The sequence below is a fragment of the Equus przewalskii genome, chromosome 29, assembly GCF_037783145.1.
Source record: "Equus przewalskii isolate Varuska chromosome 29, EquPr2, whole genome shotgun sequence".
NCBI lineage: Eukaryota > Metazoa > Chordata > Mammalia > Perissodactyla > Equidae > Equus > Equus przewalskii.
The window spans coordinates 38,338,474-38,406,836 of record NC_091859.1 but is presented as its reverse complement, the minus strand read 5'-3'; the positions used below and the strand labels follow the sequence as shown (position 1 = coordinate 38,406,836).

General features: G+C 53.1%; 3 protein-coding genes and 1 long non-coding RNA gene across 9 annotated transcripts; 2 read left to right on the top strand and 2 right to left on the bottom strand.

The window, feature by feature from the left end:
* Positions 1–2,128: 2,128 nt before the first annotated feature.
* On the bottom strand, positions 2,129–6,145 carry LOC139080240 (uncharacterized). The gene is made up of 2 exons (XR_011534568.1): positions 6,058–6,145; positions 2,129–2,360 (listed from the first exon to the last, which is right to left on the bottom strand). It is a non-coding gene; the product is annotated as an uncharacterized lncRNA (long non-coding RNA).
* RANGAP1 (Ran GTPase activating protein 1) lies at positions 3,603–33,655 on the top strand. Of its 5 annotated transcripts, none has more exons than XM_070599535.1 (17): positions 3,646–3,984; positions 4,886–5,072; positions 7,061–7,210; positions 11,524–11,651; positions 12,849–12,908; positions 15,602–15,781; positions 18,532–18,666; positions 21,085–21,243; positions 22,403–22,516; positions 22,911–23,010; positions 23,096–23,180; positions 24,209–24,404; positions 27,827–27,946; positions 29,573–29,675; positions 30,848–30,936; positions 31,208–31,329; positions 32,606–33,655. In XM_070599535.1, exons 2-17 carry the CDS (start codon positions 5,018–5,020, stop codon positions 32,673–32,675), a joined length of 1,866 nt encoding a protein of 621 aa, XP_070455636.1. In that variant the 5' UTR covers positions 3,646–3,984; positions 4,886–5,017; the 3' UTR covers positions 32,676–33,655. The 5 variants fall into 5 exon arrangements, with proteins under 5 accessions (XP_008526285.2, XP_070455636.1, XP_070455637.1 ...); XM_070599534.1 differs by lacking the exon at positions 4,886–5,072 and adding an exon at positions 6,201–6,416 and having other exon boundaries at positions 3,743–3,984; XM_008528063.2 differs by lacking the exon at positions 4,886–5,072 and having other exon boundaries at positions 3,603–3,984.
* A 6,177-nt stretch (positions 33,656–39,832) lies between these two features.
* Positions 39,833–50,267, top strand: CHADL (chondroadherin like). Its single transcript, XM_070599532.1, is given in 7 exon segments — positions 39,833–39,960; positions 41,530–41,698; positions 42,233–43,927; positions 44,483–44,649; positions 45,599–45,756; positions 45,759–45,787; positions 50,066–50,267. Coding segments are annotated over 7 exon segments (2,253 nt in total). The 5' UTR covers positions 39,833–39,952; the 3' UTR covers positions 50,093–50,267.
* L3MBTL2 (L3MBTL histone methyl-lysine binding protein 2) lies at positions 48,307–67,860 on the bottom strand. Of its 2 annotated transcripts, XR_011534567.1 has the most exons (18): positions 67,203–67,860; positions 65,132–65,372; positions 63,445–63,578; positions 60,902–61,025; positions 59,961–60,040; positions 58,222–58,339; positions 57,637–57,771; positions 57,256–57,344; positions 54,418–54,649; positions 53,906–53,982; positions 53,614–53,718; positions 52,769–52,916; positions 52,331–52,413; positions 51,746–51,980; positions 51,493–51,548; positions 51,191–51,256; positions 50,122–50,238; positions 48,307–49,655 (listed from the first exon to the last, which is right to left on the bottom strand). XR_011534567.1 is itself a non-coding variant. In XM_008528065.2 (17 exons), the coding sequence occupies exons 1-17, from the start codon at positions 67,224–67,226 to the stop codon at positions 49,543–49,545; spliced, it is 2,121 nt and encodes a 706-aa protein (XP_008526287.1). In that variant the 5' UTR covers positions 67,227–67,366; the 3' UTR covers positions 48,307–49,542. The 2 variants fall into 2 exon arrangements, 1 of the variants encoding a protein (XP_008526287.1); XM_008528065.2 differs by lacking the exon at positions 51,493–51,548 and having other exon boundaries at positions 67,203–67,366.
* Positions 67,861–68,363: the final 503 nt, after the last annotated feature.

The following is a 68,363-nucleotide window of genomic DNA, read 5'->3' as shown; positions in this document are numbered from 1 at the left end:
AGTAAAATGTTAACAATTGTAGATAATCTAGAGCATGCGAGTATTCATTGCACAGTTTTCATTTAAAAAATTATTTCCATTTTGGAACAAAAGAATTATTAAAAGAGGAAATAATCTACCAACAGCATTTGGTATTGGGAAACCCTCTATAAACGTTAGACTCAAATTTAAGCTCCTCTGTGGAAACCATCCTTTCCTATTTCGTCACTGGATTCTCAGGAGCTGGAACAGTGCCTGGTACATAGTAGATACTTCATAACCATTTGTGGAGTGAATGAATACTTTTAATTATGGTTGTTTATCGAGGTTGAAAAAAATAGTTAAGAGGGCCTGGGCCTTGAACCCAGTGGGGAATGTGGTTTGAGTTGTCTTTAACAGATGACGTAGTCACCCTCTCCCACTAGGCGAGGTGACCCTTGGGGATGAGGGGGCAGGCTTCCTTGCCAGGCCAGGCCCACCTACCTCTCAACAGGGGCCCAAGGCAACACCCAATTGGACCTTGGGAATTTCTCTTCACATTCCTCACGTGCCTGGCATACTTCAGGCATTTGTTTTTATCTGACTAAACAGGCAAGTCTACAGCCTTGGTAGCTCTTCAGGAAACCAGCATAAATATTGTTATTTATTCCATTTACAATTGGCAATTAAGTTTGTTTTCAGGCACCAGAATGGAATTTAAAACACTCAGTTAGAGTAAACCAAAATAATCAGAGGCAGCCTGCTTTTCTCTTCAAAACATTCTTTTAAAAAAAGCTGCACAACTGCACAAGAGAGAGAGAGAGGTCTGGAACCTCTCCCTCCCTTTATTCCACCCCACACCCAGCTCAAACTCACAAAGTGACTTGTTTTGTGTGTGTGTTGAAAAGGACCCCAGAGATCTGGATTCTACTATCTCTTATCTAAATTACTGTGTAGTTTGGCCAGGTTATTTGACCTCTCTGGGCCTCAGTTCTTCATCTGTTAAAAAGAGGAAAGAGGTGGCCTAAGTTGGCTCTATCCATCTGTCAAAGGCTATGATTTCACTTCTTGGGCCAGGCAAACGGACTAGCTCTCAGGTGATAACTTGAAAGAGAGAGACAGTTGGAGAAAGGGAAGGAGAGAGAGAGAGATGACAAATGTGTTGCTCAGAAACACTGATAGTTCTGGACCCTTCTGACTCACTATGCAAACTTCCTTCTCCTTTTTAAACCCAGTCTCCCCATTTTAAAGGTGTTTGAGACAGAATCTAGATCCAAACAGAATCTGCATTGCTAAGAGGTGCTGTCAGACTGGGGTTGTGATTTTTAGCTTTGAATGTGAACACCTTCAGGCAGAACATCTACTCTCTGGTCTCCACGAGCCCCACTGGGCCCCCATTACCTCCTGTTATCTCCTTGGCCCTTGAAGGCCATTGAGTGTCTGCTAAGTATTCCCTTCCAGTTCTGAAAACCCTATGAGCTATCAGCTGGACAAGGAAGGGGAAGATTGCCTAAGATGTGCTCCCACCCGCCTTCCTCTCCCCTTTGGGAGGTCTCCATCAGAGGAAGTCTCCGGAAGTAAAACTGGAAAAGGAAGCCTGAGATCACCCCAAGGAAAATCAGACTGATTTGATCAGTCCCAGCCAGAGTCAGCAGAGGAATAGTATCAGGCCTAACTGGGAGCATTTCAGCCTTCCCAGGGGATGATTCATTTTAAGCAAACATCGTGACCCTGACTGGAATCCGGTTCAAATGAGGAAACCTGAAGCACCTATGACAGGCCAGGTCCTGAGAGGATGCTGCCAGGATGGATACAGTCCCTGTGCCTGAGGCTCTCCCAGGCTGAGAAGGAAGCTGCCAAGAATATTATTAACAATACTGTTATCTCTGACTGTGAAAAAGCCCTCAGAGCCGCAGACCAACTCCTGTGGGGGCTTGCATCTTGCTGAGGGCCACCGAAGAAGTTCTGACTGGAGTGGTATAGGACAGCTTCCTGGAGGAGGCGGCATTTGATAAGGGCCTTGTAGGCAGAGAAGGAGAAGGAGGGTGAGAAGAGGGCCCACGTCTCAGTAGCTGTGTGAACCGTGGTTCATTTTTCTCACGTTTATGCTGGGAAGGGTGGTAACGATACCCACTTCCTTTGTGGTTGCAAAGATTAAATTAGCTGAGTATGAAAGGATCTGGCACATAATATATTTAACTCTGAATTGCAGGTAAAGCAAAAGCATGTGTGTGGGCCCAGCTGTGAGACGTCACTTTGGAAAAGAAGGTCACACATGTTGATGGTGATGATCTCTGGATGCTAGAGTTTCCCAGTAACGTTCACTTTCTTTTTATCCTGTTTCATATTGGTTGAAATGTTTATAACGAACACGTTTTTTTATATAATGGCTAAAAAGTTCCCTGTGAAAAGAAAAAAGGAAAAGGCATTTGTGTTTCTCAAAAAAATTCAAACCTACAGAAAAGTAGCAAAAATGTTCAAAGAACTCCCATATACCTTTCACCCAGATTCTCTTATTAACAGTTTGCCACATTTGCCCTCTATAAATATATATACACATTTTTTTAACCATTTGAGAGGAAGTTGCAGACATGCTCCTAATTATTTCAGCATATATTTCCCAGGAACAAGGGGAGTCTCTTACCTAACCCGATAAAATGATAAAAAGCAATAAATTTAACATTGATACGACACTATTATCTAATATACAGTCAAGTTTTGCTAATTGTCTCAATATTGCCCTTTACAGTAATCCCCTCCCCCCACTCCAAGATCCAATCCAGGACCATGTACTGCGTTTAGTTGTCGTGTCTTTTTAGTTTCCTTTAATCTGCAGCAGTTCCTCAGCTTTTCTTTGTCTTTCATGACAGTTTTGGAAGAGTACAGACCAGTTATTCTGTAGCATGACCGTCAGTTTGGGTTTGTCTATGTTTCCTCATGATTAGATGAATTCAATGCATTGCTGCTGGATGGTGATGCTGTGTCCTTCTCAGTGCATCACATCCAGAGATGTGCGATGGATATCAGTTTGTCCTGTTGATGTGGATTAAGGCTGCCCCAGCTAGAGAAGCCCAGGGTGACCTGGCCTACATGCCAAACTATACGACCCAGTGGACTTTTTTTTATGGTATGAATTAGGGCTGCCCCAGGGAGAGAAGCCCAGGGCATCCTCACCTACATGCCGATCTATATGGCCAGATTCGTATCTTTTGATGTTAATGTGGACCACTGGGTTAAGGTGGTGTCGCAGTGTTTCTCTACTACAGGATTATTATTTCCTTTTTTAATTATCAATTAATTTGTGGCTATTTATGTAGAAGGCTTTGAATGTCCTTTCAATTTCAGGACAAAAAAGCAAGGCTCTCCCCTCAGGAAATGGATACCTGTTTGTCTCTGAAAAGAAAGATGCACAAGCATGCCTTCGGGACTACCAGCCTTTGTCAATAAAGTTAGGTGAACGTGAACCCTTCCGGAAAAGCTGAGACGGCCATGCCGCAACGCATTATGGGAATTGTAGTCTCCTTGGGAGCTGGCGGCTAAACACCGCCCTGTGGCCTACCCCGAGAAAGAGCCAGAAGCCGAAAAGGGAGGGCGAAGAGGGAGCGGGCGTAGGCGCTCTGGGCGCGATGCATCACGGGACTGGTAGTTCGCGGGGCGCGCTCCTGCCGCGCCACGCCGCGCGCGCGCAGGACAACTGGACTACCATGCCCGATAGGCCATGCGCGCTGGGGAAGGGAAGTCGGCCTGGGCCTCGAACAAATCAGATCAAAGGAAAGAAACTGCCGGCTTTCAAAATCCTCCTCCTCCGCCATCATTCGACCCCTTGCGGGGAGCAGGTGGTATCGGAGACGGGCGCGAGTGGCGAGAGCCGCCTGGGGAGCTGGCGGATGAGCGAGCTGGGCATCGGGACCGCTGGACTCGGAGGTGACCCCGGCCTGATCTGACCCGGACCCTAAATCAGTCCCCGCCCCGCCGGGCGAACGCGCGCGCTCGGGTCGCCCCACGCGGCGGCGCCGCTTGTTTACGGTAGGGTCGGGGTCCCTTTCGTTTCCCCGTCACCTGCCTGGGATGGGGGCGGGGGCGGCGCGGCCCTGGAACTGGGGGACGGAGGCGTGGCGCCCCTGAGCGCCTTCTGCTCACCCCCGGGTCTCTCCCCTGAGCCTTCGACAGCCCAGCGCGGAGGGAGTGGGAGCAGGGGGTGCTGGGGGGCGCTGGCCCCTTTCACAAGCGGGGAAACTGAGGCTTAGAGAGGGCGTATGGCTCGCCCAGGACGCCCAGCCCTAGCTGCCAGCAGTGGCGTCTCTTGTAAGCGTCGGTGTCAGCTAGGGGCGGTGCGCGTCCGCCGGGGGTCGGCGTGGGCCCCGCGCTGCCCGCCTGTCATTTGCCGCGAGCGCTCGCGTGTTGCTTCAGTCGCCGCCGCCTCCCAAGGGGCCCACCCCCGCGGAGGGCCTGCGATCGGCGTGAGTCACTGCGAACGCTTCGCAGGAGCCATGGATGTGCACCTAAGGAAGCCTGCGACTCTTTTGCCCAGAAGGGAGAGAACTGTTTGTGTTTAGCGTTTGTCTTTGCCCTACCGCTGACCCGTTGCACACCTTAGACAAGTGAATTCACCTTTCTGTGCTTCGGTTTCTTAGTCTTTAGTGGATCGCGCGGGCGCGCGCGTGTGTGTATGTACTAGTCTGAGGAATGAGCCCTCCTCCAGCTGAGAAGTTCTGTGTTCCTATTCCATTTGGAGGCCCCACTACCATTTTTCTGACCTCAAATTGTCCCGTCCCAGAACTGCAAGAGATTGGGGGTGGGGGGGCGGGGTTCAGGCTAATTTTTATTCAATTTCGTCCTGTCATTCTTGGAGCACTTTTTCTAAATATATATATATATATATATATATATATATATATTTTTTTTTTTTTTTTTTTTTTTGAGGAAGATTGGCCGTGAGCTGACATCTGTGTTCATCTTCTTCCACGTTTTATATGTGGGACGCCTGCCACAGCATGGCTTGATAAGCGGTGCTGGGTCTGCACCAGGGATCTGAACAGGCGAACCTGGGGCTGCTGAAATGGATTGCACGAACTTAACTGCTGCTTCACCTGGCCGGCCCCTTGGAGCACCTTGTAAATGCTAGCTAGGCCTTACGTGGCAGATAGTGATCCTGTCAAAACACACATCAGATCATGTCTCTCCTCCGCTAGAAACTCCGCTGGCTCTTCTTGTCACTCACAGTAAAAACCCCAGTTCTTAAAATGGGCTTTGTGACTTGGGCCTCTTGTTAATTCTCTTTTCTCATCTGTTATCTACTTTCTGCCTCCCACTCTAGGCTCCAGCCCCACTGGCCTCCTTGCATTTCCTCTAAACCACCCCTATACCCCACAAGAGCCTTTGTGTTTGCTGTTCCCTTTGCAAGAACACTCTTCCCCCAAATACGTGCGTGGCCCAGTCCCTAATATACCTCAAGTCTTTGTTTCGTTTCTTTCCTTCTAGTCTGCTCTCTAACCATTCTACTTTAAAGTGCATCCCCCCAAAAGATTCCTTACCCTCTTCCTTCCCTGTTTATTTTTCTTCTTATCACTGTCTAAGATACTAAATATCTTGTTTAGAACACATGCTTCAAGAGGGCAGGGTTTGGGCCCGCCCGGTGGCTCAGCGGTTAAGTGCCCACCTTCCACTTTGGCGGCCTGGGCTTTGCCAGTTCGGATCCTGGGTGCAAACATGGCACCGCCTGGTGAAAGCCATGCTGTGGTAGGCATGCCACATAGAAAGTAGAAGAAGATGGGCATGGATGTTAGCTCAGGGCCAGTCTTCCTCAGCAAAAAGAGGAGAATTGGCAGCAGATGTTAGCTCAGGGCTAATCTTCCTGAAAAAAAAAAAAAGGCATATAGACAGACAAACCAGGGTGATAAGGATTCAGATAAGCAGAAGGGAGTGGGAAGCTGGCTGTTTGAGCCCAGAGGAAGCCTGGGGGAGTGGGAGGATGGATGGGGAGCTGTCACAGCTGTGTCTTGATGAGTAGATTGGGGAATGAGGCATTCTGGATAAGAAGTCTCTCTGGGCACCTCCTGGTTCAGTCCCTGTATGTCTTCCCTCGTCTCCCTTGGTTACCTGCCATTTCCTCTTTGGGGAAACCGAGTGGTCCTTTCTTTCAGTCTCTTGAGCTCCAGGCCGGAAGCTCCTTTTTCCAGCAGCTCTGCCCCTGGTCTATTGTGATGGTGGCTGTTGTGATGTAGAGATTTCTGGTCTCCTAGGAACTCCTGAGGTCTGGCCACCATGGGCTGCCCAGTCTTCTGGCCAGGGTTGAAACCAGACGTGCAGAGGGCTGACCCCTGGGCCCCATCCCCAGAGTCATGCCAGCATCGGGGGTGAGGCGTTCTCTGGGATGGATGACCTGGATCCCATAGCCGTCTGTGTCCTGTTTGAGGAATGGGACCCTCAAAGAGAGAGGAGCCAAGATGATCAGTCAGGTGTGTGCTTGGGGCAGACTCTTTGCAGCCATGGATCTGGGATTCAACTGCCATTCACCAGGGGCCCAGGAACTAGGCAACTCAGTTCGCTTTTTTTTTATTATTATTATTTGAGGAAGATTAGTCCTGAGCTAACATCTACTGCCAATCCTCCTCTTTTTGCTGAGGAAGACTGGCCTTGAGATAACATCTCTGCCGATCTTCCTCTACTTTCTATGTGAGACAGCTGCCACATCATCACTTGATAAGTGGTGCTAGGTCTGCGCCTGGCATCCAAACCTGCAAACCCTGGGCCGCTGAAGCAGAGTGCACAAACTTAACCACTCCAGCATGGGGCAGGCACTCACTTGGCTTTGCTAGGTGTCCCAGCTGGGGCAGTTGGGTGGAGAAGGACTTGTAGTGAGATTGTAACTCTGGAGAGGCTGAGACATAACTTTTCTGCTTTCTTGCTACCTCTTCCCCCTTTCTAGAACTGTTCCTTCTCTAATGCTCTTTTCATTTCTCCCAGTGGTTTAGCTCTTGGGGTCTCCATAGCAGGAGGAGGTGGGGTCAGGCTCCTGAAACAGCTGATGTCCTACCCTGACTTCTCCAACCAAGGGACCCCAGAAGACTCCTCTCTCTTAATGAAACTTCGGCCTCCTCAGTTTGCAGATTTCCAGGGGAGCCCCCCATCGTGGCCAACATGGCCTCTGAAGACATTGCCAAGCTGGCAGAGACGCTAGCCAAAACCCAGGTGGCCGGGGGACAACTGAGTTTCAAGGGCAAGAGCCTCAAGCTCAACACTGCAGAAGATGGTGAGTTCTTGTCCCGGCTGGCCCCGGAGAGTGTGTGAATGAGCACTTACTCTTACTGCTCGTCAGGCTCTTATAGCTACATTATATGATGTCGCTTGTCCTAGCAGCTCTGCGAGGTATCATTGGGCCCATCTAACAGTGAGGCTCAAAGATTTGCTCGTGAGTACACGCTGGCTTCCCTGCCAGTCTTCATGTTTGTGGCGGGCATCCCTGCTGGTGACAGCTCAGGCTGGCAGGTGGGAAGGGCCACTTTATCTCTTGGAGGGGATAGTAGGCAATGAGGGACCACAGTTAGTGGCAGTCCCAAGATATAGCCCCTGAATTCTTACTCCAGATCCACCCCCACCTTCACCCCCATGATCCCAGGCTGGTCTGGGAATACCTGTCACCTTCCCCAGAGCTGAGGCCTTCGTGGAGCCTCATGTTGTTAAAACAACAATCCAAGCCGTCTTGGGAGATTCTGGTCCATGCAACCAGACGCCCATGGGCGAGGGATGGATGCCTGTGTCTGTGTTCAGGCACCAGGACTGGAGAGAAGTAGGAACCAGAATGCAGACCCTGTCTTTCCATCCCTGGCCAGTGCATGGCTGGCACTGATCAACTCTGAGTCCCCTGACGTTTGCAAATGAAGTCACCTACGTCAATGCTTGTAAGGCCTCTTGAGGTTCTGGCCCAACCAGGGAAACTGGTCTGCACTTGCCTAGTTGTCGTGGTGTGCAGGCAGGCCTGTTCTCCTCCCCTGGGTCAGAGACTGCTTGAGTCCTTGGGTTGCTGGGAGCGTGGTAGTGCACGTTCTCAACAACTCTGCAGGGCGTTAAAATTTACAGAGTTCCTCCCTGTGCTTTTATCACTTTTGATTCTTGCATCATCCTTGAGGGAGGGAGGTAGAAATGATGCGATTTTGTAAATAAGGAAAAAGGACTTAGGGGACTTCAGTAACTTGCCCAGGGCCATACAGCTGGTGAACAGCAGAGGCAGGATTTTAACCGGTGCAGCTGAGTCCCTGTGCCAGTGCTTCTCGGCAGACCTGCAGCTCAGTTCAGTAAGCGTGATTTTCCTATTAAATGTTATTCATCGAACACTGTCAGGCAGAGTCTTGAGTGCCCTACAAATAGTATCTGGACTTATCATCATAAAAGCCTTTGAGGTAGGTTTCATTCCCATTTTGTAGATTGGAAAATTGAGGCTCAGGGAGGTGATAGGAACTTGCCTCTGGTCACAGCTGTAAGTAGTGGAGCTGGGATTAGAGCTCAAGTTTGGCCCTAAAATCCGTACAGGTAACTGCTTCACCAGCAGAGGCTGGACATGCTCCTCCCGTTTCGTAGGTCACCAGGGATGCCCAGCTTATAGCCCCAGCCTCTGAGGAGCTCCTAACTTGGAGGAGGTACCCACTATTCCTAATAGGAATGAGGTACCCAAATAACTAACAGGAAGCAGAGGGTGAAATATAATTTGAGAGACGTGAAGAGAAAGCTCGGGGAAGTAAGCTGGGAGAAAGGGATCACTCGTAGCTTAGGAGGGCCCAGGAAGTCTCCATGGGTGAGGTTGTATTTGAACTGTCCTTGGAGAAGATTTGAAGGAGAAAGGGCACTGCAGGCAGAGATAACCACGTGTGTTAGACACAGGTGCTGAGACACATGGGGTGGGCTTGGGAGAAAAATGAGAATCCCCTGGGGATCCCAGGGCAGAGGCTCTTGAATCCTGGCTGAGTAGCCTGGTGGCCTAATCATGGGCCCAGAAAGAGGGACTCCATCTTGGCTGGGAGTGAGCTAGTATGGTTGGGGGAGGCCAGAGGCCTGAGCGAGGAGGCCATGAAGCTGATGATTAGAACAAAGCCCTTTTCTCTCCCTGGTAAGTCATTTAAGGACCAAAGAGAGGCCTTTCTGCTTTACATGGCAGTGTAATAAACACCTGGAACTTGTTACTTTGTGAGGTGGTAGAGGCTGAAAAGAGAAATCCCTGCCACACAACCTTAGAACAGTGAGTTATTCAGGTCTGGTTGGGGCCCATCCTTAAGCTGTTTTTAAGTTACGTTTAACTCTATTTGGATTGAAAACCAAGTGGGAGAGGCTGTGACCCCCACCCTCTGCTGTCTCTCCTCTTCTCATTTTGATGCTTTTCCTTCCAAGCTAGCTTTGTGCTTGTGACTCTGCCCCGGGCTGAACTTGTGGAAGGCACAGTATCTATGTATCTCTGTACTATGGCACTTATATAGCATAAGTTGTCTTCCCTTGGGGCCCTGGCCTGTCTGTTTCCTTGCTTTTAAGGACTGCATAAGCATTTCCTTGAGCAGCCTCCTCTCTCCTTGTTGACCTGGCCAGTCCTGGGATGTTAGTAGGGGCTTGCTTTTGGAGCAGGTCTTCCAAAGTGTGAGAGGTCATCCTAACCCTTGCCCTGGGTGCCAGCTGCAGAGGAGGCCTGGGCAACTGGGACCCTGTTGTTGCAGCTCCAGGGTGGTCACTCAGGATGTTGAGGGGGAGTGACATCTCTGCCGGGGGCTGCCTAAAGTCTATGGCTGTGCACAGAAGCAGGGGTTTGGGGAGGAGCACATAGGTTCAGTTTTGGAAAATGAGTCGGAAGCCTGACTCTGCTGCTTTCCCTGAACTTCTGGGCAGAGTTGCTTCATTCCTTGAAACCTCAGCTTCCCCTTCTAGAAAATGCGGGTTCATACTGGTCCAACCGTCCTTGTCATGAAATGGAAAATGAATGCTGGTCACCACTTTTTAGTGGTGTGACGTTAGTAGGCATTTGCTTACCCTCTCTGTGTCTCAATTTACCCAATTGTAGAACAGACATTAACAGTAACTACCTTATTAGATGTGGTGGAGAATGTTAAGTGCTTATCTTTGGGGGATGTGATGACAAGCAGAGGCAAAGGGAGTCCCTTTCCTCACAGAGCTCATGACCCAGCGAGGAAGATGGTGTTAGTAAAGTCTCCATAGAATGATGCTATCATTCAGACGAGTGTAAAATTGTCGCAGGCCACACATGAGAGATCGGGGGCTGTGAAGCCTGTGGGTAGAGATTTGCCCTGGTTGGGACTCTGGGGAAGTGCTGCTGCAGCAGAAGGGAGAGGGAGGAAGGGAGGCGAGTGCAGAGGCTGCCGTCGGACAGCTTCTTGGGGAGCCCTCACATGTTGTACTTCACAACCCTTCTGAAAGCCCTTCTCTGGTCCTTGTAACCTGGAAGGTCGAGTTCACCTTTTATCTTCTACACACATCCCCGTCTCTTCCCCATCTCCTCTTCCCACTCTATCCTGTGCCAGCCAGACTAGATTTGTTTTGTTTCGTGTAACCCTGTATGTTTTTATTCAGATTATAATATTAATGCATGCATTATAGAGTACAGAAACATTGAAAGAAGGAAAAAAACAAATCTTCATTATCACACAGCCCACGGATGTTAACTACTGTTAATTTTAGTGCATTTCTTTCTAGTCTTTTTTTTGTTTCATTAAACATAGCTGAGTTCTTTTTTTTTTTTTTTAATAATTGGTATCGTAATTACAGATACTTTAAAAGCTGCTGTTTAACCTGGTAACATTGAGAATATATCAAGCCAGATGATGGAAAAACTCACAATCACCCGTCATCTCACCACGTAGAGATACCTGCTTTAATATTTGATTTCTGTGCTTCTAGGCCCTGGTGTGTGTGTGAGAATAAATATAACATTTTAGAAGTGTGATCAGACCAAACCCCGTTGGATAACCTCATTTTGCACTTACCGCTATAACATGAATGTTTTCCAAGTCAAGTAAACACTTGTGTCACCATTTATAATGACATTAGTGTAACTGTGGTTTCATGTCCCCAAGGGAATTAATCTGTCCTCTGTTGGCACACATTGGGTTTGTTTGGAGTTTTTCATCATCATAAAACAATACAGTGGTGAGCATCCCACACATGAATCATTTGACACTGAAAGCCTTCGTGTTATCGTGCCTGCTGGCCCTCTGACTTGGGGGCTGTTTCCCTGCTTGGCCTGGTGCACCCCCTGTCCTGGGAGACTCCACACACACCCTCCATAAGGTGCCCCAAGTGCTCCCACTGCCCCAAGCAGCCAGTTTCTCTTTTCCCGCAGCTCCCCAGCCTTTCGTGCATGCCTCGTTTCAACACTCGTGACAGGAATTACCTGTGTAGCCTGTTAGACTGTGAGCCTGTCTGATTCTCCTTTGTAAACTGGGGCCTGGCACGTGGTGGGTGCACCGTAGCCATTGGAGTTGTGAGTGACAAAGTTGTGACTGAGCTCTCTCCTGCCTCAGCTGTTCACGACTCCGAAAGTCTAAGGTTCTGTTCTTTGGTCCTGGGCAGCCAAGGACGTGATTAAAGAGATTGAAGACTTTGACGGCTTGGAGGCTCTGCGCCTGGAGGGCAACACGGTGGGCGTGGAAGCAGCCAAGGTCATTGCCAAGGCCTTGGAGAAGAAGTCAGAGTTGAAGGTGAGGTCTTCAGGGCAAGCAGGCTCAGACTGGTTGGGGACAAACTTCCGCTCACACCACCACAGCCCCTACCTGTGTCCAGACCCTCTCGGGCCCCTGCCTTGTTGGTGGTCACCATGAACAGCTGCTCCTGCTCTGGCCCTCACAGAGCATACAGCACTGGCCAGAGCCCTTCTTCCCACGTGATGTGTCCGTGGGACCTCCAGTAACAGACGCTGAAATGGTGTTAGGAGTGTAAGAGGTTTATCGGGTACCGTGTGTGAAAGATGAAGGGAGAAGAGACAGAACTGGACAGGGAGAGCCTCGGCTGTCGATGCAGATGTAGCATCTGTGAGGAGGGAAGGGCACAGAATTGGGCAGCGAGAGCCTCGGACTGTGAGGCCATTCTGACAAACACTCAGCCCACCAGCGAGGAGCTCCAGAGCAAAGGTTGCCCAAGAGAGAGGATTCTCGTGTTGGGCACAAATGCCGAGGCCTCTGCTTAGGTGCTGTGGCAGGTTGGGAAGGTGCCACAGCCAGTTAACTACACTCCTCATAGCTGAATGGCAAGTTCGTTCTTAAAGGCTCGATCCAAGTGGTGCCCTCTTTTGTTGACACAATCTTCTAGTGTCTCACAGTGGGTTCCACAGATCACCAGTCCTTCAAGATTCTCTGTGAGAAAAGTGGAGCAGCGTGTGCAAAACGTCCGGAGGATGTCGCTGCATGCTCCCCTCACGGGCTCCCAGTGTATGTGAGCGTATTAAAGCCCCTGAAGAATCGTGAGACTTGAAAAAAAGAGTAACTTCCTCGCTGCTGGATCCTGTAGTGTTTACTTGCCTGTTCGTCTGCCACCCAAAATCATGTCATGCGTTGCTGCAGCCCACACTGTGTGGGAAACTGGTGTTAGGAAGGAGCACTGGTATCTTGGTCCTAGCACTCACTGCTTTACCGTGGAACCAGGGGGCCAGTCTCCTCCCTCTCAGCCTGATTTCCCTCCTGGAAAACCAGAGGGTTGGACAAATTAGGGTTTTCCTGACACTTGTATTGAGTCCCCGTGGCCCTTGGGGGGGGCGCCTCCAGGTCCCCCCAACTTCAGCCAGAGCTGGTCCAGCCCAAATTCTGTGTTGTAGTGCTTGGTAGTCCAAGTCTACGAGGATGAGGTGCTGCCCGCAGGCCGCCTCCAAGGGTCTCAGCTAACTCTTCTTCCTCCTTCCAAAGCGATGCCACTGGAGCGACATGTTCACGGGAAGGCTGCGGTCTGAGATCCCACCAGCCCTGGTAAGTGAACGAGGCCGCAGCTCCCCTTCCCTAGGCACGGGGTCCCCTTTGGCAATTCCCAGGACTTTTTCTCACACTTTGTTCACCCTGTGGGTGACTGAGATGCTGAAATGGAAGCCAGGCAAACACAGCATCCGCCCTGTGTCCTGCCAGGTAGGTGGGAGTATAGGTGATAACAGCGTGCCAGGGGGTGAGGACTTGGACCCTGTGAGACAGGGAGGCCCTGAGACAGGACAGACAGCAGAGACTGGTGATTCCTGGGGTTCATTCTCGAGCTGTGTGGTTTTGCTCCCACCCTGGATCTTGCTCCCTGCCTGATTACCCACCTTGTCCTGGCACTTCTCTCCCCTGCACCATGGCATGCGGCTCCCTCATGACCTCAGTCTGCACACAGCCTGCTGGGGCCGCCTCATCTGTCTCTGGCCCCTCCCTTGCTCCATACCACTCTTTTTGTTTTGATTCTCATCGTGGGTGGCTTCCTTCTGCCTCCATTTTCCGTTTCCCCATTGCTGGGGCTCATCTTGGCTTGAGTCAAGTTCCCAGCTTTGTGTGTGTGTGTCTATACACACAAGCACGCGTGTGTGGGAGGGTGCATTGTAGAAGAGACTGGCTTGCCTGGGGCTCAAGGGAAGGAGGCAGGGCTGGCACTGGGCAGCCTCTCAGTGTATCCTCCTAGCATGGAGCCTAGCACACAGGGTGCCCTCAGGGTTCTTTGTCAGTTATTGGCATGATCATCCATGTTATTGAGTCCCTCACCCTGGGCGTGCTGGGGCTGCCTTCTCAGGCCTCCATTCATCTAGCCAGCACTGGGGTTTCTTTCTTTCTTTCTTTTTTTTTTTTTTGAGCAAGATTAGCCCTGAGCTAACTACTGCCAGTCCTCCTCTTTTTGCTGAGGAAGACTGGCCCTGAGCTAACATCCATCCCCATCTTCCCCTACTTTATATGTGGGACGCCTACCACAGCGTGGCTTGCCAAGCAGTGGCATGTCCGCACCCGGGATCCGAACCGGCGAACCCCGGACTGCCAAGAAGCGGAACGTGTGCACTTAACTGCTGCGCCACTGGGCACTGGGGTTTCTGAGACACCCATGCACCATGTGCATGCACCTCATTCCAGCCCACAACTAAGGATCATCCAGGGTGTGACAGGTGCCCTAAGGGGGACCCCGGGGCAAGTGCTCTCTGGGTAGGGGATTGAGGAAGAGCCCTGGGAGAGTTGGTCAAGTTAGTTACCAGCCTCAAAGGGTGAACAAGAACCTGTGAGGCCTAGGGTTTAGAATGCAGGTTAAGTAAATTCCTTTGGGGGATTATAAGTAAAAAGATTTCAAGTTAGAAAGGAGGGTGAAGAAAACTCAGTTGTTGGATTCCAGCTGTGGGTCTCTGCGCACATTGTTTAACCTAAGTTTTAGCATTTAATTTCCTCAAGCTTTGAGGGAGGTGTTCTTATTTCCCTATTACCAATGACAAGAAGGCATCTTAGGGGGCTGAGAGGGTTGGGGTCGGGGAAAGGCATGAAATGCAGGGAAGGTGGAGCGGGCACGGAGAGTCTGAGCAGGTCTGGCTGCTTGAGGCTGGAGGTCTGGTGGGGCCCCGTCACCAGGGGCTGGGCCTTCTCCTGCGGGCGGGGGAGCCAGAGAATGGCCCTTGGTCGTTGATTGAGTGGTGGGGAGGACAGGAAACTACCTCAGCTGCCCCATCTGTGGCATAGGCAAGGGCAGTGTCCCCTCTCCCCTCTCCTCCCGCCATGAACCACCTGCCGGATCCATGCCCAGCCCCTTTTCTGCCCCCAGTCTCCGAAGGAGCCTCGACTCCTAACCCATTTCTCTGGGGGACTGTAGGTATCCCCAGCCCAGTAAGTTCCCAGGAGAGCTCAGCTGCTTCTTGCCACATCTGGTCCTGGACTGTGGTGTGGAGATGGGCACCCCACTGCCCAGTCACCACCAGAAGCCCTGGAGACTCCCTGCCTCCTGCACATCCAGTGGACCCTTAGCTTTTGCAGGTCTCCTGCCCTCTGTGAGGTCTGCAGAACTGCCCTGAGGCTCAGTTTCCTCTCCTCCATCTCCCACCACACCAGCCAGCCAGCAGCGTCCTCTCTTGCCTGGATTGCTGTCCACACCCCTGGGTGGGCACTCAGCCTCCACCTCCCTCTGTGGTCGGTCTCCCCTCCTCAGGTTTGGGGGATATGTCTTCCCCATCCCTCACCCACCTCAAAGCCCATTGCTCTCAGGCTCAAGTTCACAGTTTTTGGTCTGGCATTCAAGGCTCTTCCCTGATTTGACTCCTTGCTTCTCTTCTAGCCAAATCCCACTTCCCTTCCATCCTCAGCCTCCTCTGGAGTCTGCCAACTGCTTGGCCCAGGCACACAGCATGCTGTGTCTCTCTGCTCGTGTTTTTACTGCTGGCTGGAATCGCCTCATATTTGATTGTCTGATTTTCATCTAGACTGAGCTCAAGTGCCACCTCCTACAGGGGCCCTGATCATCCCACGTACACCAGGCCCCACGCCCCAGCTGAATTAGGAGCCCTCTGCAGGGTTTCCAGTCCTGGGTGCATAATACAGTTCTGTACTGAAATGGTCTATGTCTCTGCGAGTTCCCACTAGCCTGGGTGCCCCCTGAGGGCAAGGAAGGCCTGGCACAGAAGCGGCACCTGGCGGGTGTGTGTGAGACTGACGTGAGTTCCCTCTGTGCCCAGATCTCTCTAGGGGAGGGACTCATCACGGCCGGGGCCCAGCTCGTAGAGCTGGACCTAAGTGACAACGCGTTCGGACCTGACGGCGTGCGAGGCTTTGAGGCCCTGCTCAAGAGCTCTGCCTGCTTCACCCTGCACGAACTCAAGCTCAACAACTGTGGCATGGGCATTGGTGGCGGCAAGGTGGGTGCAGTGGCCCCCTCCCCCACGTCCCATTGTCTCTCACCCTGCCTTCCTGCCCAGTCACCTGCTGTATTTACATTTGTGTGAAGTATGTGTCCTTGACTACCCACTGGTTGGGCTGGTTGGGCTGTTGTTTTTCTCTTCAAAGGAGAAAGGCCTCAAAAGCAGCAGCCTATGGCTAGTGGGGAGAGGAGATGGAGTTCATGAAGATGGGGTTGCCAGGCAACCATCTCCAGTCCTTATGTTGCCTTGGCAACATGCAGGCAATATTGCATACGTTCTCTGATCTGCCGGCTTTGCAAAGTGCAGGGCTGGGAACATCCCAAGACCCACTGTACCCGCAGAACAACTGGCAGAGCCACATGAGGCCTGGCATATGCGTGTGGGGAGGGAGCCCTGGTCACAGCTCACCTTTGTTCCCGGACAGGGCCTTGCCCTGGGTGTCTCTCTTGTCCTGCCAGTAAGTCAGGCTGGTCAGTGTAGAAAGGAACCTCTTTTCTTTCCAGAGCCTGTACCGAGGGAGGCCAGCCCTGTTCACTGTCTTCTTCATCCAGCCTGGCTCCTTTGGGCCCAGGTTCTACAAAGGCTAAGAGCTGATCTGCATTCCTGTCCTTCCCTCCTCACCTTCTGACCAGAAGGAGAAAGGGGCTGGGACACAGGAACTGACAGCAACTGGGGACATCTCTTTGTGTTGTGTGCATTACCTTAACTCTCCCACATCAGTTTTTCAGATAACTAGACTTGGGCTTGGAGATCTTGGAGTGCCCAGATGATGTAGCCAGTGTGGGCCCGATGTGGGATTTGAACCTGGGTCCATGTGGCTCTGTCAGAGTAGCAAGAGGAGCCTGTGCGATGCTCACAGGGCTGCAGGCTGAGAGCCAGAGTGCCTCCCTGCAGAGGGGGAGAGGAGTAGAAAGGAGGCAGGGGCACGCTCCCATCCCCTCTCAGCCAGCCTCTCCCTGGGTCATTGGGCAATAAGCTGTGTGTGTGTGAGAAGATGGAAAAATATTTGCAGTAGCACTCAAAACAGGTCCAGCCCAACCTAGACTGGAATGTGCTGGGAGAGCCAGAGAAGTCTTTGTGAAATGCCTGTTTTCCATCTGTCCCACCTCTGCCATGCGGCAGTTCCAGGGAGCTGAGGCTCCTGGAGCTTCCCCGGCTGGCCAGTGGTTGTCTGGCCTAGCCCTTACCTGGAGCAGGTGGGATAACTCAAGGAAGAAGAGAGGTTTGAACCCTCGGGCCAGGGGCCTCCCCAGCAGACCCGCTCTACTCTGGAATTTGACTGGTAGTTGTTTGTCATATCCCTCACCACTGATTGGATGAGACCTTTGGGTGCTGGCCTTGTTGATCTGCACCTTCTGGGGGCTTCAGGCACCAGGGGCTGGGTGTTTAACTAAGGTCTCCAGTTTTGGAATCTGTTCCCTCCACCTGGACTGTATTAAATGTGGCCCGTGTGCCATGCACCATGGGAATAGCAGGCCCAGAGTATTCAGGTGGGAGTGAGATGTGGGCCTGTGCTTGGTAGTTCTCCAGACCCAGAGTCATTCCCAGGTTGGACCTCCTGCAGGAGCTAAGGCCCTCACCATGGTGACCCTACAGGGGAACCAGGGAGAAAGGGGTGTGCTGGCGCCGTTGGTTGCCGTCTCTGCGAAGATTCCTCTGAGGCTCGTCTACAGCAGAAGTCTGCAGTCTCTGCATTCAGCGTGTGCACAACCAGCCACCACCACCTAGAGTCAGGCCGATGGCGGCTCTTATATTCCCCCAGGACAGAGAAATGTGTGCATTTAGAGTGACCCGCCTGCCAGTCGCAGCTCCGCTGGGTATTTGCTGTAGAACGTTGGCCAATTCACTTACCTCTCTGAGCCTCAGCTTCCTCGTTTATAGAGTAAAGCTGATACCACCTGCCTGCCAGGCTCATTTTGAGGTTAAAATGAGGTGTGCAGGTCCCTTTGCAGAGGGTGCCGAGCACCTAGAGGGTGCTCTAGGAAAGTTACTCCTCTCCTGCTGCCCTTGTGAATCTTTTATGTCTTATTTTCAACAAACTCTCTGATTGCCACTGTCCAGCCAACATTTTTGAACTCTTGCTTTGTTAGTGTCACTGATGTAGAAGCTACATCCTGGCACCACACCAAGGACAGGACAAACTGAATTTTGGGTTTTTACTCCCAGCAGCTGAGACCCTGCTGTGTGTGGCTGGCCTGGGCACAGGCCTCTGTCAGATGGGTGCAGTGGGGCCTTGGTCTCCTCAGCCAGCTCCCCTTAGGCACTGGGGACCATGGAGGAGATGCCGGAAGATCTGGGTTCTGGTCTGGAGTCTGCCACTTGCTTAGTGACCATAGGAAACTTTCTGTCCCTCTCTGAGCCTTAGTTTCTTGAGCTGGAAAGTGGGAATCATGATGGTCCCCTCCGGATGGAGGGCTTATGACAGTAAAGTGAGCTGACTGTGAAGCCCGTTCCCTGGGACCTGTCTTAAAGTTGGCCACTCAGTGTTGGTGTCTCCCTTCCTTCTGGGCCTCGGTCTCTCCATCTCTAACATGACGCTAAACCCCGCAGGGTGGTGGGACACACAAATGAAGTGGTAGATGTGAAAGCCCATTGTAAACTGTAAGGTGCTGGGCACATGTGAGCTGTGACTATTGTGCCTTGGAGTGATTCTCTGTCTCCCGTATCCACCACCGGTGGGTGGCGTGGGATGTTGAAGACCAGGGCCTCCTGCCTTAAGCCTGGGCCCCTTGCCTTTTCCCTTACAGATCCTGGCAGCAGCTCTGACTGAGTGTCACCGGAAATCCAGTGCCCAAGGCAAGCCACTGGCCCTCAAGGTTTTTGTGGCTGGCAGAAACCGCCTAGAGAACGATGGAGCCACTGCCTTGGCAGAAGCTTTTGGGGTGAGTGGTTTCTGCCCATCCTGCCCCACCGTGTACTGAAGTGGGCTAAGCTTAGCAGGCTGACAGACCAGCTCTGGAACTTAGCTGAGGGACCTAGGATGAGTAGCCTCTGCTCTCTGAGCCTGCAGGCTCATACTGCAGTGGGGCAGAGTTCCTGTCCTGTGTGTCTGAAAAGTTGCATGACCCACCACTGCAGGTGAATGGGCAGTAGCTCCTTGGAGCACTGTTCGGGAAGATTGTGAGGCTGCTCTGAGCAGGGAGTGACATCTGCCAGGCTCAGGGATGGGAGTGGTGATGCCAGAGCTGTGTAAGTGCTGACCATAGCCTGGCACAGCATTGGCCTGGGCAGGGCTTGCTGAGGGTCGGGGTCTCTGGCCTCTTGTGGGCGGGGCACAGAGATGGAAGTGATCAGACTTGTGCTTGAGACAGGGAGACAGGAGCAGTGGCCCGGGTGCTGGGATGACACGCCCTAGGGTGCCCTTATCCCCTACTCTGCCCTCCCACTCTCCTCCCCACTCCCAGCCGCCCCACCTCCCTCCTCCCAGGACACTGCTGCATTCCTGCTGGTGAGTTCTGTGAGAGTGCTGCAGGTGTCCCCATGGGGTGGGGAACTTTGGGCTTTGTCCCTCTTCTCTTAATTTAAACGTTTTCTTTGGCAAACAGTATTCCAGCAGCATTAACTGTACTCAGGCCAGAGCAGCGTCCCCCATAGTCCTGCCACTTAGGGTGGTCCTCCTGCCGAAGCCTGCCTGCCTCAAGTGGAGAGTGGATGTTGCAGGAAGTGCCCGTATCTCAGTGCACTGCTGGCTGCAGGGGCACTCCTGCCTCCTCCTCTGAGCTGGGGGAACCTTGTTAGCGTCCTGTAAACATCATGACGGTACAGGTTACAGCTTCTCCCTTGGCCTGCTGCCCTTGGCCTGCTGCCCTCAGCGTGCTGGGCATGGGGATACATTGTGGTTGTGCTTGGCCTTCATCAAGAGTGTTCTAGTGCTCTTAGAATGGGGGTCTTATCCTGGGGTCCATAGGATCCCACTAGTCTATGGATAGAGTTCAGGAAGTCTTTGGACACGGATTGGGGGAACATTGCATGATAATTATCAGTAACGTGGCTAAAATGTAGCATTACCTTCCATCGTGAATGTAGACCATAAACAGCAGCTTTAGAGATTTCTGTGACTTTGTTAGCAATAGAAATCACAGATATTGTTGTGTGAAGTTATGGTTGTTACGGATACATAGAAATATTTATGTTTCTCATACGTCATGGTTATGGCAATGGTAGACTTGCTCCTGCGTCTTGCTAGTGACTTAGTAAGATGCAGGTTTATCACTACAGCACATGTTTGGGGATTTTTCTAAGTGTTTTGATAACTCTTCCAATTGAATTGATTTCCTTTGTTATCCTATATAATTTAGCTTAAAATGTAAAAACATTATTCAGGGGAGGGAGCCCAGGGGCTTTACCAGACTGCCTGAAGGGCCCGTGGCACAGAAAATATTAAGAAGCCTGGACTGGTGATGCGCCTCAGCTGGCCTGCCTGTATTTATTTGTGCACCCATCCATGCTGAGCTGGGCATCCCAGGACAACAGAAGGTGCCTAGGTACTGAGTTATACCAGGCCTGGCCTCCATCTCAGGGAGCAGTGGAGATTGGGACGTGGACTGCTTCTGGAGGGCTCAAAGAAGGTGGCTTTGATACTCCAGGGTGCTGAACACCATGATAGAAGGAGGACAGGGTGCTCAGGGGGCACAGAGGAAGAGCACTGGACTGTGCCAGGAGGCGTCCAGGATGCCTTCCTGGGGGAGGAGGCATCCACAGTGAGAGTTGTGGAATCCTTAGGAGTCAGCCTGTCAAGAAAATGCCAACAAATAAGGAGACAGAGTGTTCCAGGCAGAGAGAATGAGGTGTCCAAAGGCCAGATGAAAAAGGGCTAGGTGGGTTAGGGAAGACCCTCCTTACCCCCAAAAAAGGATGTGGCCACCAGTCATATCGTATAAATAGGGCAGGAGCACCCCAAGAAAGAAAGGCCAAGTGGAGCTGCATTCTGTGGAGAAGGGCCATGGCCAGCTACTGGGCCAGAGCCCAGGATCCCCACAGTGCAGAGGAGACCTGACTAAGAAACCTGTGTTTAGAGCTGTATAACTCTGGGCAAGTCACTTAGCCTCTCTGATTCCTATTCTCTACCTGGTGGAGATCCTAATCCCAGGTAGGTCTCCCTCATGTGGTGGTGGAGAGGGTCAGATGCAGCTGTGACCCAAACCCCAAAACATTCACGGATGAGCCCCTGTGCTGACAGCAGCCCCGCCCCATGTCTGGTGTGTAGTGCTGCCCTTCCACCTGCTGGATGTCACTAGCCCTGGGCCTGCCCCTGGTGCTCGGGGCTCACCTCTCTGCCCTCTCTTTCCTGCCCCTCGCAGATCATTGGGACTCTGGAGGAGGTCCACATGCCACAGAATGGGATCAATCACCCTGGCGTCACTGCCCTGGCTCAGGCTTTTGCCATCAACCCGCTGCTGCGGGTCATCAACCTGAACGATAACACCTTCACGGAGAAGGGCGCTGTGGCCATGGCCAAGGTGAGGCGGGCCCGGAAGGCAGAGTCTGGCTGCTGCCTCTGCAGTTTACCCATCGGCAGGTGTCTGCTCTGCCCCTCTCCCTGCCTACGTGGCGTGCCCCCCATGGGTCCAGCCCATGCGAACATGTCCAGAACAGGGCATATCTCACCAGCTCCCCTGTGTCCTCCTTGGGCAGCTCTGAGTGTCTGCGCCGCCCTCATCCTGAGCTGCCCCAGCCATTGGTGCTGGTTTTGTTCTCAGAGGCTGCATGGAAGGCCTCTCCAGCCTGACTGTTATCCTCGTCGAGTCTTTCATCAGCTGTTAGTTGAGCCCCTGTCTAGTGCCCAGCCTTGTACCGAGTGCAGGCCATGCAGAGTTGAGTCAAAGCCTCTGCTTTCAAGGAGCCCCTAGTTCAAAGAGGGAAGGAAATGGCTAATTGATGACACTGCAGGGCTGTGAACACAGTGGCTGGCTGGGTGTTGGGCCTCTGGGTGGGAGGGCTCCACAGCCCCTATCAACCTCACAGGGCTCCATGACCCCACAAAAGGTTAGTCTTGCTACTGTGGGGTGTTAGCAGAGACGTGTACAAGTGTTGGAGACCACACAGGGAGTTCAAATCAGACTTAGAGCAGGCTTCTTGGAAGAGGCCACGTTTTGGCCAAGTTGTACAGGACAAGTGGACTTTCTCTAGACAAAGAGGGTGGGAGCAGTGTTTGAGGCAGAGGCATCAGCAGCATGTGGGAAGGCCCAGAAAGGGGAGGGAGCCTTGCTCGATTGGTCCCGGTTTGAAATGACCAGTGTTCAAGGTATGGTTGAGGGCTGGAGGAGGTGAAGAGAGGGAGGCAAGACCTTATGGCCTTGCTGACTCCTTGAGACTGTTTCCTGTGGGTAATAGGGAGCCATGGGGGCTAGTGACCCATGGAGGGTTTTAAGCAGTGGTGCAATGTGGTCAGATTGATGCTTCAAGAAAATGGTTCTGGCTGTAACATGGGAATAGAAGGCGAGGGTTTAGCCAGAGGCCAGGTCAGCAGGGGGGTGACGAGAACTGATGAGGTTCTGAGGAGGCCAGACTGGACAGAGAAGGACATGGTGTGGTGACTGATACGGGATGTGGTGTCAGACTGTGGAGTACTGGGGTGAGGCCTGCACCCTCACCCTGGCCCTCACTTCCTCCTTGCAGACCCTGAAGTCCTTGCGGCAGGTGGAGGTGATCAACTTCGGGGACTGCCTGGTGCGCTCCAAGGGCGCCGTTGCCATTGCAGATGCCGTCCGCGGGGGCCTGCCCAAGCTGAAGGTGCCGGCCCCGCCGCCTGCTGTCTTCCCTTGGGGTCTAGGCTTCCCCCGCACTCAAGGGTTATTGCCATGGGTGGTGGGGGGGGGGGGCTGGCAGGGGGTCTGGTCTTCAGAGGCAGGTGGGCCTAGGTTCATAGCCCAGTTCTTCCACGTCCTCCCCGTGTGATTCTGTGCAAGTCTCTTCACCTCTCTGACCCTCAATTTCTTCATTTTTAAAATGGGAGGAGAGGAGTGACGGAGGTTATTATAGTATAGTGCAAGTAAACATACTGGCCCATGATTGGGTAAATGGCGTCATCTTTGTCGTTGGTCTTACTCTGTCTGGGTGGAGGACAGAGCCTGCCTTAGTCTCCCGTGGGAAATGGAGGCTTCAGAGTAGGACCTCTTACTTTTAGGAGCTGAACTTGTCATTCTGTGAAATCAAGAGAGATGCTGCTCTGGCCGTTGCTGAGGCTGTGGCGGACAAGGCTGAGCTGGAGAAACTGGACCTCAATGGTAACAGGGGCGGTGACCTTGGCACAGGCCTGCGGGGTGGGCCCTGGTGCCCGTCCTGAGCCTCCATTCCCTCCCCCGCGAGCAGGCAACACCCTGGGAGAAGAAGGCTGCGAGCAGCTCCAGGAGGTGCTGGACGGCTTCAGCATGGCCACGGTGCTGGCGTCCCTCAGGTGGGAACTCCCGGTCAGGGGCTGGTTGTTTCTGCTTTTATTTATCCTAAAAACGTGGGTTGAGGCCTCGTTATGGGTGAGGCGCTGTGCTAGGCATTAGAGATATGGGAATAAGACAAAGTTTGTGACTCATGGGACTTCCCTGTGGCAGCTGAGGGATCAAGGGATGAGACAGAATAATTCAGTTATTGTACGTTCAGCAAAGGGACAGTTAAAGTGCTGCAAGTGGTCTCCCTGTAGAGCAGGTAAGTTGGGGAGGCCTCTGAGGGGACGAGCTTTGGTCTGATGCTGACAGGTAAGGTGGGGTAGTGATGGTGGCTCAGGATTGTTCGTAAAAGCAGTCAGTCTTAGAGAGCGACTCTAGAAAGGAAGAGGTTGATGGAAGAGAGCCACGGATTCCTGGGTTTGCAGAGCCACGTGGAGGCAGGCAGGGCCAGGGCTGCCTCCTCCGTGTGGACCAGAGTCGGTTCAGGCTGTGTACACCCATCTCCATGCACCCCTCTCATCTCCCCATCGGCTTCATTCACTTGTCAGATTCTCACTTGTGTCCCCTGAGTGCTATGCCCTGTGCTGCTGCTAGGAACCAGGGGCGCAAAGATGAGCTCAGGAGCCTCGCTGTCCTGGGGAGATGGAACGGCCTTCTTCGGGGCAAGGAAACCCCGACCCCTCCCTGTAACCGCAGCTTCCTGCGGTCAGTGAGGTGCGGGCATCTCAGCTTAGGCCGTGCTCCTGCCGAGCTCTGGGCCCCAGCTGTGACAGATAGTTTTCTTTCTTTTATTCTGTCTCACCAGTGGGACTTGGGTTCCTTTGGGACAAGGGCGAGATCTGGTTCTTCCTGGGCCACAGACTAGGCTTCCCCTTTCGATTCTGAAATGAATCATGGGCTCCCTGGTGACCCATGTGTCCCCACCCTGGGAGTAGCTGCTACCTTTTGCTGGCTGGGGTCTGTGGGTTCACAGAGCTGGGCCTTGGAGCCAGCGTTGGCCCCTGAGCAGGGAGGGTCTGCTTTAGCCAACTCCCTTCTGCAGTGATGATGAGGGTGAGGATGAAGATGAGGAGGAGGAGGAGGAGGAAGAGGAGGAAGAAGGAGAAGATGAGGAGGAGGAGGAAGAAGATGAAGAAGAGGAGGAGGAGGAAGAGGAGGAGGAAGAAGAGCCACAGCAGCAAGAGCAAGGAGAGGAGTCACCCACACCATCAAGGAAGATTCCGGACCCTACCAGTGGAGTGAGTTCCTTGTTTCCCAGGACCAGAGCCCTGGTCCCCTGAACATGTGCTCTTAAGACATCTTCAAGGGGGTGGTACGTGTGGATGCCACTTAAGCATAGTGGGCACAAACTTTTTTTTAACTTTTTATTAAGATTATGATAGTTGACAACCTTGTGAAATTTCAGTTGTACATTATTGTTTGTCAGTCATGTTGTAGGTGCACCACTTCACCCTTTGTGCCCTCCCCCCACCCCCCCTTTCCCCTGGTAACCACCAATCAGTTCTCTTTGTCTATATGTTAACCTCCACCTATGAGTGGAGTCATACAGAGTTCGTCTTTCTCTCTCTGGCCTATTTCACTTAACATAATACCCTCAAGGTCCATCCGTGTTGTTGTGAATGGGACGATTTTATCCTTTTTTATGGCCGAGTAGTATTCCATTGTATATATATACCATATCTTCTTTATCCAGTCATCAGTTGATGGGCACGTAGGTTGCTTCCACGTCTTGGCTATTGTAAATAATGCTGCAATGAACAGAGGGGTGCATGGGACTTTTGGAATTGCTGATTTCAGGTTCTTAGAATAGATACCCAGTAGTGGGATGACTGGGTCGTATGGTAGTTCTATTTTTAATTTTTTGAGGAATCTCCATACTGTTTTCCATAGTGGCTGCACCAGTTTGCATTCCCACCAACAGTGTATGAGGGTTCCCTCTTCTCCACAACCTCTCCAACATTTGTCACTTTTTGTTTTGGTTATTTTTGCTGACAGGTATAAGGTGATATCTTAGTGTAGTTTTGATTTGCATTTCCCTGATGATTAGTGATGATGAGCATCTTTTCATGTGTCTATTGGCCATCCATAGACCTTCTTTGAAGAAATGTCTCTTCATGTCCCCTGCCCAGTTTTTGATTGGGTTGTTTGATTTTTTGTTGTTGAGCTGTGTGAGTTCTTTATATATCATGGAGATTAACCCTTTGTCAGATATATAACTTGTAAATATTTTTTCCCAATTAATGGGTTGTTTTTTTGTTTCAATCCTGTTTTCCCTTGCCTTTAAGAAGCTCTTTAGTCTGATGAAGTCCCATTTGTTTATTCTTTCTATTGTTTCCCTTGTCTGAGAAGACATGGTGTCCGAAAAGATCCTTTTGATACTGATGTCAAAGGGTGCACTGCCTATATTTTCTTCTAGAAGCCTTATGGTTCTAGAAGGACCATAATCTTTAGGTCTTTGATCCATTTTGAGTTTATTTTTGTGAATGGTGAAAAAGAATGGTCAATTTTCATTCTTTTACATGTGGCTGTCCAGTTTTCCCAGCACATTTGTTGAAGAGACTTTCTTTTCTCCACTGTATGCCCTTAGCTCCTTTGTCGAAGATTAGCTGTCCATAGATGTGTGGTTTTATTTCTGGGCTTTCAATTCTGTTCCATTGATCTGTCCATCTGTTTTTCTACCAGTACCATGCTGTTTTGATTACTGTAGCTTTGTAGTATGTTTTGAAGGATTATGATGCCTCCAGGTTTGTTGTTTTTTCTCAGGATTGCTTTGGCAGTTCGGGGTCTTTTGTTGCCGTATAAGAATTTCAGGATCCTTTGTTCTATTTTTGTAAAGAATGTCATTGGGATTCTGATTGGGATGGTGTTGAATCTGTAGATTGCTTTAGGTAGTATGGACATTTTAACTATGTGTATTCTTCCAGTCCATGTGCACGAAATGTCTTTCCATCTCTTTATGGTCATCATCAGTTTCTTTCAGGAAAGTTTTGTAGTTTTCGTTGTATAGGTCTTTCACTTCCTTGGTTAAATTTACCCCAAGGTATTTTATTCTTTTTGTTGCAATTGTGAATGGGATTGTGTTCTTGAGTTCTTTTTCTGTTAGTTCATTGTTTGAGTATAGAAATGCTACTGATTTACATATGTTGATTTTATACCCTGCAACTTTGCTGTAGCTGTTGATTGTTTCTAATAGTTTTCTAATGGATTCTTTGGGGTTTTCTATGTATAAGATCATGTCGTCTGCAAATAGCGAGAGTTTCACTTCTTCATTGCCTATTTGGATTCCTTTTATTTCTTTTCTCTGCTGAATTGCTCTGGCCAAAACCTCCAGTACTGTGTCGAATAAGAGTGGTGAGAGTGGACACCCTTGGTCTTGTTCCTGTTCTCAGAAGGATGGCTTTCAATTTTTGCCCATTGAGTATGATGTTAGCTATGGGTTTGTCATATATGGCCTTTATTATGTTGAGGTACTTTCCTTCTATACCCATTTTATTGAGAGTTTTTATCATAAACAGGTGTTGGATCTTGTCGAATGCTTTCTCTGCATCTATTGAGATGATCATGTGGTTTTTGTTTCTCATTTTGTGGATGTGGTGTATCACGTTGATTCACTTGCGGATGTTGAACCATCCCTGTGTCCCTGGTATGAATCCCACTTGATCGTGGTGTATGATCTTTTTAATGTATTGCTGTATTCGGTTTGCCAAAATTTTGTTGAGGATTTTTGCATCTATGTTCATCAGTGATATTGGGCTGTAGTTTTCCTTCTTTGTGTTGTCCTTGTCAGGTTTTGGGATCAGGGTGATGTTGGCTTCGGCACAAACTATTTTTGATTGCATGCTCCTATGAGTGAAAAAGAAAATCATCCCAATGTATTTATATTTGTATTTAAATCAGCATAGATGTGTTTATTCATTTATAAATTGCAACATGAGTGTAACATATAATGCTGCATTGTGTATATTATAAAACATATGTAAGTATTTCTAAAAGAATAGAGTAAAAAAAATAAGCATAAGTAGAAATTATTTTTCCTACCCATCTTGGTGACTGGTAGAGACAGCCCCCCGTTGCAGAGACTGGCTGGGACCGTGTCCCAGCTTGGACACTTGATGTCCCTTGAGTGGCCAGGAGGCTGATGGAGTAGTCAGGGCTGCCTTGTCTGTTCCTCATAGGTTCCCGAATAAAGCTTCTGGAGAACTTTGGGTTGGACAAGGACCCCCACACTGATGTTGAATTTGGCTTCTTTTCCGGTTTTCTAGAAGCAGTTCAATAAATAGCTAGATGGTGGTAGTTTTTCTGTAGGCATCTCCGGTGCTCACCAGCAGTGCTTATCCAGGTTGAATCAGTTCCTCGTGGGGTCCGCTTTAGCCCTACGTGCCTCTTGAGTCGTTTTGGGGCAGTGCGTGTCCTGGCGAGGATCCACTTGCCACGCCAGGCTCTCGGAGTCTCAGGCAGATGGCTCGCCCCCACCCCAAAGGCTCCTGTCCTAGCAGCCAGCCAGGGCCAGCACCTGTGGGCCCTCCACCCCATGGGGAACTGAGTAGGAAGAAGAATTCTAGACTCTGAGCCTTGACTGACTAGAGTGAAGGGCGCGTGTTCTGGGTGAGGAGTCTGGGTTTGGACCTCTACAAAGCTACCTGTGCCGCCCGTCCCTTAGGAACCAGCTCCCGTGCTGTCCTCCCCACCTCCCGCAGACGTCTCCACCTTCTTGGCTTTCCCCTCTCCGGAGAAACTGCTGCGCCTCGGGCCCAAGAGTTCTGCGCTCATAGCCCAACAGGTAACAGCGTTTCTGACTCCAAACCTGCCTGCGCCGTGGCTGCTGGAGCTGCCAGAGCAAAGGGACAAGCAGCGTGGAATTGGGAGGGGACGCTGTCAGCTTAGGGTGCAGGGGCGCTGCCAGGTGGCTTTTTTCTAATATGTAGACGTGTAAATGAGTGTGACCATGCTGTCCATCTCTGGTTGCGGATGGCTGCACCCACTGCGAACACGCTTGGGCTGCGAGGAAGGGCAGACCTGCTGCCTTGTGACGCCTGGAATGGAGAAGTTTTCCCGGGACTCTCCTGTGCACACACGCACCCAGGCTTTCCTCTGCACGTCCTGTAGGTCCAGCTGCATCTAGGATAGCCATCCTGCCCAGGGCCCCTGTGGAGGTCACATGCTCACGTACTCTTGCCCCAGCCTCACTTGTTTGTTCATTCATTCATTCCCTCATTCAGTCTGAGATGATTCTCAAGCTTGTTGAGCACCTCTTGTCTGCTGGGCACTATTCTGAGTACTTGGGCATGCTTTTTTTGTTGTTGTTTTTTGCTGAGGAAGATTCACCCTGAGCTAACATCCCTGAAAATCTCCCTCTATTTTTTTAGTATATGGGCCTCCAGCACAGCATGGCCACTAACAGAGCGGTGTGGGTCCACACCCAGGAACTGAACCCAGGCCGCCGAAGCAGAGTGTGCTGAGCTTAACCAGTAGGCCATGAGGGCTGTCTCTGGGCATGATTTTATTTAACCCTCTTGGCAACCCGACATGTAGACATGTTGCTCTCATTTTCCAGATGAGAAAACTGAAGCTCAAAGAGGTTAAATGGTAAATACAGAGAACTAAAACAGGCTGCTCCCAGAGCTGGCTCCGTGGTGGCCAGTTTCCTTTATGTTTATCTGTACTTTCTTTTCATGATAAATGAGGTTATCTGATACAAACTGTTAGTGGTCCAGCTTTTCATTTAATACCGTTTTTGGGGGCTGGCCTGGTGGCACAGTGGTTAAGTTTGTGTGCTCCACTTCAGCGGCCTGGGGTTCATGGGTTTGGATCCTGGGCGTGGACCTACGCACCACTCATCAAGCCATGCTGTGGCAGCATCCCACAAACAAAATAAAAGAAGATTGGCACAGATGTTAGCTCAGTGACAATCTTTCTCAACCAAAAAGAGGAATATTGGCGACAGGTAGTAGCTCAGGGCCAGTCTTCCTCACTAAAAAACAAACAAAAAACCGTTTTTTGTTTTCTTCTGTCAGTAAAACTCTTTTCATGCCCTTTACCCCCAGAGTGGACGTAGCACTTAAGCAAGCCACTGTTTCTGGACATTCACATTGTTTCCACTTTTGTCTGTGAAGTGAAGTTGAGGTAAACTTCCTTACATTCTGGATTATTTCCTCAGGTTAGATTACACGAAAGCTCACTGGGTCACAGAGAGAATGGTTTGTAGCGCTTCTTCACTCGCGCTCTCTGTCCTGCACACCTCCTGTGGGCCAGGCCCGGGCCAGGCTCTGAGGGGACAGCATGGGGCGAGGCAGGACCTGTCCTTGCCCACCAGAGGCCTATGTCTTGCCAAGGCCTATCTCCACCGTGTGCCAAAGCCCTAGTGGCCTGGCCTCTGGTGACCAGCCATTGTCTCCTGTGTCCTCAGACTGACACATCTGACCCGGAGAAAGTGGTCTCCGCCTTCCTGAAGGTGTCCTCTGTGTTCAAGGACGAAGCCAGCGTGAGGACGGCAGTGCAGGAGGCAGTAGGTAACATGGGGAGGGTGGGGCTTGGATGCCTCCTGCTGTAGGGCCGGAGGACATTTGTGGTGGCCGGAGCCCCTCTGTTCCTGTGCTGAAGTGTGGACTGCTCTCCGGCCCCTCCTACCTGTTCTTTTGCTGGGTTCTTGCCATAGGCAGGCTGGCTGTTCTCTGTTTTTTGTAGATGAGGAAACTGAGGCCTTTCCCAGAGCCGTACAGCTCTGTACAGTTAGAGCCCAGGCCGGGTGGCATCCGGCACAGCAAGACCAGACGGCCACAGCCCCCAGGCCTCCGTGAAGGTGGTCCTCTCAGGGAGGCAGGAGGATGAGAGCTGAGCCTTTGTCCCCACCTCTGAGCCTCTGCGCACGTGGTCCTCTCCACCTGGCAGTCCCTGCAGTGATGCCTGCCTTCCCCGTATCTTTCCTGAGGCTCCCCAGGGTCTCTGTTCCACCTCCCCCAAGCCCTGTCACCTCCCTCTCTCACCACCCCATTCTCTCAGTTACCTCCATTATAGCACCTGCCACCTTGTGTGGGCCAGGTGTGGCTGGGTAGAGAGAGGAGGACGGGCCCTGCAGGTGAGGGCACAGCACGTGGAAAAAGGGAGAAAGGAGTGGGAACGCATGTGATGCTTTCTCCTGCATTGGAGCACTGTGGGCAGCATTGAGGGTAGGCCGGTGAGGGCCCGGTGGGAGTCTCCAGGTCTGCTCCCTGAGATCCAGCCCTGGGGGCATTTGTGGTAACAAGTTACGTGAATTCTGTTCCCCAGAAGTGCCCAGCACAGAAGCGAGTGCCCTCGGCAGTCCTGCAGGCCCTTGGCCGCTCCTCCTTCCCTTCCCCATTCATTCCCCCTCTTCATTCCCCCTCGCCTCTTAAATGGCAGAAACCTCCCCCAGGGTGATCCGCCTCGCTGGGTCTCCGCCCCAGCTGTGTGAGGTCCCTGTTTTAATGTGTGAGGCCGGACAGGGAAGGGACCAAGGCATCCCAGCCGGTAGGTCGAGCCCTTCCCTGGTGCTAACGTCTCCTCAGTCTGGTATCTCTGCCCACGTCCTCCCTCCTGTGTTCATCTCCTGATGAGGGCAGGAGCAGGACCCAGCCTGTGTGCAGGGGCTGCGTGCCCCTTGGCCTGTGACCAGCCCTTTGTCACAGCAAGCACCCTGCTCCATGCTCCTTCTGCCTTGCAGATGCCTTGATGAAGAAGGCCTTCAGCTCATCCTCCTTCAACTCCAACGCCTTCCTCACCAGGCTCCTCATCCACATGGGTCTGCTCAAGGTGCGGCCAGAAGGAAGGGAGGGAGGGAGTGCACCAGAGGTTGCTCTGGCCACACCCACTAGCCCCGTCCCACACCTCAAGTCCTCTCCGGGCCCGTCACCCACGCTGTCCCTGGGCCTAGGTCTGCTTAAGCAGCCTCGGTCTTCATGAAGGAATTCAGCTTGACCTTGACTGTGGAGCTCTCTCGGCAGGAGCGGAATGGTAGAGACCTAGGCCCCCCAGGTAACCTCGAAGCTCACCCTGCCTTCTGCGCTGTGTGTTCCCCTTGCAGAGTGAAGACAAGATCAAGGCCATTGCCAACTTGTATGGCCCGCTGATGGCGCTGAACCACATGGTGCAGCAAGACTACTTCCCCAAGGCCCTTGCACCCCTGCTGCTGGCATTCGTGACCAAGTGAGTGTGCCCTCATCAGCTCACGTGGCGGCTGCCTGCACACGCAGGCCCCTGCTCAGCTGAGGCTTCCCTGGCCTGGTCACTCGGGCTTGTCAGAGGCCCTCACGCCTCCTGGGCTCTCGGCATCTGTGTTTGGGTCTCACCACCCCTCTGAGGCCTCCTCCCCTGTGCCCAGCTGAGGACACGGGGCTCAGGGACAGTGTCTTCCCATGAGAGAGACAGAGGACTTGTAACGGCCCCCGTTTCCCAGAGGAGGAACTGACTTTCCAGGTTAGTTAAGGCGTTTGCCCTCGGTCACGCTGCTGATGGAGTCTTGCGCTCAGTGATGTCTCTGGGAGCAGTTCTCTGACCATTCCCTCAGCAACCTAGACCAAAGGACCCTGGGCACGTCAGCCTTCTGCAGCGACAGGCCCTCCTCTGGGGACGCTAAATGTTCAGAGACATGGAGACCTTGGCCTTGTTCTGGAGGGTCCTGGGCCATGGTGGGGCAGTGGCCGCAGTTGTGCAACGAGGAGCCTCTAGACCCTGGCCCACCAACGATGGGCTGGGAGGCTCGTCTCCTGTTCTCATTGAGGCCCTGTGTGGCCCCCCAGCCAGCCTCTGGCCTTTCTCAGGCCTCAGTCTCCCCATTTGCCCAACAGAGTGAGTATGTAGTGACATGCATGTCCCTCTTCCCTCAACTCCTGGCCAAATGGTCTGGGATCCCAAGGCCAGCCTGGACCAGGTGAGGTGTCCATGGGCTGTGGGTCCTGGCTGTGCCCCACACTCGCCCATGCCCCCAGGTGTCTTGCCTCAGTTTCTTTCTCTTCATTGAGACCAATGATCTTGATGATTACAATGGCCAGCCCATTACTTGTGAGCGCCCACGTGGGACTCCAGTGGCCCAGTCTTACTTGTCCACTAGTGGCTGCTGAGAGCTCCCTGACCCTATGTCCACTGGAAGGGCCCTTGGAGAAGCTGTCTGGTGGAGAGCAGAGGCTCAGATTCCTGACTGGGCAGGCCTGCATTCCGGCCAGCTCTGGGCCATGCGGCCTTGGGAGCATTGCCCACCTCTCTGAGCCTCACTCACTCCCCACCCCTGATATGCAGAAGTTGGAGTCTAACATCTCCTTTGCCAAAGTCATTGTGAAATTCACAAAAATTGAGTCTGGCACATTTGTAGCCTCAAAAATGGCCCCCACTCCCTCTTCACAGTTGGAAATGGGCCCTGCTGCAGCTTGAGCTCCCCAGGCCCCTGCCGTGTGTGCCCTGCCCACTGACCCTTCTTTCCCCACAGGCCCAATGGCGCCCTGGAATCCTGCTCCTTTGCCCGCCACAATCTGCTGCAGACGTTGTACAAGGTCTAGACGCGAAGCGGCCTCCCCCGTCCCTTGGCCTGGACCAGTGACTTGGGAAGGGACTCGGATGAAGGACTCTGGCCGTAGGCAGGGAGGGTCTTTGTCATGTCAGTCCCCCGAGGATGTATGTTGGTGTGGTGCTCGTGCAGGTGTGTGCTTCATGTCGGGGTTTGAGTTTTTAATGTCTCTGCTGGACTGGCCCTGGTCTCGCTGGAGGGGAGCTGGCCCCCTGGCGGGAGGGCTGTGAGCTGCTCTGCCATTAAACTCACCACCACCTGAGGGCTCCCCGCTGTTCTGTGCCTCAGGCTCCAGGCCCTGGTGGCTGTCCCCACCCACCTTGCCTGCCCTACCCTCCTGGGCTGCCCCAGGGCCTGGGTAGCAGTTGTCCGTGTGCTGTTCTCTCCCCCCGTGTTGTGGCTGGGCTGTGTTTCCTGCCCCACCTGGGGCCACTCACTCGGTGGCTTGCTTCCTTTCCCCAAGCCCTGGTCCTGCACCCACTGCTGTCCTCTCTGTCCCCACCATCCATCTCTGCTATGCTGACCCCTAAGCCTGAGGGTCAGAGACTGCCGCAGGTGGGGCCATGGAGTGTTCAGCCGAGGGCAAGACCCTGGCACCCACACCACATGGACAGAAAGAGAAGCCAGTGGGCAGACACCAAAGGGTCTTGGAGCTGGAGTTGCCTGCCCGGTGCTGGCTCTGGATGCAGAGGGACCCTCCTCTGGCTGCTGAGGAGACGTCTGTGACTGGTCTGGCGGCCGAGCTGGAGGAGGCACCTTGGCAGGTCCAAACCTGTTCTCCAGCCTGGGGGCGGGGCAGGGCCCACTGGTGCCTGAGCTGCATCTCGGGCGCTCTTACAGGACCTGGGCAGGGGCAGGTGGGGACTGGGCTGGACTGCAGGTGCCCCGCCACGCCCTGCGCGTTCCCCCTTGTGCTCTTTGTGCGTCTGGGCTGTGCCCAGGGCTTCACAAATAAAGTTGTGTGTGGCAGCAGCGAAGACTGAGAAACCTTTCACCTTAAAGTGGGCCGTTCTCATACCCAAAGTCCCACCTCAGGCCGGACACAGTGGCCCAGCCCCAGTCTGTGAGGGGCGGTCCATCTTGCAGAAGAGCCCCTGTGCCACCCTTACCTCATCACCAGGGGCGGGCCTCTCCTCCCAGGCCCTGACGCTTCCTCTGTGTGGGCATGCCTGCTCCCCTCTCACAGCTGGGCGGGTGATGCCCAGAGGTCAGGTAGGGTGGTGGGATCTCGCTCCCTGGGCTCTTGAGGTCCTGAGTTGGGGCCTGTGTGACCGGCCTGGCCCCACCTCACCATGCTTTATGCAGCCTTGGGCTGTGTTTCCGCTGGCCTGCATTGTTCCGTTTATGGACCTGGGTCTGGCTACCGAGCTCACATCACCGGGTTGGGCTTGGCTGGGAAGTCACCCCAGGACATGTGGCCATAGGGCCTCCAGCAGAGGGTACCTCCCTTGGAGTCTTTCCCTCACAGTGCCACCCATAGTATTAGGACAGCCCAGCAGACCCTCCTTCCTGCCTCCCCGGGACAGCAGGCACATGTCGGGAGCCTGCGTCTCCCACAGGAACGAAGAGGTCCCTCCAAGGTTTCTTAGAGGGCAGCGTTTCCTTACTGGCTGTGGACCTCTTGGGCGACATCTTTCTTGGTCAGGTGGCGGAGGAGATGCCTCACCTTCCTCCCCATACAAGGTGATGTGGCAGGAGGCAGGTGGAGGTTTGACCAACTCCAACCCCTAGTCTCCTTGCCAGCCCTGTTCTGAGCTCTGGGGCCAGAGGTGCTGCCTTTGGGGAGCCCCCAGTCTGGTGCAGACCCACAGTCATGGCCCAATGTGAGCAGCGAGGTCAGGAAGGCCATCAGGATTTAGGGATACAGGACCTGGGTCTTGAAGTTCAAATAGGACTTCTCACCAGTGATATTTGACAGATGGACACACTGAGGCTCAGGCCTGAGTAGGGTCCTGTGCAAGGTTCTCTGGCCTGCCTGTTCTTTCCCTCCAGGCTGCCTGGGCTGGCCTTTGCTCCCTCCCAGGTAATACCCGTGCAAGCTTCAGTTCAGACTGAGGGGAGAACCATAGCTCCCACTTAACCTCATGACGGGCTAGCAGTGCCCGGCTCCTCGAACCCGCATGCCGAGGAGGATCCTGTTGGTCCCAAGAGTTCAGGCTTCTGACTGCCCAGCCCCACTCAGTCCTTCAGACCAGCTCAGAGGTCAGGATGCCTGACCAGGTCCAGGTGCAAGGCAAGGTCCAGCGGCTCTAACCTGCCACTTACTGAGACACCTGCAGCCTTTGCAGTTTCCCCCCAGACTCAAGTGCTCCTAACTGCAGCCAGCCCTGAGATGATCCAGGCTCCAGGTCCCTGAGCACCGTGATTTGGGGTCTGTAAGATCATAGTTGCCTCAGCCAGGGCAGCCTGGGCCCGCCGACATGTGAAGGGCCTGCTCAGCACCAGGCTGTTCCCACTAAAGGGAGCTCCACCACAACTTAGCTAAACCAGCGGTTCCGCTCAGAAGTCAGACTAGAAAACCCCCAGCAGCGTGGTTGTGGGTGCTCCTAGCAGCACTTCCTGCTAGCAAGAAGGTAGAAACGTTCAGAGGCCAAGACCAGGAAAACAGATCAAGTGCAAAGCCACGCAGTGTAACATTACACAGCAGCGCAAACGTGTCAGCCAGGGCTGTGTGTGTCCAGCGCGCACCGTGGATGAATCAATAGTGGTGTCCAGTGAAGAAAATCTCGCAGTGCGGTGCCATTCGTTCAAAAGCACGTCAACTAAACGTGTTGAAGCACACGTATGTATGTGGTAAGCGGTGTGCAGGGTGGAGTCTGTCTAGGGAAGGCAGGGCACAGGGCGGGGTGGAAGCAGCAAGCATTCGAAGTGATCGGAGTCCAGCCATCAAGAGCCACGTTGTTAAAAAGAGGAAATGAAATGCAGGACAGCATTTTTGACATTAAAAGCACAAGCTATAAGGAAATTTGCCTGTGTCAAAAAGTGACAGTGACCAAGAAATACCATAAAAGTGAAGACAGGGTGATGGAGTAGAAAGAGACATTGCAGCACCGACGGCATGAAGGGTTAGCGTTGAGAACGTCCCTCCAAATGAAGGCCAGGCGAAGGATGGGAGCAGCAGGTCTCGGGAGAAGACACGAGGAAAGCAAACCCAGAAAGCGTTCAGCTCGCTGGCAGTCAGGGAAAGAGTCGTAAAGCCACGCAGATAGCACTTCAGACCACACTAGCAAATGTCATTAAGAGAGGTGACACCAGGAAAGACCTGGATCTGTTACATGGTGTACTCAGTGCAGGGCTGGAGGGATGTCAAACCAATAAAGCCCCTTTAGAGAGCAGTTTGGCACATACTGAAAAAGTGAAAACGCCTGTAACCTGCAACCCCCAAATCCCATTTCTGAGGATCCACTTTAGAGAAACCGTTGTCCACGTGCACGAAGAGACAAGTACAAGGGCAGCTTAATGAGGGATACCAGGAAATTAAGAAATAACCTGTGTCCATCGGTAGAAGAATGATTAAATTATGGCATGTGTATGCAGTGAGAGAAGATGCAGAAGCTACTTGCATCCACAGGAATAAATCTTGAAAACAAGTTTGCAAAAAAAAATGTGGTTTAATACACTAGAGAAACTTAATGCCATATATATACATACTACTTCATGAAAGTGGCCTCTGGATAGAGAGGGAGGGAGAGAGTGAGCGGGTGGAGAAACCAAGGGGCTTCAACTGACTGTGATCCCCCTTCTGGGTGTGTACCTGAAAGAAGTGACAGCAGGGTCTCCAGCAGATAGTCGTACACCCGTGTTCACAGCAGCAATACAATAGCCTAGAGGTGGCAAAAAACCAAGTGTCGATGAGCAGATGAATGGATAAATTGTGCTATATGTTTGCAATGGAATATTATTCAGCCATAAAAAGGAGTGAAATTATGACACATACTGCATAGATGAGCCTTGAAACATTATGCTTAGTGAAATAAGCCAGACGTGAAAGGACAAATCGTGTATGATTCCAGTCACGTGAGGTATCCAGAATAGGCAAATTCATAGAAAGCAGAAGGGAGGTTTGGGACCAGCCCAGTGGCGCAGCAGTTAAGTTCACACGTTCTGCTTCTCAGCAGCCCAAGGTTTGCCAGTTCGGATCCCCAGTGCGGACATGGCACCACTTGGCAAAAGCCATGCTGTGGTAGGTGTCCCATGTATAAAGTAGAGTAAGATGGGCATGTATGTTAGCTCAGGGCCAGTCTTCCAAAAAGAGGAAGATTGGCAGTAGTTAGCTCAGGGCTAATCTTCCTCAAAAAAAAAAAAAAAGGTTACCAGGAGCTGCAGGGAGGGAGGAATGGGGAGTCAGTGTCTAATGGGTACAGAGTCTCTGTTCAGGATGATGGAAAAGTTCTGGGAATGGATAGTGGTGATAGCTGCATAGTATTGTGAATGTACTTAATGCCACTGAATTGTGCACTTAAACATGGTTAAAATGGTAAGTTTTATATATATTTTACCACAATAAAAGAATCCTCAATGTAAAAGACAAAACTAGATATTTGGGAATACAGTGTAGATGAGTATCTTCAAGACCTTGGGAGTAAGGAAAAGAGTGAATTAAGCTCCTTGTTTTACCATTATTGTGGAGTATTCATTGTAGGGTAATGTATGCTATGTAGCACTGAGAACAGGTTTCTGTTTATTGAGGCATCATTAAGGGAGTAAAAAGGCAAGTTGCAGAGAGGGAGAATATAATTGCAATATATTTTAAAATAACTCATTCAGGGGGCCGGCCCCGTGGTCGAGTGGTTAAGTCCGAGTGCTCCGCTTTGGCGGCCCAGGGTTTCGCTGGTTTGGATCCTGGGCGCGGACCTAGCACCGCTCATCAAGCCATGCTGAGGCCATATGCCATAACTAGAAGGACCCACAACTAAAATACACAACTATGTATTGGGGGTTTTGGGGAGAAGGAGGAAAAAAAATTAACTCATTCAGAATATGTAAAGAGCTACAAATTAATAAAGACAATAGAAGAACAAGCAAAAGGCTCAAATGGGCACTTCACAGAACACATGAAAAGGGGCTTAATGTCATTAGTAGTCTTCACAGAAATGCATATTAATATTAAAACCACCCTATGTTACCATCGTACCCTCACAAGAATGGCTGAAGTACAAGAGACAGACAACACTAAGCATTGGTGGGAATGTGGAGCAACTGGAACTCACGCACTGCTGGCGAGCGTGTAAACTGGCCCAACCACCTCGAGGATCTCTGTGGCGGTGTCCAGTGAAGCTGCAAGTAAGCATATGCTGAGACCAGCACTCCCACCCCTGGGTGTGTCACTGCAGAAATGGTGGTGGTGTGTCACCAAGAGGCACGTGCAGGCATGGTAATCAGCACTCTTCACAGTAGCCGCACTCTGGAAACCACCCAAATGTCCGTCAGGAGTGGGACAGATAGATTAACTGTGGTGCAGTGAGGCACCAAGAAGGCGGAGGTGGGAATGCTCCACCCAAGCGGGGAGGGACACTTTAGCATTGCCAGTGCGTGATGACAAAAGCAGGCCAACTCTCAGTCGCTTCCATTGTCTTTAAATCCCCTGCCGAGGGAACACTCCCTTAGTGCCTGCATCTGAGGCAAATCGCTCTCTTGCCTCTGCCCTGTGCCACTGTTGTGGGATAGTTAAAGAATGGAATGCTGGAATGCTACATAAAAATGAAAATGAACAAATTTAAACAATACGCATCATGAATGAATCTCACACACATAATCTTGAGTGAAAAAGCCAGACATAAGAGTACACGCTGTGGTCCCATTGATACGGAATTTGCTGAGTGAAATAAAGCACATGGACAAGTCTCTGTGTGGTGTGTTATAAAAACAAACTGAATAACAAAAGATAGAATCCATCAGAAACACAGATCTGAACAATTATAGGAGACGTAAGTGTCTGCTATGGTCTAGATGAATTATTTCATTTTAAAAATGCATGTGTGGGGCCGATCCCATGGCCAAGTGCTGGCGTTTGCACACTCCACTTTGGCAGCCTGGGCTTCTTCGCCGGTTCAGATCCTGGGCTCAGGCCGGCACACTGCTTGTCGGGCCATGCTGTGACAGCGTCCCACATAAAAGGACTAGAGTGACTTACAATTAGGATATGCAACTATGTATGGGATCGGGGAGAGAAAAAATAAAGGAAGATTGGCAACGGATGTTAGCTCAGGGCCAGTCTTCCTTACCAGAAAAAATGCATGTGTTCCCAGGAAGATAAATATTTGGATATTCTTTTTTTTTTTTTTAAAGATTGGCATCTAAGCTAACAACTGTTGCCAATCTTCTTTTTTTTTTTTCCTGCTTTTTCTCCCCAAATCCTCCCAGTACATAGTTGTATATTTTAGTTGTGGGTCCTTCTAGTTGTGGCATGTGGGATGCCACCCCAGCATTGCCTGAAGAGCGATGCCACGTCCATGCCCAGGATCCAAACTAGCAAAATCCTGGGCTGCCGAAGCAGAGTGTCCGAACTTAACCACTCGGCCATGGGGCCAGCCCCCTGGATATTCTTTGCAACACTGTTTGTAGTAACAAAAAATTGGAGGCAACAGAGATTACTGGATAAGTAAAATCGACGCATTCCTGCAGTGGAATACTATACAACAGTCAAAACGAATGCATATGACTGAGGATCAGCTTGGATGACCCCCAATAATCTGAAGTTGAGTGACAAAAACAAAATTGCAGGCTATTGTATGTACAGTGTTAAATGTATGTAGATGTTCAATGTATGTGAATGTGTAATAAGCTCAAAGAGAACAGAGGTAATGGTTCTGGAGCGCCTGCTGGGTGTCGGGTGCCCACCTGAACCCCCAGGGCAACCCTATGGGCTAGTTACTAATACTGTTTTTTCTCAGAGTAGGAAACTGAGCCTTGGTGAGGTGCAGCCCAGCCAGGAGAGAGCCCTGGTCTGGGACCCACTGGGCAGCCCATCATGCCCCTCCCTGCCGGGCTGGCCCAAGGACTGGCTGCCCAGGGACTGGCTGCTCCCAGGCCTGGGCCATGATCCTGAGCTGGCGCCAGGCAGGAGGCCCTGTAACTCCAGCGCTGCTTCCGCCCCTGCCCGCCCCTCCTTCACCTCAGCCTGGCCTGGTCTGCCCACAATGCCTCCCATTCAGCGCTGTCCCCGCTGCCAGGCCTGTGGGCGGGGAGGGGGGCTGCATCCAGACAGGGACCGTCGCCGGCCTTTTCCTTGTGTGGCGCCTCCAGGCTGGACTGGCGGTGTGAGGTGGCATGGAGGGGTGAGTCTTTGGGTCCTAGGGGTACAAGGGGGCTTAGAGAGGCTCAGTGGCCACAGGCAAGCCCCTGTCCCTCTCTGGGCCTCTGAGGGGCTGGAGGATGGGGGCTCTGGGATCTGCCTCGGCAGAGATCCTCTGAGGGTCTCTCCAAAGTGGCTTCTGAGAAGGCAGCCTATGGGAGTGCGCCCGCTCCTGTGGGCTAGTCCTTCGGGGGCTTGTCTGAGAGCTCAGCAGCCCTCTGGGCCCTGGATGCTCGTGCCCCAGGATCTGTCCCCATGGGCCCCTCCATGGCCCGTGCTGAACCTCCAGCCTCACCACAGACTCTGGAGGATGCCACCAGCCCCAAGGCTGGGGCTGGACCATAGAACCCCAAGGAGACTGATAAACATGGTGACAACCCAGTGAGTGGAAATGGAGGAGGCATGGGGGGTGGCCCAGCGCAGGGATTAGGAAAGGCTGCTCAGAGGCCGTTACTTGAGCTGAGACTGAAAGAAGATCTGGGTGACTTAAGTGTCCCAGGCAGTGAGGAAGGTGCCTAGGGTGGGAGAGCCGAGGGCTGGCACTAAAGACTTTGAGCAGATGCCGGTGGAGAATCAGGAGTCAGGACTTGCCACCAAAGGCAGTGGGGAGGGGTTTCAGCTGGGGGTGTCAGGGCCCATCTGTATTTTGGAAAGCTCCCTTTGGTTGCTGGTAGTGAGTGGAGCATTGGGGAGCCAAAGAGAACCACCGAGACAGTAGTTGTCCCTAAGAAGCAAGAGGCAGTGGCTGCAGTTGCGAGATGAAGGGGTCCAGGTGGGTAATGGATGGATGGATAAAGGGCGGGGGTGGAGGGAGCTGTTGACAGGTGGGTGCACAGACAGGTAAGTAGATAGACCTTGCCCAAACCACAGCCCCAAACCCGTCCCCTCAGTTCCCCCCATCCCAGTCTAGACCAGCTGGGTGGCACTGAGACGGAGGAGGACAAGGGAATGAACAGGAGAGGAGAGGCCTTGGCTGCCTGCTCACTGTCAGCGTGGCTCTGACGTTGGGCTCCTCAAGGCTCTCAGAGCCCACAAGACGTGGTCCCCTGAGGCCTGCCTTGCAACCCGGGCTGGGCCTGGGTCCCCCCTCCGGCAGCCAGGCTGTCTTTTTGAGGTGGATGACAGTATACTCCCTGCCACTGTGGAGCTGGCGCCACATCTGCCTGAGGACTGGCTGCCACTCCTTCTACCACCAACCTCACACTGGGAGGTCCAGGCCTCCCCCTGCACCAGGGAGCCTCACCACGGCCTGGGCCCCGGAGCCCTCCTTGCCTTCGTCAAGGCCTCACAGAGCAGCTGGGCAGAGACCGTCAAAGGGACTCGCCAGATCGCCTTTCTGAGCCTCAGTTTCTCCCAGTGTGAAACAGGGCCAACAATAGAACCTCTGCAGCCCGGGGTTTGTGAGCACAGAGCAACGACACCCTCTCCGTGGCCAAAGGAGGGAGATGAAGATGTCTGAGGGGCTCTGGGAACAGGAACAGGGCTCAGTGAGTGGACAGCGTGGGCTCCTTGCCCCTGTGAACGCCTGCCTGACCCTCCCTTCTTCTCCCAGGTCCCAGGGCCTCTCCTTGGTGCTGCTGCTTCCTCTGCTGCTGCTGCTGGGCCCAACTTGGCAGGCCACTGGCCAGCGCTGCCCATGGACCTGCGTGTGTGACAACTCCAGGCGGCATGTTGCCTGCCGGCACCAGAACCTCACCGAGGTGCCGAACGCCATCCCCGAGGTCAGCAGGGAAGGGCTCCAGGGGGAGGACATCAGGAGGAGGAGCCTGGGCTGGCGCCAGTGGACCTGCCACTGCCTGGTGGGAGACCTTGGCAAGTCCCTTTTCCTCTCTGCGCCTCAGCCTTCACATCTGTAAAATGGGAATGATAACAACCACCAACAGGGAGACAATCTATTTAAAATGCTGTGTGATTGGAATAAATAGGTGAACTATAGATAAATATTGAATTAATTACAGACCCTGTGGCAGAGAACTAGGGATATACTGGGATAAGATATGGTCTCTGCTCCATGGAGTCAAGAGCTAGTGGGGAAGAGAGAAGGTAAATGGGCAGTGACAATTCAACATGAAAAGTGCCAGAGTGTGGGATGCCCCGGTGGCTGAGGAGAAAGGCTTCCTGGAGGATGTGTCAGGGAGCAGGATGAAGAGAATGAGTGAAAGGTGAGGGAACAGTACGTGCAAAGGCCAGGGTTAGCAAGGGGCACAGGCTGTAGTCCTTGCGCTGCTCAGCCTCCCTCACCTCTCCCTGCTCAGCTGACCCAGCGGCTGGACCTCCAGGGCAACATGCTGAAGGTGATCCCTCCAGCTGCCTTCCAGGACCTGCCTTATCTGACACATCTGGACCTGCGGCACTGCCAGGTAGAGCTGGTGGCTGAGGGTGCCTTCCGTGGCCTGGGCCGCCTGCTCCTTCTCAACCTGGCTTCCAATCGCCTGACTGCGCTGCCCCAGGAGGCGCTGGATGGGCTGGGCTCGCTGCGGCGGCTGGAGCTGGAGGGGAACATGCTGGAGGAGCTTCGGCCAGGGACGTTCGGGGCACTGGGTGCACTGGCCACACTGAACCTGGCACGCAACGCCCTTGTCTACCTGCCTGCCATGGCCTTCCAGGGGCTGCTGCGCACCCGCTGGCTGCAGCTGTCCCACAACGCGCTCAGCGTGCTGGCCCCTGAGGCCCTGGCTGGCCTGCCGGCCCTGCGCCGGCTCAGCCTGCACCACAACGAGCTGCAGGCCCTGCCCGGGCTGGCCTTGTCTCAGGCCCAAGGCCTGGTCCATCTTGAGCTGGGCCACAATCCATTCACCTACATGGGGGAGGAGGACGGGCTGGCACTGCCCAGCCTGCGGGAGCTGATGCTGGACCACGGGGCCCTGCAGGCTCTGGACCCCAGGGCCTTTGCCCACTGTCCACATCTGCACACTCTGGACCTCCGTGGGAACCAGCTGGACACCCTGCTGCCACTTCAGGTTCCGGGGCAGCTGCGCCGGCTGTGGCTGCAGGGGAACCCGCTGTGGTGTGGATGCCAGGCCCGGCCACTGCTCGAGTGGTTGGCACGGGCACGCGTGCGCTCGGATGGTGCATGCAGGGGGCCGCGGCGCTTGCGAGGTGAGGCTCTGGATGCCCTGCGGCCCTTGGACCTGCGCTGTCCTGGAGATGGAGCAGAGGAAGAGGAAGAGGAGCTGGCTGCCCTGCGGCCCCGCAGCCCTCCCAGCACCCCCAAGGAGGAGGATGGGGCGGCCAAGCCCTGCCCGCACGTCTGCGTGTGCGCCTCTGAGTCCCGGCACAGCGGCTGTGAGGGCCAAGGCCTGCAGGCTGTACCCCGTGGCTTCCCCAACGACACCCAGCTCCTGGACCTGAGGCAGAACCACTTCTCTTTGGTGCCCCGCGCGGCCTTCCCAGGCCTGGGCCTCCTGGTGTCGCTGCACCTGCAGCACTGCGGTATCACGGAGCTGGAGGCGGGCGCCCTGGCAGGGCTGGGCAGCCTGATGTACCTCTACCTCTCTGACAACCAGCTGTCAGGTCTCAGCGCTGCCGCCCTCGAAGGGGCCCCTCGCCTGGGCTACCTGTATCTCGAGCGCAACCGCTTCCTGCAGGTTCCAGGGGCCGCCCTGCATGCCCTGCCCAGCCTCTTCTCCCTGCACCTGCAGGACAATGCTGTGGATCGCCTGGCCCCTGGGGACCTGGCAGGTGTGCGGGCCTTGCGCTGGCTCTATCTGAGTGGGAACCGCATCACCCAAGTGTCCCCTGGGGCCCTGGGCCCAGCTCGGGAGCTGGAGAAGCTGCACCTTGACAGGAACCAGCTGCGAGAGGTGCCCACTGAGGCCCTGGAGGGGCTGCCTGCCCTCCTGGAGCTGCAGCTCTCGGGGAACCTGCTCAGGACCCTGAGCCATGAGGCCTTTCGGCCCGTGGGCCGGTCCCTGCAGCACCTCTTCCTGAACAGCAGTGGCCTGGAGCAGGTGGGCACAGGGGCTGTGGGGGTGGGGAGGGCAGCACGAGGGCCCACACAGCATGCATTCACTCAGCAAACACTGCCGCCCCCATAGTGCCAGGCCCGAGGCTGGGCTTGAGGACCCTGAGATAAGCCAGACACTATGCCCACCCCCAGGGAGCTCAGGTGTGGGCGACAGACCAGCAGAATCCTATGCCACGTGGACAGGCCTGCCAGGGAGGGCGCTGCCGGGGCATGGAGGAGGGAGGAACGTGGGTCCATGGGGTTACCTACAGTTGTACACTTTGAGGGCAGGGCTGGAGCCCCCAACAGGCTTTGCCATTATGGAGAGGTGCTTCAGGCATAGCAGAAAGAACCATGAACTGGGGGTTTGGGGGACTTGCAAAGGGCAGTGCTTTAGCATCAGACCAACCTGGGTTTCTACACCAGCACTGCCCTTCCTGCCTGGGCCACCTTGGGCTCTCTACTTCCCTTCTGCAGGGGGTGCACAGGGCTCCCTCCAGGCCTGGGGGAGGGGCGGGCCTGGCAGTGGCTTATCCCAGGGCCTGGCACCTCCTTGCAGATTTCTCCCGGGGCCTTCTCGGGCCTGGGACCCCAGCTCCAGAGCCTATACTTGCAGAAGAACCAGCTGCAGGCTCTGCCGGCCCTACCCGGTCTCAGCCAGCTGGAGCTCATCGACCTCAGTGGCAATCCCTTCCGCTGCGACTGCCAGCTGCTCCCACTTCACAGGTGAGCACCCCCACCTGGAGCCCCAGCCAGGGACCCACCAGCTGGTCTCATCAAGCCCCCAGCATCTCCCCAGGGCACCATGTCTGTGCCAGCTGAGCAGCTTTTAGGGGAGGGTCCTGACAGGGCTGGCCACCCTTCCAGGGGGAGCCAAATGTGCATGGGGCTTGGGGTGGACTTCTCTGAGCTTCCGTTCCTTCATCCATAGGGTGGAAGTGAAATCCGCCCAGCCTGGTGGGGTGGGACCTGATATATACATGTGGGCACTTTGCATAGTTACATAAGAAAGCAACAAGAATCCTGGAGTCTGCAGATCTGGGCTTAAATCTGGCTCTGTGACTAACTCTGTGCCAGTCCCTCATCTGTCGAGGGGATGACAGTGTTTGCATGCACCCCGTAGTGGTGGTTTGTAAGAATTACATTAAATTTGTTGGCATGCATATGTTGGTTGGAACGGTGTCTGGGTTGTCAGCCCTCTGTAACTGTTCATTACTATTACTATTCCCCCCTTTTTTTTTTTGAGGAAGATTAGCCCTGAGCTAACTGCTGCCAGCCCTCCTCTTTTTGCTGAGGAAGACTGGCCCTGAGCTAAGACCAGTGCCCATCTTCCTCTACTTTCTATGTGGGACGCCTACCACAGTATGGCTGGTCAAGTGGTGCCATGTCTGCACCCAGGATCTGAACCGGCGAACCCCGGGCCCCCGAAGCGGAACGTGTGCACTTAACCCCTGCGCCACCGGGCCGGCCCTACTATCCCCTTTTTACAGAGAAGGGATCTGAGGTTTGGAGGGACTTGCTCAGGGTCACATGACTGGTGAGGAGCCGAGCCAGGATTCTCTCCAGAGTCCGTCTTACCCACTAGGCCCCACTGCCCCTGAGTTCCCGAGGGCCTCCTCGCGCTCCTCAGGAGGGCTGGGCACGGTGGGTTCCCCAAACTCTCTCTTCTCCTCAGGTGGCTCACTGGGCTGAACCTGCGCGTGGGGGCCACCTGTGCCGCGCCCCCCAGGGCCCGTGGCCAGAGGGTGAAGGCTGCAGCTGCTGTCTTTGAAGCCTGCCCGGGCTGGGCTGCCAGGAAGGCCAAGCGGACCCCCAGTGCCAGGAGAATAACTCCATGAAGGGGAGACAGCTGGGAGCAGACAAGGTTGGCCTCGGGGCAGGTGGGGGCAGGCCTTGGTGGGTGGGTTAGGTTCCAAAGCCCCCAGGGTCTCAGGGGCCTGACTTCTCTTGGTCTCAGTTTCCTGTGGTTCCAGATCTGGTCAATGACGCTGTTGCTTCTGTTCAGTTGTGTCCATTCCCCTCTCCTCACCTTCTCTACCTTGGGGCTGGGCCCAGGGTGGGTTTGTAAGGAAGTGACGACACGCTATTCCATGCTGTGGGACAGTGGCCTTTCCAATAAGCGATAGCACATTGGACCCCGGTGTGTCCATGAAATCAACCCTCCTGTTACTACCGTAATTGCTCGATCACTGTTGACCGTTTCCCACCCTCACCTCAAGGGTCCCGCTCATCCCTGGGACCAGAAGAGCAGAAGTGCAGGTGTGGTGTTGGCACCACCTCCCACCGCTTGTCAGTCAAGGTTGGACCCCACTCTGCATCATTCCATCACCCCCTTGACATCACATCCAGCGGACAATCCACTCACACTTGGACGCTCAGTTGTAGCAAAATCTCGCAGCGTGTCAGAGAAGAGTGAGTAGGACATGGGCGCCGCTCCATGTGGGAACCCCCGCTGTGTGGTGAGAGTGTGTAGGGGGTCCACAGGGAGAAGCCAGTCCTTAGAGGAAAATGAGAACAGAACAAAGGAAGGTGGGGAGAGGGCCCCGCCTGCCTCTGGAGCCGCTTTTGAAGATTCGGGGTGCCCGGGGCCATGAGATGGTGTCTCTAGTAGCTCCCCAGGGCCTCATAACAAAGCACACAGACCGGGGGGCTAACAACAGCAGCCATGCATTGTCGCACTGCTCTGGAGGTGAGAATTCTGAAGTCAGGGTGTCGGCAGGGCTCCCTCTGAAGGCTCTAGGGGAGGATCCTTCCGGCCCCCTTCCAGCCTCTGGTGGCCCCAGAGATGTTCCTTGGCTTTTGGCAGCACAGGTCCAGTCTCTGCCTCCATCTTCATATGGCATCTCCCTGTGTCTCCTCATGTCATCTTCCCACTACCTCTGTGTCCAAATTACCCTTTTATAATGACACACGTCATATTGGATTAGGGCCCACCCTAATGACGTTTTAATTACCTCTGTGAAAACCCTATTTCTATATAAGGTCTCATTCTGAGGCATGTCTTCTTCGAGGGGCTGTAACTTATCCCTAACAGTGTTCCCTGTGGAGGTAGGCTGCAAGTGAGAAAGGAACCCCTAAAAAGACTCCAAGCTAAAGGGGAGTAGTTCTGCCTTAAAAGTAAGACCTGGAACTAGAGTTAAGGACAACAGCCAATATTAATCTCAGCTGACACTTGGCGTGGCACCAACTTTCTGCCAGGCATTGTGTTAATAAATAGCCTGAGTGCCTTCTCCCTGCATCAGCCCTCGGGGAGCTCGTGTGGACCGCGAGCTTGGCTCAGGAGCAGCAGCTCTGATGGGTCTGCCTCCAGGTCAGGGCTTTAGTTAAAAGGGAACCATAGTATGGTGGCTGTGGCAGGAGTCAGGACATCACGGGCCCTTCCATCCAGCCACCCTTTCTGACATAATGTTCCTCCAAAAATGCCAGCCCTGGAGTTCTGGGTTTTTCTTTTTTCTTTTGATGAAAGTGGCAGTTTCCTTCCAGGAACACAAAGGAATTGAAAGGTAAGGACCCTGAGCCCTCCCAGAGTGTTCTGGGCTGGGGTGCTCAGCTTGCTGACTCACGAGGCTGAGCCACCAGCGCCTCACTCTCCTTTGAGGTCACAACCTCTAGTTTGGTGTCTGGCACGTGGAAGGTGCTTAGTAAATAACGCTGAGTGAGTCAGTGAATGAGTACTGGCGATCATTTGGCAGATGAACCTGGGCTTAGTCCCACTGCTGTCATTTAACAGTCGTAAACTTGAGCAACTAAGATACTAAATCTTAACAAGCTTTCCTTTTCCTCGTCTGTAAAATGAGGTCCACACGTACTCACAGGGATACTGTGGAGACGCAATAGGATGTGTAAACGTGTGAGCTAGTGCCTGGCATACGGCTGTCAGAGGCAGTTCCCTTGCTTCCCCGCCCCTCGAGCAGAGCCGAGGATCTAGAGTGGGGGACAGTAAAGGTGCAAGGTGCAGGGGCTTCAAGTGTGTGCTTTGGTGTAGTCCACGCCAGGAGCCCCTGCAGGTCATCAAGCAGTGGGAGCAGGGAGTGAAAGGGGTCCTCGTGGATGTTCCCCAGCCAGCAGCCCCACTGCTGAGACTGTGACTTAGTTCCTTCCAGGGGCAACTGAGGCACAAGGTTCATTCTGTGCCTTGAGTAAAAACGTCCCAGAACTCAACCCTCCCATCTGTGACACATCAAATTGGCCTTTAGTTCCCAGCAACACAACAGCTATGTACACTTCCACATCACACACACTCGCTGGGGCCAACTTCTTGCCAGGTCCGAGGGGCAGACGAACCGGGCTCGGATTTTGAACTCAGGGTCTTGAGGGGAGGAAACAGCAGAAACATAAAAGATAATACAGCATGTGGTTGCTATGGAGACAGGGCGCTCAGACGACAGGCGACATTTATTCTTTATTGTTCTGCACACACCTTCACATTGCATTCACTTAACCTTCATAATTGATACTATGAGGTGGCCTATCAGAATACACTCTGCTGTAAGGAACAGAAATACGACAAACTGAACTTCAGCAAGGGGGGGATTTAATTGTCTCAGACAAGAAGTCTGGGGAGCCAGTCCAGGGCTGGAAGGGCAGCTAAACCTGTCTTCCACCTCTGCCATCCGGATGCTGGGGCTTCTGTGCCCAAAGCACCTGTACGCATGGCTTCTTCATTCAGGAGGGAACTAAAGGCCAAAGTGCAAGAGTCCAGTTTTCCCAGAAGCTCTTCAGCCAGAACTGGATCCCTTAACTGCAAGGGCAGCCAGGACAATGCACTGGTTTAACCAGGCACGTCACCCTCAGCAGAAGCAGGGCTCCATGAGCAGGCCACGGTCCTCCCCTGGGGGCTCACTGACCCGTCACTGCTCAAGTCTGGGGTGGGGTGTGTGTGTAATGGTGGGGAGAGGCACGGCCCCTGTCCTGAGACCTGCCTCTATCCTCGGTCTTCACTGTGATCCAAACCCAGTCACTTCTTGGAGAATTCAGGCTGCACCAACAGGCTGCTATCTGGGCCTCGTTTCTGCACCATGTGAGGCTGCCCAGTGCCTTTAGCAAAGGAGATAGGATCAAGTTCTCTCTGAACCAGCTGGAAATCGACTCCCCTTGGGCTTGTCGCTCCATCTTTGGGATGACACCAAACAGCCCAGGCCCTGCACAAACCCAGTCAGCACCCCATCCAGCAAGCATAGGTGACTATCTCCCCCTCAAGAGAGCTGCTCCGGGCCTTTAGATGACTTGCTTGGGCATGCGCACGCACACACACTTCACTCACTGTCTTCCAGTGTGACGGGGGGCAGCCCGCCACCCCTGGCAGTTGAGGGATATGTGGGTGCAGGGGAGGATACTGTAAGGGAGCGCTCTGGGAATTCTAGCTGGAGAGGCAGTTGCTCAGACAGGTGTGGGGCCTCAGGCAGCCCCAGTCACGTAGGCCTTGCCACAGAGGAGGGCAGAGGCAACAGGGCAGGTCAAAGGAGCCCCCAGCTGCTCCCTCAGTGCCCGGCCCTCACCCTCGCGGCACCAGGCAGAGTCTATGCAAAAAGGCTCAGGCTCCAAGGTAAAGTGGGGTGGGGGCAAGAGAGGGGCCTGGGCTGGCTTCCAGCTAGGTGGCCAGCTGGCAGTGGGGAAGGCTTAGTCGTCTGTCTCCTGTTTGATGTTCTTGATGGGAACAGGCAGCTCTGGACTGGGGGCCTTGTCAGGCGTGGCCATGTCAAGGTGCTCCTCCTTCACACGCACAGCAATGACTAGAGGAGGAGGTGGGCAGGGAGAACAGAGTGAGTGGCTGTGTAACGCTGGGACGGACAGGGGCGCAGGATCTAGGGAAGGGCTCTGGCTTCTTACAGGTGGGGGCACTCAGGATGTGGCAGGGAGAGCCCTGTCCCCGTCTGTGGGGGCAGACAGCAGAGAAGGTCCAGGGCCCTGTCACACCCCAGCCAGGCAGGCTGTGCCAGAGTCACTGGCACCTGCCTCTCTGCCGCCCACTCTGCCAAGCATGTGAGGTGGGGGCAGAGATGGAGAGGGCCCGGCTAGAGATGCTCGGCTCTATTCAGAGCTGGGGTGGATGTTTGGGAAGCTCTCCAGGCCTGGTGGTCCGAGAAGGACTGCTTGGTGCCCAGAAAACTCTCTTTAAACTTCTCTACTCTTCTGTGCCCAGGTGGGGAAGGAGAGGGGCCGCCTCTGAGCACTGCCTCGACCCTAGAAGGCTCTTACTCTCATCAGGAACGGGCTCTGACGAGATCTTCTCTGCAGCCGGCAGGTCGTCCTCCAGCAGGGGCTTCTTGGACCCCTGTCTGAGGGGCCGGGTCTTGGTGGGTGGTATTCTTTTCCCTTTGAATAAAAACAGAATTAAACCAGCATAGGGTTGTATCCATGTGAGGTTCAAAGGCTGGATCTCATCCAGCAGAGGGGAAGGTGCCAACTGGAGGACCAGAAGGCCTGAACTCTGACTTCTGCTCTCAGGGCTGTGTGCCTGAGGCTCAGAGAGGTTCTCTCCAACAGCGGATTAATGCCACGTCCCCCACATGGCTGTTGTCCTTCCCTTCTCCAATCCTTTCTTCTTTCACCTGTAAAGCGTGCCTTTCCCAGCCTCGTGTTTTGAACAGCACAGGGGCCTCCCACTTGATCAACTCATATCCTCACAGGATCTTGATCTTCCCCAGGGACTGCATGCATTTCCTCTTTGTCCCTGTTTTGGGACATCCTCTTCTCTGGGTGGTGCCACGTCGTGGAGACCACCTCACTACCAGAGGCCTGCAGCTCTGGAGGATGGCTGTGCCCCCTCCAATCCCTGCCCCCTCCACCCTGCTGCCTGAGCTGAGGCCACACTGAGCTTAGCACCTATTGAGAGGGGGGCCCCGCCTAGGGACATGACACAGAAGCTTGGTGGCTGCCCTTGCTCCCACCCCTCAGGGGGTCATGAAGGAAGAAGGACAGCCTTGGGGAGCAGCTTCCATTCCTCCCAGCCTTTTCACTTTCAAACACGGCAGCTGCGCACTGCTGAGGAAGCCATGCCGATTTCTGACCATGGGGCAGCAGGGATGCGGTCCCTCCCCTCTCAGTTACAATCTTGTCTCTTTTCCTGAGCATTCTGACTATCGCCAGAGACTGAAGACTGCCTGTTTATGCTCTGGGTCCCTGAATACTCAGGGTGACAGGCCCATGGGGCCAAAGGGCGAGGGAGAGGAGATGGAGGGACCATGAAGAGCACCACCTAAGTGGCAACTCCCCCCTCCGCTCCCAGGTCCCCACTATCCCAGGGCTGCTTTAAAGCATCACTTACTTTTCTTCCCGAACTGTTTCTTTTTCTTCTTCGTGGCCTCTTTGGCCTTCAGAGGTGTGGTCGGCTCTGTTGTTCAAAGACAAGGGCAGGGGGTGAGAAGAGTTGAGAGAAGACATGGGGTACAGGCACATCCCGAGACCCCTGACCGCCCCTCACTAGCCTCCCTTACAGGACATCCCAAGAAGGAAATCCAAAGTTGGGCAGTGAGAACCAGGGGTGGGTGAGGGGAGGGACTGGAGAACGGCCGTCCCTTCTGCCCACCCTCGTCACCAGGGCTGCTCAGAGGGACCTGGATAGTTTACCTGGGTGCACAAGGGCACGAGCATATGACAGAGTGGGCAAGGTCAAGGAAGGAGCTCTGCAGGCCAGAGGGAGAGGGAGACAGAGAAGTCAGGAGCGGGAGGAGGGGAGACAAGGGCCACGCTACTCAGAGGTGGCCCAGGAGACTTCTCGATCTCATGCCAAAGAATGAGGTGGGCATGGGGCAGGGGAGTGGTCGGCAGGAAGGAAAAAGGAAGAAAGTCAAGAGCCCCTTAGGGCCGCAAGAGCCCAGACCTGCAGCCACGGGTGGCTGGAGCTGGTAGCCGGTGAGCTCACACCAGCCGACGGGGTAGATGTCCGGGGACTCACAGTCCACCCACTGGTCATACTCGCTGTCCCAGCCATCGAAGTGGATGCTGAGGAGCCGATGCACCACCCGCTTCACTGTGGCCACGCAGATGAGCCGGGGCTCCATCAGGTCCACGGCCTCCAGCTTCATGCCCACCTTGAAGCCGTGGTTGGGGCAGTCCTGGTGAGGGGGAAGAAGGCAGTGACTAAGCCAGCCAGCTCCCTGCCGGGGTCGGGGTTGGGGCAGCGCAGAACTGGAGGGAGGGAGTGGGGCTGAGTGCCCTCAGGGGAAAGTTCCTCTGACCAATGACCCCACTGCACTTTCTTCCCATGCCCCAGCCCCTCTGGGAAAGGGACCGGCTACACTGCTCAGCACAGTGCCCATGTCACAGCTGGGACTTCTCCCCCCCAGTGGCCAATCTCAGCAGTAGAGACTCACGAAAAGAGAAGGGGTTGGAACTGCCACCCCTGGCAGTGAGCAGGGCCAGTCCTGAGGCCGCCCCCAGCCCCTTGCATCCTGGGTCTCCTCACCATGTTAAAGAGTCTCGATGGAGCCGCTTTTGACTTGGTCTTCTCCAAGTAGGTCTCCCAGTTGAAAGTGTGTGGCTCGTGGCCTGGAGGAACAGAAAGCACAGGTGTGGAGGGAGGGGCGGGTGAGCAGGAGGGAGTCCAGAAAAGGAGTGCACTGCCAAAGGGGCGCCTGGAGCTTGCGCAGGACCCAGCCTGGGGACTCCCCAGCAGCTGCCTTCTCTTCTCCCCAGGCTGTTGCCTGCTCCAGGACCCTGGTCCTGTTGTACAGGTTGTTCAATGCCCAAAGGGACCAAATCACACACCAGCTAGTGGTCCCCTTGGATGGCTCTGTCACCTCTCCTATCCACCCTGAGACTCTGAGCTCCAGGGGTCTGGCTTGGTCAGGACTCTGGGTTTATGGCCTTACCCTGTCCCTTCCAACTGCAAGGCCAGTCTTACCTTTTGGGGGAGTGAGCTCAATGTCGTTCTTTTGGCAGAAGGTGGCTGGGAAGATGGCGTGGGAGGAGGCATGGTAACAGAACCAGTCTGAGCCATCTGTGGAGGGGCCCCCATCCACACAGATCATCAGGTAGCCATCCAGCAGAACCTGGGGGGGGGGGGGCAGGGCACACAGAGAACATGGTAGCATGAACTTTACCCCTTATCCCAGGGTAAGGTGGCCACGGTGGGGACGCGAGGCTGGTGGATCCAAATGGAGCTAGATCCCAGCCTTCCCTGAGTTTCTGCTTCAGAGCACTCAGCACTCCCGTGACCTGCACCTGCGAGATTACTGCCGTCCTCACTAGACAGCAAACGCCATGCCAGCAGGGACTGCATCTGTCTTTTTGCCACAGTATTCTCAGTGGGGAGCACAAAGGCCCAGCCTGGAGATTTGTTAAAGGGGCAAATCAGCATGTCCCCCAGGAGGGCCGAGGGGCGGGCATTTGTTCCTCAGGCTGCAGCAATAACGGAGGCGGCTGTGGCTCTCAGCTAGGCCAGCACTCAAAAGAGATGGCATGTGGCAGTGGGAAGGCCCACAGTCACGTGACAGGGCAGGGCCTACAACTGACCCAGGACCAGGCTCAGGCCAGGTACTCAAAAAACACCTGTCCAACTCGTCTCGGACCTGGACATAAAAGCAGATTCTGAGCAAGAAGCAGATAAGTCCCCTACTCACAAAAATCAGGTACCCCGGGAGCAACCCTTGCTCGGCAGGTGGGAAGGACGTGGAGTCCAGAGCTCTGTGCCCTCTCCGTCCCCTCAGAAAGCCATATTGGCAGCTGTAGGGCCAGCCCCAGGCTCACCTTGCAGATGGTTGCCACGCAGATGTTGCCCAGATTCAGGGGATCAATGGCCTCCAGTTTCATCCCCTCCTCAAACCAACCGCCTTCCGTGTAGACAGCTCGAACCTTAAAGGAACGGGGCAGTTGGGGCATTGCTAGGCCGGCCCTGGGGAAGCCAGGGAGAAGGAGGCCTCACCTGCTGTAGGCCTGGGGAGGAAACGGGGAAGGAAAGGGACATCCCGGGAAGAGCCAGGGTCCTCAAGCCTGGAATGGCCCTATGGCCGAGGGGAACGTGCCCAGGGGTGTGCCTCACCTTCTTGAACAGGTAAGGAACAGCATCACAGTAGATTTTCCGGAAGGTGGGATGATGGGCCATGTCACTGCGCCTCTCTTTTGGGGAGATGGCAGAAGGAGTGAGGAAGAGAAGGGTGTTGAGGTTGCTAACAGGGCCATCACCACGCCTCCCTCAGAAATGTGGGGGCTGGCCTGCTCTAATCTGTATCGCAGCACCACCCCCAGCCCCCACCTAAACTAGAAGACAGAAGACATCAGGAGCTCTTCAACCCTTGAGACCCAGACTCTTCCCACATGACAAGGGAGAGGATGGAGCCTGTAGCCTCTGGATTCAAATTGATTTTACCACTTACAAGCTGAGTGACCTTGGTCAAGTCACTCAACCTCTCTGGACCTCAGTATTGTCATCTGCAGGGCAGAGATGATCATCACTCTACCACACAGCATTGTTGTGGGGTGTAGAGAAGGTGCTGTCACGCACACCTTGGGGCAGCAGAGCCTGGGGTCACACTGGCCTGTGGCTCTGCTCACCTGACAGCTTGATGCCATGGCCGACACGCCGTGACCAACCCACTGGGTGGATCAGGGGGCTCCACATATGGCACCAGAAGTCATCGTCACTGTCACCATCTTCATAGAGGAGCCGCAGGCGACCCCCGATTACTGTGTCCACTACGGCCATGCGGGTCCGTGACACCTGGGACTTGTCGACCACCTCTAACCGCATGCCCTGCCGAAAGGGGTACTTCATGCTCTCCACCATCTGCAGCGACATCAGAACATAGGCCTGTTGTGGTCATGAGGACCCTCCACCCACATTCTTGTTCTGTCTCTCAAAAGTAACCAGAGGACAGGGAAGGTGGGGTGGAAGTACCCCAAACACTTAAGTCAGGAAGCAGGCAGATGAGCCCTCTTATCCTAACAGGTTCCACCCTGGTCCCCGATTCTCCAGGATGATACTGAGGGACAGTGCATAGCCTACAGCGTGTGCGCCAAAATGCCAGATAGGCAATAGGATGGGAATCACAAACCCATTTCAGACTAAGGAAACAGGTGCCCTGGAGAGGTCAAGTGACTTGCCCAGAGTCACACAGATGCACTGGCGCCAGAGCTGAGCCTCAAACCTGGTCCCGGTGTCTAGCCCTGTGCTCTTTCAGGGATCTGCACTCTGATCCCACAGGTACCCCACACTCCCCTCTACCTCTCAGCCCCCTGCCGATGGCACACAGAAGCCTCGTGTCCAGAGAACTGAGTCCCCTTGTGCCTCCATAAGCCGAATTCCAGCTCTGACCCTGCTGGGCTGCAGCTCAGAACGGCTCTCATATCACCTCAGTAGCAAAGCCTGCACCCTCTGACCCAGCAAGGGCCAGTGACCAAGATGACTGCAAGCTGCTCTAGAGCCCCGACAGTGGGGCATGGGTGAGGGGGTGGGAGATTCCTTGTTTGCTGTGCCGTCGGTGCCATCTCGCCTGGGTAGGGGAATGGGTATGGCCAGCTCTGCACAGCTTTTCTAGCCCCAGGGCACTGCTGGTTCAGGGGGAACCAGCCCCAGCCTGGGCATGGTGGGGATTGAGCAGTGCCATTTCAAATCCCACCAGAGGGGAGTCTGAGGTCACAAGGCAGCCACCGGGAAAAGGTGACAGAGTCCTACAGCACAGGCCCTCCAGCCCTCAGCTCAAGGGCTGGAGCACACCTGACACCGACTGCCTGGCTGGTGCCTTCCCACGTAGCCTCTCCTGTCACCCTCCTTTCCTGTGCGCCCAGCGGCACAGCCCCAACCCAACACTACTTCGCTGCCCTCGGCTGTCCCGGCCACCCGCGGGAACGGGAGCTCTGTAAGGGCAGAAGGGAGGTTCGCCTTGATTCGCTTCTACATTCTCAGCTACAAGCACGGAACTAGGCACAGTTAGTGCTCACTTAATGTTTCTTCTCGACTAACAGGCAAATGTCTACACACCTGCCCTGGGCGGATGGGTCACTCACGCAAACATTTTACTAAGCACTTATCACAATGCCGGCGTCAAAGGGCACGTCTGGATTGGCGCTTCCTCCGGCCCCCGCCCCCCGGAGCCCGCACACCCCCATCTTCGGGGGTAGCCGCTTTTGTATTGCCTCCAGCGCGCACCGCAGGACTGGCTACCTGACCGCGAGTCAGCGGGTGCTTGCCGGTGGGTCCACAGGGAGCCCTGCTCTGCCACCCAGAATCAAGCTCCTATTAATTAAAGCAGAAAGGAGGCCGCCTCGATACCCCTAGTGGCCTGCACCACCCACAGTCATCTTAAGACTAGGGCCAGCTGAGAGAGGGAATGATCATCGTCAGTCGCCCTATCTGCCAACTGTGCGAGGCACAATGGGAAACACAGGAGAAAAAGCTTGCAGTTTTGATGGAAAGAGAACATGAAAAGATAATTAACAACATATAGGGAGATAAACAGCAAATGAGTAGCACCCAGCGAGTTCAAATAAGGGAAAAATCAATTCTACTTTAAGGAAAAAAAGCCAGAGAATGTGTCCTTGAGGTGCTTGGAAGCATTCCTTGTTGAAGGCCTTTTCCGGCATCTGGCGCCTTACGTGACAGGGCCCCAACTCCCACTCCATCCTTGTTTTCCACTGCTGGCTTCCAGGCCACCCACACCCGAGCTGTCAAGGTTGAGTTCAAATGCCATTCTCTCCAGAAGCCTTCCTCAATGCCTGCCTCCTGAGGCCACAAGGCCTGTTCAGTTTCGTGTCATGTCAGCATCTGCCCTGCACTCCCTCGCTCACTGCTGTGACACTTACCCAGGGCAACATGGGACCCACACCCATGAGCGGCTGGGTCAGGGGACCTCAGGCGCGGCCAGGCCCTGTGTGAGCAAGCCCCACACTGAGGGTCCGGCATACAGAGGTGGGAGGGACTAGGTCTTTACTTGCACCCTGTGATCCCTCTGAATTTGTACCACGTGCATGATGTTTTAAGCTAAACGAAATGATTTTAAGTTAAATTAAATGCCACACAGATGATTCTGAGGCACATCCCTGGGGTCAGAACCAAGGCTATTTTATAATTACTCAGATGCATGACTTCCTTTCCTCTGCCAGACTGGGGAGTCTTGGATGGCAGGGTCTGTATTTCCTACAGTGCCTTGTTTACAACAAGTGCTTAAGAAAATCTGTTGAATGGACGCTCCTGAAAAATGCTGTGAGCACAGGCCAGGGTCTGGAAGAGCAAACGGCTGGATCAAAGAGTCTGGGTGGAGAGGAGGAGCCGCTAAATTAGCAAGCAAGGGAGTCTTAGAAAAAATACTCCAGTGAGTAGCACAAAGGATAGATAAAATGGGAGAGGGGCAGGAAGGAGGTCAGTTAGGAGACCCAAAGGGCTCACTGCCAGACCTTGATATGGAAATCCACGGGGAGCGTCCTGGAGCCTACCAACCGTTTCATGAGGTAGCCCTTCCAGTCAGTGAACTTGGCGTGGATGGCTGTGGAGAGACAAGCAGATTACACAGACTGACAACACTCCCACCAACAGGGGGGCAGAGGCCCCCAGAGATCAGCAGAGGGGACTAAACAACTTATATCTGCCTGAGCAGGCCAGCAATCATCTCATCTTATAAAATTGGGCTGCACAACTTGGATCTGCCTCTGGGTCAGGGGAGAACAGGAAGCAAGGAGGCAAGTGGGTTCTGTTCTGGTCTAACCTAAGACAGAGGACTCCCCCTTCTACCAAAGGCCCTGCACGAACCAAGACAGAGAACTGTCTCGTCAACTCACTCCGTGGGGGCACCAGGATCTTGCTGTTGATGGCACACCAGCCAATGGGGTGGACATCCACGGTTCCCAGGTTGCACCAGAAGTCATGGCTGGCATCATTTTCAAAGCCTTCGTACCGTAGCAGCACCCGGTACCCTGAAAGAAGGGAAAGGGCACCAGGAGGGAGAGTGGGACAGGGAAAGGTATATTCTCAGGCCTTCCCTCTTCTCCAGCCGACACCGGACTCTCCGTGGCCTATTCCAAGAACTCCTTCCAGGCAAGCTGAGTCCCTGTTGTCCACCACAGTCAGAGCCAAAACAGGCCCATGCCACTTACTTGGAAAGCAATATGGCATAGTGGTGAGAATTTTCTATCGCCCGATCATCCCTGGAATAAACTTAAAAAATGCGAGTTTCCAAACTTGCCAAGCTCTGAGGTCCCCTCTAAGGTAGGGAAGGGAGGAGAATCCCAAGAAGAGAGGCAGAAACTCCAGTGGGTGGGTTTTTTATTTGTTTTGTGAAGCCAATCTCTGCCTACAACACTGCCCACCCATCTGGAGATATCACTCTCCAGACCCTGACCCCGCTTGGCCAATGGAACACCCACCTGCTGCCTGGATGACAGAGGCGATCCAGTACACCCTGCTGGGGAGCACAGCGTCACTGTTGAGCACCTCCACCTTCATCCCCTTCATCACATCCTCCCACTGGTCATAGAGAGGGACCTGTGTGGGGATGAGAGCATTCAAGGAGGGACAGTGAGCTGCCTGGACAGGCAGGAAAGACTGGCTGCCTCACGAGTTGTTGCTTCCTTCTCCCCTGCACCTCAGCTTTTCACATCACTCATTGTGTGCAAAAAGCCAGGCACAGAACTAGGGATAAAGAGATGAGTAAGATGTGTCTGGTGTCCTTAAAGAGCTGGGTCAGGAAATGGAGGGGTGGTGGGCGGGGGGTGATGGTCTGAGATCCAGAGTCGGACAGCCCCGAGTGCTAATCTTTACAGGAGCAGCTCCTAGCTGTATCATCTTGGGCACATCACACCTGTGCCAGCCTAACACTTTCTAGAGCTCACTGCATGCCAGGCACTGTCTCCGGCACAAGTATCACCTCTCAACTGTCACTCAAACCCGGGCCTTGAGGCTCATGACTCCCTCGTCTCTCAGCTACTACCATGCCAGCTCTCACAGAGGTGTTTAACCACACACTATTTCTGGCACATTCTTTCTTCACCTCTCCAACTGGTCTTCTCCTCCTGTTAAATGTGCCCTGTCTGCAATGGACTGCTGTCAGTTGCCTTCCCAATATCTAATCCTCATGTTGCTGCCAAGAATACCTTGAATCTCCTTTGGGTAAACTGACCATTTTTTCATTCTCAGCCCTGGCGTAAGCCAATCGGGGTATCCCATTCCATCTCCCTGGCCACAGAGATGGGGTTCATCACAGAACCTAGAAATGATTATGCTACCCAGGCACAAAGAGGTGGGCTTTTTACAGCGCATATTGGATGAGATATGTTAAGTGCAAGTATGATGTAACTGCCCTGCAATGAAAATGCCAGGACGGCTAGAGAATTCAGGGCAAAGGAGCTTTCCCCACTAGGAGACAGGTGCGTTTTCACTGGTAACTCAGAGAGGAGAGGAGTCAGCGAGTCAAGCTGCTGGAGCGCCAACTCTTCATTGTTCAGGACACTCCTCCAAGCTCAGCAGCAGTTCAGAGAGAGGTGAGGAAGTGGGTTGACTCTGGTGAGAAGACTCCAAGAGTAAAAGGGCCTCCTCCTGGATTTCCTGGGGTTTAGGAAATCAGCTTGAAAGACAAAAAAAGAGTGCTGCTCTCAGCTTCTCTCCTGGCCTGTGGCCTACCACGGGCCACGGATGCTGCGTGTTGAGTTCCACTCCAAGCCCAGCCCTCCAAGGCTCACCCTCCTGGTGCTTCTCAATGATAGGGGCCAGGGAGGACCAAGGGGCCCAGGGCAGTTCAGAAGCACCAAGCTTTCAATGGGAAAACACCAAAAATTGGATGAAAAGAGAAAAAGATTTCCGAGTTGGCTCTTAGGCATCAACTAGCACAAAGTTCCATCAGGTAAATAAGCAAAGTGGGGGCCTCAGAGGGGAAGCACTGTACCAGAAGCCCTCAATGAGGATTTGTTGGAGGCCTTTTTGAAAAGCAGTGGGCAGGAAGGTAAACTGGAACAAATGGCAAAGCTGGGCTCTGACCACCCAGGCCTCACCACTGTTCTTCCCCCAGTGCCAACGTCCAGCCTGGAACAGTGCTCATGACGCAGCTGGGTGAGACGGGGGCGAGCACCGGGGCTCCCTGCTCTCCCTCCCTCATCTCCAGGGCACTCACGTGTTTAAAACAGCTCACAGGAGCAGCCTTGTAACTGTGATCCTTCAGGAACTTCCCCCAGTCAAAGCCCAAGACCAGCGCTGCGGAGCAGAAAGAGGAAGAGAGTTGAGGAGAACTGAGGCTGGGCGCTCAAGCAGCAGCCACTCCAGGAACCTGGCCCTTGCAGAGCCTGTAGAAGTAGGTCCTTCTCCCACCCCAGCAGCAACCTTGATCCCAAGTCCACAGGAGGCCACTTCTCCTCAGCAGCCCTGTACCTGCCCCACCAGTGGCCATCAGGATGGGGGAGGACCTTATTCAAAGGCCGCAGACTCTCAGGAGGCAAGGAGACATTCAGAAGGAAATGTCTGACCTTTCTTTCCCCAGAGAAGGAAGGAAATTCAAAGACCCTTGGGTTTAAATTCCTCAGACGTCCCCCAGCCTCTCATTGGCCACAGCCAGTCTAAACGGCTGGGAGGTACACACACCTAGGCCCCTCTAACCCTCAACCCTCATGCCTGTGGAGCTCCAGTTCTGTGGGAAACACAGACCATCTAGAGCAGAGCTGCTCCGTGTCTACATTTAATTTGCTTAGAAATTGCTACACACACTCAGAAAGAAAGTTTCCTTTCCTTATCCCATGACCCCTCTCCCCACCCCTCTTCAGGCCAGATCTGGGTCTCCAGGGGAAAAAAGCCATAGGGCTAAAAGCAATGCAAAACAAAAGCAGCCAATTCTTGGCTTTTAAGACATCAAGGGTAGGGCAATTTAAGGGCGACTGAAGGGATTTTCTGGGGTAATTTCCACAATACCTACCAGGTGAGGAGGATGCACTCCTCAGTAAGCCTGCGCCAGGCACTTCCTAGCTGGTCACCTTTTCCATTCCCGGCTCCTAGGGAGGGCCACCCCAGTCCTGGCACCCCTGCCCCCAGCACTTCCTGAGCATCAGTCCTCTGCTGTCTTACCATCTTGCCCTGTCGGTGTCCCATCTGCTAGCTGTCCCGTCCCCTGAGAGTGGAGGAAGGCTCCAATTTTGGCAGACCAGGCGGCCTTGTGCAGGACCTTGGCTTTCTTGGTTGGTGGTTTTCCCTGGAGGGAGGAGGAGAGGACGGGTATAGCCTAACGGTTAAGAACACGGATCTGGATTTGGACTGCCTGGTTTATCCAGGCATTGGTTCAGTTAATCTCCTTGGGGCCTCACTTTCTTCATTTGTAAACCAAGATGATAAAAACAACAGTGCTTAGCTCAGAAAGGGGAGAAGGGATGGGAGTTACTGAATTGTGCCCTGCATTCAGTAGTGCTCAGCTAGTGTCCAGCTGGGGGGATGGGGGTGGGGGGGCAAACAGGGAGGGACACAAGTCCTATCTTTTAAGCTGTCGCTTCCTCCAGGAACCTCTTCCTAGTGGCTTCAACTCAGCCATCTCCTTCCTCCGGTGCTCCTACAGATTTATGGCAGAGTGGGCTTCAGAGGGTCCATGAGCTGAATCAGGAGGCAATATTTTGTACACACATGAATGTTCTGGATAGGGTCCCTGGCTTTCATCAGGTGCTCAAAGGGGTTGTCCCCCAAAGTGAAAGCCACTGATCTGGTCTGTAGTTTGTGATGTAAGCACTGATCAGAAAGGCTCAGAGAACTTACTAAAGAGATCAGTAAAGTAGAAACTTGGGTTTAATCCCACGCAGACCTGGGGTCTGATCCCTGCTCTCCAATTTTATTTGTGTGTCTTTGTAAGTTACTAACAATTTTTGAGCCTTTAAAATAGGAATTTTTTAAAATTCATTTTTTAGACATCATTGGTTGGACTGAGAGTGCCAAGTCCTTAGCAAGTACCCCCAAATTGTAGCTATTAACAATATTATTATTAGCTCACTGAGGAGAGGAAGTTTTCTATGCCCTGACTAAAATCCACAGAATGAGGGAAACAGCAGTAATTGTCCCACAGAGGGGAGAGAGAAAATGGATGAAGCACTAAGCAAAAGAGCTGGCACGACAAAACTTCAATTGATAAAAAAGAGACAAGACCAAAATGGAGTCACTTGTGCTAAGCCCCATGTCAGCAAACCAGGACTTAATCGCTAACCTAACAGCAGTTTCAACCTCTCCCAGGAACGCAACCTCAAACAAGTAAATCTGTTACTTCCTGGTCGGCACCAGTGAGGTAACCCACCTGCTGGATCCCATCTGTCCCCCAAAGAAAGATGAGGTAATCTGCTCTTTCCTTGTCCCTGACCTCTTCTGCCCATAAAATCTCCCATCTTGTTCAGCTCTTTGGTGCTCCCGTCTATCGCTAGCTGGGATGCTGTCTGATTCATGAATTGTTGAATAAAGCCAATTATTTTCAAATTTACTCAGTTTTTTTTTTGGTTTGGTTTTTTTAACACAATAAATGTCAGAGCAGTGGGTCTTAAACTTTGCTGCACATTAGAGCCACCTGGGGAGCTCTCTAAAGACCCTATGTCCAGGCCACGCTCCATCCCAATTCAATCAGAATCTTTGGGCATAAGATCCAAGCATCAATATTTTATTTTTATTTTATTTATTTAAAGACTGGCACCTGAACTAACATCTGTTGCCAATCTTTTTCTTCTTCTTCTCCCCAAAGCCCCCCAGTACATAGTTGTGTATTCTAGTTGTCAGTGCCTCTGGTTGTGCTACGTGGGAGACCACCTCAGTGTGACCTGATGAGTGGTGCCATGTCCGCACCCACTATCCGAACTGGCAAAACCCTGGGCCGCTGAAGTGGAGTGCGCGAACTTAACCACTCGGCCATGGGCCAGCCCAAGCATCAATATTTTAGAAACTTTCCAGGTGATGCCAATGTGCAGTCCAGTCTGAGAACCGGTGCTGGGGACTGTGGCCATAGTTACCATGCAACAACACAAGGCTAGGCACCTGAGATGAGGTTCCAGTCTCAGTTCTGCTGCTGTCTTCCTACAGAGCCACCCCTAGGCAAGTCATTCTTCCTCTCTGAACCTCAGCACATTTATCAATTAATGTGTGGGTTAGACAACACATCTCTAAGAATACTTCCATTCCTAAAAATTCTATGAATGTCAATAATTAACTAGAGGTGGTAAGACTTTCTAGGTGGCTGCCTATGACATGGAGTCAGAGACGATGCATCAACTTCCTAAACCCACTGTGGCTGGTGACCCTTGTGCCTGTTTGCCATCCTCCTTTCAGAGTATTTATAAAAGTATGGTGTGAAGACCAGGGGCGTCAGACTCCCTCAAGGTTCTTGTTTAAAACTTACTGGACACATCAGACTCTGAGGGGTGAGGGTGGGGAATGGAGGGGAGGCTCCAGGAATCTGCAATTTAACAAGCTCCATAAATGGATTCCTCTGCCCTCTACGGTTTAAGAACATAAAAAATACCAAGAAATTTACAACCTCAGACAGCCATAAGCCAGGTCCTTCCTAAGCCCTCTTGGCCCCTTGCCATCAGAAACTTGGTGTCTCAGCACCCAGGGCCCCGGGAAGGGTCTTCCAAATGACTGCCTCTCACCTGTAATCTAGCCAAGATACTGGCTTTCTTGGAGTTGGAGGAGTAGCTCCTGGAACAGGAGACACTGCAGAATCTCTTGGTCTTGGAGAAGAAGGCTTCCCTGGTACCCACGATACCACACATCTCACAGACAGCTGGGAAGAGAACTTAGCACATGACTCACCTGATACGGTCACCCCAAATCAAACAAAGTGATGGGCCCTTCAAAACCTGGGGCACTGCGTTAACCAGGTAACTCCCAGCCCCACTAAGGCTGACAGAACTGGAATAGAAGGAGGAAGTTCAGGTATGTACATCTGAACCTATTTCACCTAAAATAAGCTGCTTGGCATCCCTTGGCTCTATGTGTCAACAGTGGGGCTAAGGAAAATCCATGAGGATGACTGGGGAAACAGGTGTGTTGGAAAGTTTGCAAAGAGGAAAATGAGAAGGAAAAAGTGCTCACATCACTTAACTTCTGCGGGTCTCTTTTTTTTTTTTGAGGAAGATTAGCCCTGAGCTAACTACTGCCAATCCTCCTCTTTTTTGCTGAGGAAGACTGGCCCTGAGCTAACATCCATGCCCATCTTCCTCTACTTTATACGTGGGACGCCTACCACAGCATGCCTTTTGCCAAGTGGTGCCATGTCCACACCCGGGATCTGAACCGGTGAACCCCAGGCCGCCAAGAAGGGGAACGTGCGAACTTAACCGCTGCACCACCAGGCCGACCCCTCTATGGGGCTATTTTCTTCTCATCTATAAGGAGACTGAACTAAACCAATGTTGCAACCCTGACACCATATTAGAATCACTTGGGGAGCTTTTGAAACTGCCCAAGCCTGAGATTCTAATTAACAGGTCTGTGGTGGGACGCAGGCGTCTGTAGTTTGTTAAAAGCTCCCTAGGTGATTCTAATGCACAGCTAGGCCAGAGAACCCCTGGACTAGATGGTCTTTAATGTTCTTTCTAGTTCTAAAGTTCTAAGATTCTAAGAGAATGGCTGAAGAAGAGAGAAGGGAGAAAAATAAAAAAGGAGAGAGGAAGAGAAAATAGGACGAATAGAAAGGAAACAAGATTCAACTGGCAAAGAGTTTTTTCTTCTGAAGAGTTTGGGTACCAAGCAAAAGGAGCCTCGTCAGAGACCGCCTAGCCTGCCTCTTTCCACAGGCAGTCCACACACTGGAGGCCCTGACACTGGGGTCCAGCAGCTGCCCAAGCATCACATCTCTGAAGCCAACTGGCTTCCAGATGATCCATGGGGATTCTTATCTGCCCACCTCCACCCTAATCCTCTTCCTTGAGGGTCACTTTATTCTATATTTCCCTCCCCCTCACTTCCAACCCACAAATTATTTCTTGTCCCTACCCAGATAGTAACTAGAACAAGTGTTCTATCTTCTCAACATCCAGGCTTAGAAATCTACCAGCTATTCATACAAATGTAAAAGCAACACCACATTAATGACTGGCATCTAACATGTGCTGAATACATAGTAGTCGTATGAACGAAATCACAGTTTGAAATCAGACTGCTGCAGAAGAAATGGCCCCTGGGGCTACTCGGGATGCTCTGTCTCTCACAGTCCATAGACATCTGATCAAACAGCCCTTTGCACCTGGACGGCTCTGCCCACAAGGCTACACCTCCCTCTTCCTCCATAGCCTCCTGAAACCTGCCCATCTTCCGGGGACACTCTGAAGGCACCTGGCTCAGAACCACTGCCATCCAAGGAGCGGGGGGTCCCAGGGCTGAGCAAATGCAGTGGGGAGGTGGGCAGCTCCCCTGCTTCCCGATCCTCATTTTCTGCTTCACTTGACTCCTCTAGGTAGGAGCTGCTCTCACTGCCCGCACTGCTGTTATAACTTCGGAAACTGTCATAGCCACCAAAGAGCTCCAAGTCGTCATCTTCCTCTTCTTCCTCCATTGGTTCTGAAGACGGAGTCTCCTGGTGAAAGGATGGCACAAAACAGGCAGAAAGAATCATGGTTGGCTTAGTGTGTGGGGAGGGAGGCTGCAGATCTGCCACCAGCTCCCTTTCCAGTTCTTGGTCAAGTCAATACTTCTGGGCAAAGTGGCAGGCAGAATCAAATACCCCTTTTGCAAACACCAGGATCATTTCTCGTTTATACATTTCTCAACTGCAACTCAACAGAATAGCTTAACAAGACAGAAAACATGTATTAGGAATTCACTAAGCTCCTTCTGCAAATTTATAAATTATATCTTAACATGATTCAAACAGAATACAATGATATGAAAATATCCTAAGGAGCCTCTTGAAGATTTTCTGGGAAAGATGTTTATTAGAAAGTCATTCTTCGTCCTTCAGCATTTATACACCAAAATAATTTCAATTCAAAAACAATTTAAGTCATAGAAAAGTTCATTTGGGACCCAGACTGCCCTAAGGAGGATTTGGGAGGCAAAAGACACAACAGTTACAGCATAGCAGTATGTACCATAGCTTTCGACTTAGCTCTGATCCTAACTAGCAGTGAGTCCTTGGACAAGTCATTTAACCTCTCTGGGCCTCAATTTTTTCATCTATCAGATAAGAAAAATATTTGGCTCACAGCATGTGAAATGTAAATGAGATGCTGTATATGGCTCTAACTGGCATGTAGGAGAAAAGGCGTGAAGAGTTTGGGTTCTAGCCCAGGGCTCAAATACCATCTCTACTGCTTATGATCTGCAGCAAGTCCATCCCTCGGTGCCTCAGTTTCTGCATCTGTAAATGAGGATAATACCACCTATTTCACAGGCTTTGGGGGATAAGTAAGGGTTAATACAGGTAAACCACTCAAAACAGTGGCCTGCACGTAGTAAGTGTGGAGTAAATGTTGGCAATTATTCCTGGTTAAAAGCCTAGGCTTTCAGACCAGATTTGCCTGGGTTTGACTCCTGTCTCTACAACTTATTAACTGTGTGATTTTATGCAAGATATTTAACCTTGCTACTCGGTTTCCTCACCAGTACAAAGGAGATAATAACAAGGCTTCCTTAGAGGATTATGAAGACTGAGATAAGATGTGTAAAGCCTGGTTCTGTTTCCAGCAGTTAGGGACAGCTCTAAACCTGTGAGCTATTATTCTTATTCACTACTTTATTATTATTCTCCTTTACCCCTGTACAATTTTTGAGCAATTCCACTTTATATTTACAACTACACATGCAAATGTGCTGGAGAGGAAACCGAATTCAAATATAAGGTGACCAGAGGCCAAATCACGACAGGGTGAGTGGCTCACAGGTTGCAGCAGAGTGAGAAAAGCATATCAGCTGGAGTTTGGGAACCTGACGCTCTATCAGCTGCGTGACCTTCCTGGGAGACGCACCACCTTTCTAAGCCTCGGCCACTTTAACCATAAAAACGAAACACTAACAGGACTGTTGTGAGTTTACTGGGAGATGACGCACGTGAACGCTCCAGCCGGACTGTTTATTAAACTTTAATCTCCCTTCACTTCCCACGGGGATGTGACAGGCCTCACCATCTCTAAAGAACACGACCACGAGGCGGCTCTCATCCTCAACCCAGTTCCCCTTCCCCCAGGCCAGGGAGGCTGTTCTCCCTTAACTCCTCGCCCGACGTCACCCCGGCAGCACGGGAGCAACAGGCAACACCAACCGCCTCTGGCCCTGCTCACGCTAACTACCTCCGTTTATCCATCCTTCCACCCTCCGCCCTCCACGCGTCGCCAAAAGGCCTAACGGGTCCACGAGCAAGGCTCTGGGGGTTCCTCTTCTCAGTCACGGTAAGTCCGCTCCCTCTCACCTCGACACCCCTGGGCTTCTCCATGAGACCGAACACAGTGTCTTCAACCGTCACCAGGTGCAGGAAGCCATATTGGCCTCGCCGCTCTTCCTGAGCGCACTCATTGGCCTTCTCCCAGAGGCACGGACCAATCACGGTGCAGGAAAGAGGAAAAGCCGGTTCCGCGCTCGCCCGCGCCCCTTCTCCCCTGGGGGGGGGGGGGGGGGGCAGGAGAGCCGCGGGCGCTTGTGGGACTTGTAGTTCCCGTGTGGGTGGGCATGGAGCGGAGCGTTGCTATAGCGACACGAAAATCCCGGCGCTAGGGCTGGCCACGTCTCTCGCGGAAGGTTCTCCTACCTTTACGCCAACGTTTTCCCTTCGTGCCGACCCTATCCTTCATTAAACAATTATTGAGCACCTACGATGGTCAGGTACTGCTTCCAGGTTCCAGCAATAACCTCGTATTCTCCGTGATTAGAAATTTAAGGTGCCCTTGGGCCGGAATGCCTAGCAGAGAGACTTATTTCCGATTCAGGCCCACGGGAATACTCTTATGCCGGATGCTGTAAATGTCCCGCAAGCTCAAAATCCTGCAGCACTCTCCATCACCATCTCCTGAATAAAACCTCGAATATGAGCCTCTCCACCTCAGCTCGTTTGGATTTCCCACAGCTTTCTTACGTGCTCCGAGTTCTAGGTGGTCTTGTAGAGCTTTGCAAACATCTCGAATCCGTAGACATCCAATCATGGTTTTAAAGATGAGGAAACAGTGGCTCTGCGGAACTAGACACTTTCCAAGATTACGCAGGATTGGAATTTAAGATTTAATCCAAATTCTTTTCCTATGCTATGCCGTGCTCCAATAAATTAAGAAATTAAATGAAGGGGCTGGCCTGGTGGCACAGCGGTTAAGTTCCCACGCTTTGCTTTAGTGGCCCAGCATTCGCTGATCCCAGGCACAGACAGACGCACCGCTTGGCAAGCCATGCTGTGGCAGATGTCCCACATAAAATAGAGGAAGATGGGCATGGATGTTAGCTCAGGACTAGTCTTCCTCAGCAAAAAGAGAGGAGGATTGGAAGCAGATGTTAGTTCAGGGCTAATCTTGCTCAAAAAAAAGGAAAAAAAAATGTAGTAAGTGGAGGCTGAATATATATTAAATATATTTCTAAATTTGAGGTT

Excerpts from the sequence above, each read along its gene's own strand:
- L3MBTL2 (XM_008528065.2), bottom strand. The coding sequence starts at position 67,226 with ATGGAGAAGCCCAGGGGTGTCGAG. Across the intron at positions 61,026-63,444 it reads GTATCTTGGCTAGATTACAG|GGAAAACCACCAACCAAGAA; the intron begins GTGAGAGGCAGT and ends TCCTCCCTCCAG. Across the intron at positions 52,414-52,768 it reads TGAGCTCACTCCCCCAAAAG|GCCACGAGCCACACACTTTC; the intron begins GTAAGACTGGCC and ends CTGTTCCTCCAG.
- RANGAP1 (XM_070599534.1), top strand. The coding sequence starts at position 6,332 with ATGGATGACCTGGATCCCATAGCCGTCTGTGTCCTGTTTGAGGAATGG. Across the intron at positions 18,667-21,084 it reads CCTTGGCAGAAGCTTTTGGG|ATCATTGGGACTCTGGAGGA; the intron begins GTGAGTGGTTTC and ends TGCCCCTCGCAG. Across the intron at positions 31,330-32,605 it reads CTGCTGGCATTCGTGACCAA|GCCCAATGGCGCCCTGGAAT; the intron begins GTGAGTGTGCCC and ends CTTTCCCCACAG.